Genomic DNA, 66073 nt, shown 5'->3' with positions numbered 1-66073 from the left:
CGAGTGTCTGGTTTTACTTTTTCTTCTGAGGGTAAACCTGCAGACATTTTTATTGTCCCACAGCCAACCAGCCGTGCGTTTATGAAACCCACGAAATGAAATCATATGAAAAAGCACACGTGGAGTTCAACTTAAATTGCATTTATTCGAGCCGTACAAAAGGGAGAGTATAAATAAATGTGGTTTTCTTTTTTTTCCGAGAGGAAATTAGTGTGACAAGAATGTGCAGGGATGCCATGAGCAGTGGACATAGTCTATAAATGTGTCATAGCTGAAGTATACGTATGCTGCATGACTCACTTTCTTTTCCAAACCAACTTTATTTTCATTTTCCTTTTTTGTTGAGGTAGACAAAATAAAATTGCTGCACGGACAGCAGTGGAGTTCATTTATTTAAGACTTTATCTTACATCTGATTTGATATATGTTTTTCAGGGCTGTCAAAAGAATAAAAAAATGAATACAATTAATCACAGAGTAGATGTGGATTAATCCTCATTAATGGCGACACCCATTCAATGTGATTAATCATGTTTAATCCAAATGAGTTAACATTCAAAAAATGTTTTTTTTTTATATTTCTTATTGCATATAGACATTTGACAAAAATCCTAGAAAACACCTGCATTATCTTTATTCCTGAAATACAGTGATGCCAAACTCAGCACTTGATATTTAGTAAAATTCAGACTCTCCTTTGTTTATATATCACTCCTGCTTTCACCAGTGAATGGAAACACCCAGAGGGGTTTGGACCGGTGTGTGTCAGCCCACATCTGTGGTCTCTCACCACGTCAGAAAATAACAGCATCAGCGTTGACTCCCTTGACACACTTGCCCAAAGGAAGGAGACTACATTATTGTTTTGATTGTTAACCACGGCTAATGGTGCTGTAGCTTTAAATATTTCATGACATTTTATCCTGTCAGTGGCTGATCAGAAAAAGCGGCGTGGTGTTGTGTTTCAGAGACTGCAGCCTTCCAATTCATGTCACATCTGTCACCAATTATAGTGTGACGTGTTTTCATTTTGCTGTGTCATTTCACGTCTGTGTTTGAAATACCATCGGTGTCTTTGTGAAGCCACAGACTAAGCAACGTGATGCAAAAGTCAACACAGTTGGCCTGTGATATTCCTAGTTTGTAGTACAACAGTGATTTGGATGTGAGCTTTACTCTGACTTGTTTCTACAAGAACCAAATATGTCTCCTCTGGATTCAGCTGATCCAGTATTAGAGTGGTGACAGGAAGCTGCTTCTAAAACTTTTATTTTGACAGTGAATGACAAATGTTGGAAGCCAGGAAGAGGTTTTGAATTTCATGCTGTCAAAAAACAAAAGCTTGAAAGAAAAAAAAATTGCTGTAAACGAAGTGAGACGGTGAATAGGTTGGTTTGTGTGTCTGTTTGAAATAAAGGTTCTTATAAGCATAAAACTATCAGTAACCAATCATCTTTCAGTTCTTCTGTATGCTCTCAAAGGGTTGTTTAAGGTTCTTCAGAAACCTCAGACCTTCAAACCAAAAGGTCCATGACCACAGGTTTGAGGCAGAATTAAGGAATTTAGTATTTTAGCCCAGACAAGTCCAGTCATCTCCTTTAAGGAGTTATTAGTTTGCTGTTGGCAAGAAAGCAAACCAGTCTTTTTGTCCTTCTGAGATGAAAATGGAACAAAAAAATAGTTCTTCATTTTTCTACAGAGTACAAACTAGGACAATAGATGCTGACTATGTATCCCCCGTGCCCATGGGTACTACTGACTGATTCTACACGCCTGCACAAAATCATTAATGGTAGATGGGTAAAACCACTTGAAGGGCTGCTTGTTTAATTTCAATTCCAACAAAAATGTAGTCCAAACTTATTCCTGTTAGCCTTTTATCGTGGAAGTTAAACAACTTAATTACTTTATAGTATCAGGTTTTTTAAGTAAATAATAATATGGCTAATATTTCGATCTTTTTCATGACAACCTCTTCCTCTCTCTTATTTTTGAAAAATATGACTCTTCTCTTCCCCCAGTTGATGTAGAGCTTCTTAATCTGGCTAACAATGTGATAACATAATTGTAGTATACATATTTACCTTTGTGACTCTCACAAATATAACCTAGGTTCACTGTAGTTTATATTTATTTATTATTATTCATGAAATCCAACACAAATCAAACACCAGTGAACCAAAAGTACATTTTCTAAGCCCTAATTTAAAATAGGCATAATATTTTGACGAACAATAATTTCAAAATTTTCATATTTATCTCTCCATGTGATAGCAGTAAAATTAAATTTAATGGCGAACAACTCCAGGCTGAATGTGATTTCTAAGTTTAAACTGAAAGAAAGGATGGGAAATATATATATATTTAAAAGAGAACAACCTTGACAGAGTAAATTTCCTGATTCTTATTCTTCAGACAGACCTTAATGCTTCTTAAGAGCCAAAGGCTGCTGTCTTTAGAGCAGCTGTTTAGAGGGGAGAGGGAACCAAAACTAGGGAACAAATACAGATGTAGAAATACAGCACATGAATCTGGTGAGCATGAAAAATGTATGTAGGAAAGTGAAAGCCGTGGTTTTTGGTTTAAGAAAGCAAACATAGAAGTGCTGTTTCATGCAGCATTATTAAACCTGCAGAGTGGGTTTATTTTAGCATTTCTATTTCAAGTTTATTTAAAATGAAAGCATATGATTAAGTAAAGGACATTTGACATTGAATCACTAAAGATTAGCTGTAAGCTTAGCTGAAAGGTAAACACACATACATATAAAAACAGGAGAGGGGATGCATTATTCAACACATGAAAAAAAAGAAGAAGATATGACCTTCTGTCAAACAAAAGGTTAATAATAATCAACATTTGATCAATGTAGTGCACATGTGTGGGGCATGATGATCAGGAGGAAGGAATAACAAGAGCCGATGAGGCTACGAGCTCTCTAGTTAAGTCTCTGTGTTAATATCTGACCTACCATCCATATTCATGAACATGAACATAAACATAAACATACAGATCCTACATTAGTTTCCATTGGGTGAAAGATGGTCTTCTGGTCTGAACCTTTTTTTTTTTTTCACATCCTAGAGAAGTATTGTTTAGAAGCTAACCTCCAGCTTGGCTTCAGCCTGACCAATCACTGATTGCTTTCACTGGGTTCAATTATATTTATACTCCAAGTTTCTTATATTCAGACATATCTGACATATTCTTATATTTCTTTTTACCTTGAAATGATGACAAATCTTTCCTGTCCCACACTTGGAGTGATGTCCTGGTTGAACGGCCCAGTAGCGAGAGACAGAGTGTGGTGGTCCTGCCAGTGTTGACAGTCTGACGCCTTCCTAAAAAAAAGGACATGTCATGTTAACATCTAGTGACTTTCTGGGGAAGACAGAAGTTTCTCGTCAAAACATGTGAAGGGAAATATTACACATTGTTTGTGGCTGACTGTAGGAAACTTTATATTAATTTATCTGACTGTTGTGTGAGGTTGTTTGCTGTTTTACTGATTGAAGTCTGACACCCTGATGAATTTCGGTTTTAAACACTTAAAAAAGACTTACATTACTGTATCTGAATACCAAAGGTCAAGATTTTTTCCTTTTTTAGGGTAATCTAATCGAATGCCTTTTTGGCAGTGCGTGTGTCTTTTGGGCACTCCTTAAAGTATAATGTGTAGTTAACCTTGAATAAAACGTTTTTTTTTTCATCAAAATCAGAACAATCATGTCTGATAGCATCCATTAAATTTTAAAAGCACAAAGTTCAGAGCAATACAATATATGGTGCCCTTGCTAATTCACCTAATTGCACTTTGAACTGCCCTTGAGGGGCAGAGGAGGATGGGGGTGGGTGGGGTAACCATCTGTAAGCCACAGCTCGCTAATAAGACTCCCAGAGAGAAGCATTAATGTCAGAAGTAGCATCACTTTAACGCTGACATTCTACAGAGTCCCAGAGGATCAGTCAGTGGTTGGAGTCAGTCTTCTACACCAGCATTCGCTCTGTTGTTCTAGGCTCATACATTACATGAACCTTTGTATGGTACATATTGTCAAATGACGACAACAAAGCTTCTCTCTGTTGTTCTTGCAGATGTTAACCTCTGTAAGTTTTACCTTGCTGAATTATGGAAGTGCTTTTTAATTTGTGCGTCAAAGCTGATGAATAATTCCAGAAGAGAGTCCAGGTTTGACTTTTCTAAATGTAAATCAAGTCAGGGGCCACGGGGAGACTGTGCCGAGACACTTAAATGAGAAAAAGGAGGAACAAAGAGCAACAAAGAGCAGAAGACTCACCCATTTTATTAATTATGTTGGTTCTAGGAGTTGCCCTTTAGAAAAGTCGGACTTAATTAAATTACCATGCACGTACAATGGAGCAAGCAGGCGGAGGGGAAAAAAGTAAAGCAGACTCTTGCAAACATTCAATTTCTGTTTTAATGAGAAGTTGAGCCAAAGCAGTACTCAGAGATCTCAAAGTGTTCTCACACTCCTTCACTTTTTATTCTATAATATCTGGATTTAGTAAAGGGGAAAGCTCAGTGGTGGATGAGCAGTAAGGCTGACATTGAGTAAACAAACATCCAGGGCCGATGGGGATGACACCGTCAGCGCTCAACTGTGCCTGCGTCCCTTCTGTAGATGACCTTTCAAACCTTCCAGGTCCTCTGGAGTAAAACCATTTGTTTTCAGGTCAACTCTCATGTTTTGCATTTCACATCTGAGGCCTTATTGCACACGGTTTGCACGGCACATATAGTATTATTAAAGGGTTGGAGGGCTTAGGCAGGAGAGGCTGCCACGAAGCGCAAGTGGGCATGACCTGCCCTTCCCCCCATACATATGTTACTAAAAGCCCAGAGGTCCTGCCATAAGGTGGTGGGGGGCTGCATGACGAGATTGGTAACGAGTTATGAGTAATATGGCAAGAGAGAAGCCACAGACAGCTTGGCATAGAGAGGCCGAGGGCAGATGCCAGTGCGTGTTGTGGTGTTGACTTACAGAGACAGAGAGAGGAAAAATACTGTGGAATATGAGGAGAGCAATACAGAGACATTAAGAGAAAAAAAAAAAAAAAAACCCACACAGTGTGCATGTGAATAACGGTGAACGCAACCAACTCGGTTAAATTTAACTCGACTCATTTTTCAGCCTGGTAGTTTGGCTGCACTTGGGGTTTCTGAGTCTCCAGACACCGAGATGAAAAATCACCCTTCAACGTGAACACCAAACAAACAACGACGGCATCATAAGTCATGCCGCTACCGTGTTATTGAACGATGGGCATGAGAGAAAAAAAAAATCATACCTTGTTTCACAAACAAGTCTGTACAAAGGCTGTAAAACTCACTGCAATGTTCACAAGGTACAGACCCAGTATTCTCCTCCTCTTCACTTCCTGAATCTTTTTTCCAGGAATATATGCAAAGTCACTACGGATGCTAAAGTATTTGGGAACAATCCCACACATGAGGAGAACACACAAACTCTATAGAGAAAGATTAGTTAAAGCCAGTTCTTGAACCTCTACCACAATGTGACCATCTGGGAGTGGCAGTATTATCAACCTTCAATTTAAAGGTTTAATACTGGCTAAGATAAGTGAGAGCTGCTCTAACATTGTTTACCGTGACAGGCATTCTCTTCTGCTGCACTGCTATAAACAGATTGGCTATATGGGTCAACATGTGACGGCTCCGTGTCACTGATTCACCCCAGGTGTGGACCTGACCTCCTGCTTATGGCGATGCAGTGGAGGAAAAAACTGCTGACGCTCAATTTGAAGCAGTCTGTTTGACCTGTTTGTTTCACTTTCCACCGTGAGCACAGAACACAGCTGGGACCTGAGCGCTGCAAATATCCCACCATCCCACTCTGGGACATATTGATCCCATTAATAAACCTCTTTGATGGACTTTGAAGGTTATAAACCAAAATTCTTTTGTTTTGAGGTCAGGTTTTGATCTCGGCCACCACAGTATCTGGAAGCTTCCTGGTATTCCTGCAGTTTTAAACATTTCTGAAAAATGTTACAAATGTGGATCAACTCACTACAATTGAGAAAAATCCATTCAATCTCATCAGGAATGAAGTGAAATCAGTTTTACATTTGCACAGAACAAAATAAACAAATACCCCTAAACATATGTTGTCTGCTCTGTGCATCTGACACCTTCAGGGTCACTTTGAAAAAAGGCCTAAACAATTTGGATTTTGGTATAAAAACCATGGTAACACAATAAACATCCCACTTATGTCTGTAATTCAAGGCAGGACCGGCCTGTTCTAAAACACTCCAATGCAGCAACGTAAAGATGAAAGCATCCAAAAAGATGCCAGAGGTCGATGTGGAACGTATTAGGGCTGATCTTTGAGTTCTGAGGAGACACTGACACAGCTGCAACCTGCACTCCATCACCGCCCCAGCTTTGTACAGTACTTTTCCCCTCTCATGGGAGCCCCCCCATACACTCGCTTTCCCTGTGACCATGTGCACACTTAAGGTACAGCTCAGAGCACCAAACAGCAGCCTTTATCAAAACAATGTGAATTCAGAGAAGCATTTGGCGACAGTAGACAAGACTGAAGTGGATCCACTTGCAAAATCTGACCAGCAAAGTCAGGCAAGCCAACGCATCTCAAGATTATCTCTCCATGTGTCCGTGGGTGTAAGCAGGAGCAGATACAGACACACGGAGCGGCTCTGCCTTATCTTTAATCTTTATGGAGTTTCAGTCCTCGCTAAAAAGCGGTGCACGTTCAATACCCACTCCAATCTTTCAGCTCTTGCACTCAAACAGATGACTGGCCCTCGCTCAGCCTCGTCAGCGACTCTCATTGAGTGAAACTCGACCCAGCTGATGAATGTGCTCGACAGAAAGTGTCAAAACCTCTGGTTGTTTAAATCTTTTCCACCACTTTCAGCAAGTCCTCAGTTTAAAACAGTAAACCAGCCTCTTCATCTATTTTATAGAGTTTGCAGGTGTTTTTTGTTAAATAAATATGCTATTATTTTACAATTTATATTTTGTGTCTTTTTGCTGACTTAAATGGACTGCAGGAAATAGAAGTGACGTACCATGCATTTCTCACCAAGGCCTTCAGTGGTGTCCTGCCTGAGTCAACTCATATCTCAATGTCATTATGTCTACAGAAACCATCCATACTAAGCAGTAATGTAGTATAAAAAGTTATTTCTTCAGTCACTCAACGAAGCACAATTCAGCTGTGACATAATGTACAACAAAAACCATCAATAATGACATAACATTATACAATAATAATATTATTAAAAATACAAAATGCATTTTACTCACCAAACCCTTCTGATTAGTCTCTCTTTCAATAAGTTGACTTCAATTACTATGTTGTACAGATTATCTGTGCGTGTCATTTCCAACAACGACAAAGTTCTTTTCTATCTCCATCCAGGCTAATGCTGAAAGTCCAGTCTTTTCAGTCATATTTATGGCATAAGTTTTAATTCCCTTCAGGCTGAGAATGTCTACTCAACAGAAAGAAAACTGAACAGAAAAAGCTTTGACCATTCTTTGACCATCCAATCAAATCACTCAAATGACCAATGTAACTCTGGTTCAGCTAGAAGGTCTTGCTACGGCAGTTTGATGCCAACTACAAATCCCATTGCCATTTATGTAAGGCTCCCAGCACCTGCACTACTGACTCTGAAGGCCTCAGGGCACATCTCTTTCACACTGGCAACACTGAAATATAACTGAAATAAAAACTCAAGTATGCGTTATTGGAAGTGGGAGCGAGACTGAATGAATAGAACAGAACATCTCATGATAAATATATTAAAAAATAAGTTCTGATACTTCCAAGGCAAGGCCAACAAAGTCGTCTCTGCTGGCCTTCACCACTGGAAAGTTTGATTGCTGTAGTTTTTTTACATATCATGTACATCTCCTCGTGTACTTTCTCTCTTATATACAAGTTTTACTGTAGCAACTTGAAGAATTAAAGAATAATAAAACATTATGTGCTGCCTAGTAGGATGATTTCCATCAGCTCTTTGAAGAAAAAGGAATAAAAGCAGCAATATGACTTGTGTAATCATCAAATGTCTGCATCAGCAGAAATGTTGGTGTTTGTCTGCACTCACAATAATTGGGAGGCAGCCTTTTTTGTTGCTGTGATGATGCATTTAAAGATATTTTCTCACACTTTTCACCAAGGTCTTTTCTAGAACACACCCTCAAGAAGATGAGATGGATGTGAAAAGAGGTTAGATGTCGTCTCCGTGCCTCCTCGTGTGTCTGCTCCGCATCAGCTGCACAGAGGAGGCAGAGAAAAACTCAATGTTCCACATAATGGAAGCATGGCTGCTCCAACCGCTGGACAAGGTTCTGTGGAGCGCTGGCTTCTACGGCGGGCTTCACGCTTGCCTGAGCCTGAACACATGACAAGTACAACCCGGAGGCACGGGGATGGGAGGGGGCCAGCCGTGCAGGAGAAGGCAAAGAAGGAGGGAGAGGAGGAGGAGGAGGAGGAGGAGGAGGAGGGAACACGCACGAGAAGAAGCTAAGTGTTTTTATTTGCCTGTTCACTGAGCGTGTGGATGCACAAATTTGAGTCCTTTCTCTCACCTATCTTTTCTGTCTCTTTCTCTCTTCATGGTCATGTGCTGCTGGAGTCATCGCACGCTTTCTTCTCTTTTCTGCAGGAGGTCCATGTGACTCCTGAAAGTAAGTGCCTCCTTTTGTTGCTTAATTAACTTTCACTGGTTTTGTTCCTTCTTTTCAAAGACTTGTACTTAGCTTTTTTTAAAAAAATATATTTTATACCTCACAGCACCTGCACAATGGGGCGTCGTGACTTGAAGGATTAGGATGTGAGGGGATGGGCTGGGGTGGAGTTGGGTGGAGTTGTTCCGAGGGCTAGTTTGCTCCATGTGGTCCAAGCTGAGTGAACTGTACAAGACTGTTATTGTCTGAGTGTACCTGCTGTTCTCTACATAGATATATTTTATAAATCAGTTACTGGTTTCTGCTCATATTTAGCTCATTACTTTTATTTATTATTAGACACTAAATATTTTGATGTAACAAACACAAATTTATTTATGCCATGTCAGTCCCATTTAAAGGCTAACTGACTCCTTTTTCATTGTGTGTTTTTTACACAATGAAACAAAAAGAACTATAGTAATAATGATCAACCAAGTACAGGGAGATACTACAACTGTGTGTCCTGTATTTCATGGCACACAGCTTCTCTCAGCTTGAATGAATTACCTCTTGTTTGTTAAAGCAGCAAATCCAGTCCAAATCAACCAATGGACTTGGTTTCACACACTTTTCTCTGCCGTCTCATTGTGAGGATGTATGTGGTAAATAATATAATGTAGTATATTAGCCTTCGTTAAAAATCTTTCAATTCTGCTCATTATTTTGATTTGTTTCAGTTTTACAAACAAAACTATTTGTGTACCACTATGATTTATTCACAAATCTTTGTTTAAATATCCATCATTAAAAGAAAAAAAAAACAAACAAAAAAAAAAAACAACCTTTTATCCTAGGGATAATCACTTTATCTTTAAGATGTATTGTCTTTTAACAAAATGTCAGTTCATTAGGTTAAACACAACAGGAACACTGATTCAACTGGTTCAACAACACTTGTAAATCAGTTAAACAGCCAATCAGAGGGCAAGACCCAGATGTTAACTACCGAATTTGCTAACCCTGATATGTGAGATCTTGCTGTCATCACTTGATTTTCTAAATAGTCAACTCCTCTGCTATTCCTCTGCTACTCTGTGGATCCCGAGCATCCCACCTGCAAAACAGTGTTTGAGTAGAATGTCAATGGACAGAACCACTGAATAATACAAGGCAGAGTATACACGCTGTTATCAATTATAGAAATGATTTAGCCCGGCCAGATGCAGGCGTGGACATTCACAATGAGCGTGTGTCTGCTTATTGTGTTTGTAAAGTTGTTTGTTTTGATACCGACATTTATGTTTGTTAAAATGCTTCAGTGCAAATGCAATTAGCTCAGCAAATGTTGATGCCAAATGCATTAGGGTGGCTGCAGTAATGAGGAGAGTTTCCTCAGTGGCTGATTGAGCAGACTTCACATGTTGATTAAAGCACAGAATAGATGAAGTAATGGCTATAGAAAATATGATTTTTTTTCTAGTACGGCCAACATGTCATAAATGTTTTCTTTCACACCAACAGCTAACTGAGGCATTTATATATATATATATAATATTTATTTTTCCCATGTAAATGAATTGTATTGTTTTCTCAAATAAATGGTGTTTTTCTCAAACACAACAAACACAAATCCATTTAAAATTGTCCCAACTGCTGTTTACAACCTCCCTCCGTCCCTCTGTTTTCTATGATGGATTTATTCATGGACACACTCCAGTCCTCTTATCAGTCCTGACACATGGAGAGGCAGGCACTGGTGACTGCATCAGGATGTGACAGTTGTGTACCTGGATCTGTTCAAGTGTGTGGGAACAGTTGTAGAGACATGGCACTCGGGGAAAATCTCTGTAGGAGTTCATGAAGAGTTGAGGGGAGAAAATAAAAACTGTGTTCTGTGTTGACTTGTACTTAATAATATAACATTATAAGGACTTATTTTATATTAACCTTCTTATTCCCGGCTGTTTGCTGTACGGCCACCAGACTGTAAAACCATTGGCGATCTCATGCTCTTTTTTTGCCGTGTCTCAGACTGGGCAGCTTGTGTGTGCCCAATCTTTTTCATGCATTGCCAACACACCCTCTACTCCCTACCACCCACACAGCTTCTATATAATACCAATCCTCTCTGCTGAGGGCTCTAAGCGCTTGGCACAGAGTCTCAGCTCCAACAGCCCTGAGATCTGGCTCCTCTTTTTGCTCTTCGCTCTTCATGCCAAGGCTGAAGAAAATGAGTTTGAGCAGAGAATAAAGACAAAACAGGTTGAGTTTGTGGGAGACAAGAAAGTGCTGTGTGAAATGGAAAAATAGAGGCATTTTATTTTCCATTCCCCCCCTTTTATCCCCCCTGGGGGCATTAGTCTGGGTCACTGAGACGGTTTGTTCTGCAGGTGACCAAACACGGCTCTTGAGTTTCTATCTGCATGGAGACAAAGAGTGACAAATCCAAAGACACTTGATGATGAGATGGGCTGTGAACTGGTCAAGTGTCCTGGGTTGTTGTCTTCAGTCTCTGTTGAATCTAACAGTTCTGAGTGATGTAATCCAAAGTGTTTCTCTGTGCTGTGTCTCTTTGTGCAGGATTTTACAAGACCACAGTTAAGTTCTCAGGCACCATGGAGAAAGTCACACTAGTGACTCAGCTTTTTTGTGCCTAAACAAGTTCGGACCTGACTGATGCAAAATTATAGTCAGATTGTCTTAGAATGTGGTCTGAACATGGCTGGCTCTTTGTCCCACACTGCTTAATCCATGCGTGGCAAAGAAGGACAGAGTGGTCCAGTGGTTTGCTGCGTCCTTTAAATCACATCCTGCCTCGTACAAATAAAGCCTTGTATAAAGTTTTGCTTCGCTTATTGAAAAAAGTTTTGATTCGCTGTGTAGTTCTGCGGCAAAGTAAGAGTGAGGGAACACTAAAAAGCATTTTTTACTGAATGAAACTACACTGCATTACCAGAAAAAGAATTTAGACAATACCAAATAATGAAGACGCGACCATTAACAGCAGTAAACACTGCATTCAACTGCACAACTGATTAAAAGTCTTTTGCAAATGAGCAAATAAAAATGAGCTGCTGCAAAAAATAAAAACAATACCAGAGCTGTTAGAATGGCCCTTCTTCTCTTCTCACAGTTTTCCATTTTTCAGTTTACTTTGAGAAGAATTTGTTTGTTTTACCAAAGGAGAACCACATGTAAAAACATCCACAATGACCATATGAACCACAATATTCAAAATGTATCAATGTGTTACCTGGAATGACCTTTTTATCAAAAAGAAAGTTGACAGAAGCAGCTTTAACGTTGCCTCATCCTCTGGAAAAAGTTCCATTCCTGTCTCATCGATTCACGCAGCGTTTTGCTTCACACACTGCAGTCCACGTTAATTAGGTCTTTGATTAACTGTAGCTCAGTGTCGATTTATGGCCCACATGAAAAGCAGATCAATCCTGGTGTCCCTGTGGGGAATTCATAAACTGCAAACTTCCTGTACCGAGAGTTTTCTTTTAAATGACATCACTGTGCGATTCCCGGAAAATATGCTGACTCATTATGGACGGAGTTTTGATTAAAAGGTAAAAGCCTCAGAGCATCTCTTTGTGATGATTATTCAGTCATAGAAACTCTTTCATTATGCCTTGAACCTTGTATGAACATGCTGGAGTTAAAACTGTAAATAAATAAATAAAAGTTAAGCAGCAAAGTTTGAAAGAGTCCCAACATCTGGTGCTCACAGGCAGAAAACAAAAACCTTGGCTGGATTGTTTTAGAAATGACAGAAAGAACAATTCAGCCTCTGTGACTGCGATCTTGTCTCCCAGTCTTGGCAAAGTGTCTCTGAGACGTCTGCTGAAATGTAATCTTGTTTTGTTCACTTTTGACCTTAAGGAAAAACCTCAAAAGGAACGTGTTTCATAAACCAGCTGAGCGCTGCTCGGCAAACTGCACTGATCTGAGAGACAAAACAAAGAATCGTACTTACAAGGTTTTGTTCCAACCCGGAGGAAGGCAGCGTGGTGTCTCTGTGAAGATGCTCAATCTGTATGCGTGAGTGTGATCAAAAGTATCTTACTTCACAAGAACCATTTAAACTCAAAATGTAACAAATCGAAGATCAAGAAAACTTGTGTCAAACCTCGTAGTCTGTCGTCAGCAAAGGGACAAAGATTCTTGATGTTGTCAATAAAACACTATATGGTCATTTTTAGTACCACACAGTGGCAAATGTTGGTTGAACTCTAACCTCATGTCTGCCTGTGTGGGCGTGGGTTCTGTCAGGGTACTCTGGATTCCTCCCACAGCCTAAAAACCTGCCTGATTGGACTCTATAAATTGACCATAGGAATGAGTGTGAATGGTTGTTTGTCTCTTTATATATGGCCCTGCAATGGCATGGCCAACTGTCCATGGTAGACCTGCCCTCGCTTGTGAACGGTAGATGGTAGATGATGGATGCTAATATTTATTTAATTGTCTCGGATACCATTCAATCCATGAGAGTGTCAGTATTTTGGATTTCATTTGTGAATTGCGAACAGCGGCACCAACAGCGGATTCTGATTGAATATACATATCATTTAAACTGTGTAGAACTTTTCCAATGTTTTATTTAAAAAACAAACAAAAAAAGGTTGGTTGTTGTTGGTTGGCTTGATCTTCTAATTAACCCACACACACAGTGTGGATAAATAACTCTTTTGGTTTTGTTAAATTGCTTGAATTTAAACAGAACAAATCTTACAGTATACTGTAGCTTGGAGCTCTACCAACGAGGACAGGGACAGATTGACCTGCAGTAGGAAAACAGTACACCGGGCGACTAATGTTAAGTTGGTTGTTGTTGGTTGGCTTGATCTTCAAATATTTTCAAGTACAAGTATTTGAATGTACCAGGCCTGATACAGATACTGGTAGGTGTATTGCTGATTTCTCATATTTGCAATTAAAAAGCTCAAAGGTTTGTGTATAAAAGAAGCATTCAAAAGAAGTGTGAGCAAGGGCGGGTCATAGCTCGAGGGCAGAAGCAGCAGCTTATGGTAAATGGTAAATGATTTACTTGAATTCCAACAATAGACCAATTTTGCAACCTTCAGTTCACGCATGTGTGGATTCAGGTTTAATAGTTATCGAGTGCTGAGATTCATTAACGCTGTGATCTGTTGACCTTTGCACATCAGCGTTGACGACGCTAGCTGAACAAGTCAAGCTCAGTCAGACACTGACTTTGGCCTCACCCTGCAGTACTTGTGACTCATTAAATGTGCACTAAGACCGGCAGGTTCTGTATTGTTTGGTTGGTTAGCCGTGCTGGGTAATGCTACCAGGTCGTTACAGTGCACTCCTGGGACTGTGGGATGAAATGCAATGGAAAGTCTTGTGGTAGAGTTTGAAGTGGGAAACATTTAGAGGATAAAAATAAAGTTCTCCTCCCTTTCTGCCAGTAAAAGAGGTGTGTTTGTTTAATCCTTCATATCCCTTGTGTGTACAAATGGTTGAAAGAAATGTTTTTTTTTTTTACTCTACAGCTGCAAAATCCGTTCTCTAGTAGCTAATTATAACTCAAGTCTCAGCTGAAATGTTGGGGTAAAGTTGGTGAAACATAAAAATATGTCAACTCAGACTCAGCTCTGACTCCCTTACAGTGGTTTATGTTAGTCTTTAACACAATGGACTCTGGGCTGGACATAAACAGTGGGGACTGGACCGCAACATTTCTTCTGTTGTGGTCATTTTCTTCAGAAACTGCTGCTTTTGCAACTTGATGCATGTTGAATGTGATTTCAATCAGAACTCAGTGTTCTAACAGATTAGACATGCTGCGTTTCAAACTCTGGAAAATGTCTGTGGGCGTTTTATTGATTTGACCGCTGCTGGCTTTTTTTTCTTTCCACGTTTGTGTGTGTTAGAAAGTCAGCACTATTCATATCAGCACTGATGTCTAACAGCCAGAGACAAGGTGTTGGTTTTTCCTAAGGGAATTGTGCAAAGCTCGACAGGGAACGAAACATGAAGGGAGGTGAAGAAACAACCACGTTGGAGGCAAATGTCACTCTCTTTAAGGAGCTTTGAACGCACCCGTGTGTGGCTGCTTCTCCGCCTGCCTGTCCATCTGTCTGTCTTTCTATCAGAAGAGAGTCGGATATTTGGTTTGAATCATCTCTAGTTATTGGCAAAGAATATTCTGTTAAGTACAGGGCTTTATTGTGGGATATCATGGTTAGTGTATGTATGCCAAAGTTGTAGCTTTGTAATATATATATATATATATATATATACAGGTTCGTGTTCTCCAAAAATATGTTTTCACTTGTATGTTTTTCACTTTCCCTTTCTGCTAGGTTATCTTTGCAGCCTTGGCAGTTGTTGAAGATGCCTGTTCAAGTTACTTCCCACTTACTAACACAGCTGTTTGCTTTTTATTTATATGAGTTATGACAACATTTACGTGTGTACATATTTATTACCGTGCTGTATATTTACCTTTTAAATGCTCGTAGAAATTCTGCTGCAGTTTTTACTGCTTCTTCCCCTACTGTACTGCACATCAATCATTGTGAAGTACATTGACCGTTGTCAGGTATGAAAAATTTACCTTAACTTATTCAATTCACAAACACAATCGAGGAGATAAAACTTTCATGTCTATTATTGATCACATCGCAAAAAGTATTAGACAGTCTTTGGTTTTTTTATGCTGTTTGCATTTTGGGTTTAACTGTTGCCCAAACTCAGGTACATATATATATTAGATTAATAAGGTCAAACTTGAACCCAATGGAGTTTGTTAATAATTCAGAGCATTAAGAGTCCCACTGAGATCATCATTTATTCCATTCATAATTCACACTGTAGTCCCACTGTCACTACAGTGTATGAAATCCCCTTCTCACCTTCATACAAAATGCATAAGCTTTGATTAATGTTCCAGGTCTCACTGACAACTGCTCCATCTGCATCCCAGTGAGCGTCCCTTCCTCTCTCTGCAGCCACAGAAGATGCATACGTTTTTATATTCACCACGTACAAAGTGAGATGTCTCCTCATTTGTGTGTGTGTGTGTGTGTGTGTGTGTCTCACACCGTCACCGGCAGGCCCATAAATCAGAATATATCTCAACCCTATGCCAGGCACTTCGCTACATAAAACCCTCCGTACTCACATGTGAAGGCAACAACAGGGAGGTTGGGGAGCCCGACTTTTACTTAATCATGGTTCCCACTGTCATTTGACACACCTGGGTACAAGTCAATTTTTCCCACAGCGGGGAAGCTCATTTGAAACGGCAGGATGTGACTTTAAAATAACAACTTACTTCTCAGTCGCCTCCACTTTCCAGACTTTCAGATTACCTCTTTGGGTTATTCAAAGTGCAGCACAGATCTGTCACTTGACTTCAGCACTCAGTATGGGGAGAATTTTTCAAGCTGGACTGATTGAATCGCTGGCACTGCAGTGATTTGTCCTTAAAGGTCACAACTGTTGTGGGAAAAATGATGTTACTTCCAATCTATCAAAGTCTTTGTGGTTAAAAGGCATTTTTCCACAAGATTTTTTTAAAGAAAAATTTTAGTTGCACAACATTTACTCGGCAGCCAGTGAGGTAGCTATCAGTCACAGCGACGAAGCATCTCTCTGACAAACTCCAGGTGGAAATGATGAATTAATTTCACTGAAGTGTTGAGGCTACAAATGTATTTCAATGTTATGTGCAGTGGTTTCTGTCAGGGGTTTACAAAGTAGACGAGGGAAGTAATTGTCACTCCAAACACACAAACACCTGCAGACCAAAACAGTGAGGTCTGGAAAACAAATCAAGGTACTAATTGTTGCAATTTTGCAATTAGAGTTTTTGCTCATTCATGCTGTTTCAAAATGACGAGAGCTGTCTAACAGCCTGTGGTCACAGTTATTTGACTGTCCTTTTCAAGATGCACCAGATATTTTCAACAAGAGACAGATCTGTACTGCAGGGGCGCAATCGAGTACATGTACATCCTGGTTAATTAAATCATTTTGACAGTATGCAGTACAGTATATCTAAGGTACATAATGTCCTTGAATACTCCTCTTTACCTGGTAATGATTCCAAACCAATGAATCAAAATGTATTTGCTATGGTTCCTGCAGCAAACTTAGTGAGTTTGGACATTTAGTTTTGCATTTATTTTAACAGTAAAAAAATGAATCCTTTAATTATTCCAAATCATTTTTCTGCTCTGGTGAGAATCAGTTTATACGCTCGGTTGATTTGAGTAAGATTAAGTGTTTCTTTTACTCAAGACAAAGAAGCAGCGACAAGATGCTACATGACAGTTCCAGGACACAAGGGACATGATTAGTGCTAATAGTGATGTTACCTGACACCCACAGACACAGTCTGTGATTCACACTTATGCCTGAATGACAAGATCAGGGTCAGAGCTCAAACTTGCTCTCACTTTTAGCAATCCTTTTCTCGAGATGACAGTCAATACAAATATCAGTTTTACAGGTTCTGATCTGACCTGCGTCTGATTTACGATGTCTGACAACAGTTCAGCAGTTTGTTCTACATCTTTACAGATTCTCCACCAGAGGATGTGTTTGATGTTCCGAATTCAGCCTATAAATCTCACCTTCTGAGTGAAAAGGCCAACAGTATGTCACCATTCTAATGTAAATCAAATGACCTGAGAGAAAAGTAGACAAACTCAGACTCAGAGCAGGTGAATCTTCAGACCATGAAACGATGGAATGGTTCTTAAACACAGTCCGTGATTTATTTTTGCACAAACTTATTTCTGCAAAAAGACTTGTACAAGTTTTTCCCCACACACACCCTTGCATACTTTTTAAATTGCATCTCCTCTCAGAATCTATAATCGGCTATGCTTTACTTTTCCAAAGCATCCTTTATGGGCCGTTAATATTTCACCAGGCGACTGCATTACTCAGGACAGTGCACCGTGTTTCATTTTGATGGTGGGATTTTTTCTTCTTCTTAGATTTAAGGGATGTAGCAGAAATCTGAGTACCTGAGTGTAGGCTCAAGGAAAAGTTAGAAAAATGACCAAAAACATTTGACTTTCTGTGACTAATAAGATCATTCTGGAATATGTTTTAGGAGGAAGGACAGGATGTGTGAAGTGTGATATCATTAAATCTTCCTAAGAAGCGTCCTTGTTTCTTTGTTATATTGAAACTTGTCCATCCATTTACATAGAGGAGTCTCCTTCACACACATGTATCCACCTCCCATCTCACTACCTCTCCTTTTATCCTCAAACTGTTCCCTTTTTTGGTTTGTTTGTCTAAATTGTTTCCCAATGAGGATGTTTTTTGTCTAAAGTCACCTTACATCAACAGAAAATTGAAAGATGCTGCAGCATTTTTCTCTTGGACAAACTTCTCTGTAACCCAAACCAGCTCTTTACCTCCAGTATGACGGGGTGCTATTTGAAAGTTAGGAGTCAGACTGAGGTTAACCATTTCTGAAAAAAAGAAAAAAAACCTGTCACTGAGAAAGTGCTCTAGAAGGTCACTTTTTTGTCTCTTCTTTGAATCAATCTTGAAAGTAAACGTTCGAACAGCTGTAAGACATATCTCCTAACCTCCCATGAGTCATGCCATGTGAATGCATATCTAATGTATTGTTCAGGGCAGTTATCGGGGACTGGGGAGGTTTCAAGGCTCTATATATATTCAAACCATAAAGATGCCTCTGGAAGATATGCTGATGAAGCACATATGCGTTTTTATGCACACGTGGGTGTTTTCATGAGCTCTGTCCATGCATGACCACAATGTATTCATTTATGTGACCTGAAGGGTCAACAAAGAAATGTGTAAAGTAGATGTTGTCATGACATTTTGTGCTGGTGTGATCCACGAAATCCCACAAACACCTCTGAGTGCCCCACAGCGTCGGTGCCCTCTGCAGAGGTCGTGGTCATAACCCTGTCGTGTCTTAAACCCATAATGGTTTCACCCCAAGAAAAGAGGCAGACTCCAAAACATTCCACTCATTCCTGGTTGTTAAAAATAAGACCACTCTCTACTTAAAAGTAGAGGCCAAGCTGCACTAACTTTGTTGAGGAGTCACGGGAGAGTTGAGAAAGTGGAGACAGAGGTTTTCAGCTAAGAACAGCACTTTTACGTTTTCGATCAATTTTTGAATAGAATCCTTTAGAGAAGTTGGAAAAGCTTTGAAAAATCATGACTCATAATAGACTGCAACGTGATCCATTGTCTTAACACACATGTTTATGTGTAGCAAAAAGAACATTTCCCAATACTGAGATTGAAGGCATTTATGGTAATAGTAACAATACAGTACTAATAAATAACACTGTTTTTCCACCATTCATCTGACGTTCTCCCCCTGCTGTGACCCCCGTACTATTATAAATGCTGGATGATGCCCTAATTTGACCACAGATGCTGTCTTTCCATTGACTTTGGGTTTATATAAAATCAACCAGGGGTGACAGAAGTGACATGATGTCACAGAGCTATGCATTCCAATTGCATATATAATGAAAAAAATAATAAAGAAAATAATAAATTGAGGTCAAATTGGAAGGTGTCGGGTCACAACAGGTTCTGGTTGCCAAGGTTCAACACCTTAAATACACAGGAACAGCAAATAGAGGACATTCAAGTATGTACGGTATACACAGATAGTTGTGTATAGTAATAGAAGACAACAATGATTGGACAACAAATTCACGAGGGTACATCATATAAAACGAGACTAGGACCTGGTCCAAGTCAACCTGCTTCGTCAAACTCTATTGATGGTAATCATAATTTTTAGCCAAATTTCCCATAATTTCACTGGTAAAACATTCCAACATTACTTTTGCAATGAAAAAAGTATTGTTTAGTTAATGATTCTTATTTTTATTTTTTTGGTAAGTGCAGATTGTAAAAACCACTTTTACCACTTCTAAAAATGGGTTTTTGCACTTGGTCATCGTGCTGACAAAATGAAGTCATTATCCCTCTGAACTCTATTCACACCACTCCTATTTTTACAATGTCATTAGAAGATCATCAGAATATCACCCGCGGCAAGACAGAACAATAAAGACCAAGGTGAAACACTGTTATTTCGGAGGACGCTAAAAGGAGGCTTTTGATGTTTAACTTGAGAAAATAACTATTTTCCCTCAGCTTCAAGGAAATTAAAGTCCATTTAATGACAGATCCTTCAGAAATGCAACATTTAAATTGATATAAATGATATTATAAGTGAATGGAAATTTTAGTGCATGTAGATTCCAAGCCTCAGTTTAACAATTTAAAAGATCTGCTTGCCTCAGGAAGAATAATGAGCCTAACAAACAGGTTCTACACTATGATGGCCTGAATATAAATGTAGTTTTTGATCTTTGAGTGTCTGTTGCAGTTCTTCCCTTCCTGTCATCAAATTTCCAAATGCTGTGAGCTGTCTGGGACAACGAGTCCGTCAAAACTACATTTATGGGTTTTGATAAGAATAATTGAGAATTCTTATCATTCTTAGACCAGCTTTGGGTCTAATACGTCATATCTATCCAGCAACAGTAACAACTTTCCAGCACAATCATCTGCATAGTGGTCTATAGGGGTCATGTGTTCTCCTACTGCAGTTCAATAAACTGGTCCTGTTACTGGCATTCGATAAAAACACCTGACAATGCATCTATGTGCTAGTACATCTCTATGGAGTTTTCACTGCCTCAAGAAACATTCACGAAAACTAGCCGTTAGCATTTTCCTCGCTGTGGTTTAGGTTGGACTCACACACTGGAAGTCATCCTATTACACAGAGCTGTGCCACCTATAAAACACTGTCTCCGAAAGAAGTATGGATTTACATTTGTGTATCCACTGGTGCTTGGTAGTCAGAAAAACACTTTTTAACCTCAGATGTCTGCAACAATATTTGTTTAAAACATAACTTTTCTCTTTTAAGACACTTATCCTTAGTAAAACTCTCCATTCAGTCACTTAGATTTTTAAATATCATCTCAACAGATTTAAAGCTCTGACAGTTGTTTTTATGTTTTACAGGCATTTTCACTTGTGCTACTGTGCTGCTGTCTGGAACTTATCACTTAGAACGGTTTGTGCTGATGCCTGAAATTCAATTCTGGATTTTCTGGATCTTCAGAGCTCCAGTTCAGGATGGGAATTTAAAAAGAAAATAAAACAAACGCCAATTGTGGTGTTTAAAAATCATCTGTACTCCGGCGGGGTAAGATATAAAGTACTGTATGATATAGAACAAATCTTTCCTGAGCTGCAGTTTAGCAGTACTTTAGCTTTTTTTCCTTCAAAGTTTAGACTAATTTTTCTCTTATTGTTGCCTCTAAAGTGACCTTTGTTTTCACACTGAGGTGTTTAACAGCACGGTGGGCAGGATACAAAAGACTGTGGTGAATGACAGGGCCTGTGCTCATGGAGTGGGAGGCTGAATGACTGACCTGTGTCTTGGAGATTAATTTAAGCTGCTTTCCTTCAGGGCCGTAATAAAGAGAGTTTGTTTATGAATGTCTGCAAAAACAGCTGATGTTTCAAGGTGTGTGAATGAGTCATAAAAGATACAAATACAAACTGCAGAATGACAGACTTCTACAGAGGACATGCTATAAAATATATTTTCCCATAAAAGAGATATTTTATTATAATTTTTTTTTTTTTACAAATTTTAAATTGGTCCAGTGCTGTGTCTACTGAAGCTAAAGAGAAGAATGGTTTGTTTTTCCCTCTCTTTAAAGGTTATTATTCAACATGAAAAATGAACAGACAGTAATGTGATTGGCAGCAAAAAGACCATTTCCATAAAAGTTGGATTTATAACGAGCCATGTTTGTTTGGTTTTAGGCACGGTGCGTTGCCAAGTTGGAAGTCAGAAACTTGTAATTACAGTAATGATGATATCCAGTGAATGGAAAATGACTTACTGTCAACTTCTAACTCAGATGTTTAAAATTGAAAGCGCTTTGAAATCTAAAGGGGTTATAATAACTGCAAATAATTCAAATATAACAACCCGAGAAGGAAAATCATTTTTAAATCAGTGTGAAAGACAATGAGTGGGGATTATTGCTGGGACTTTTGGCACAGGAAGCTAAAGGTTCCTGTACTATGTCCACCATTATAGTGTGGCGAATCATAGAGTGACACATATATTTATTGCTAGATATATGGATAGATACAGTATATTTTCAAGAATATATTTTGGTCATATGTAGAAGAAATGCAAATTCTCTCTCGGGTGATGCTACAGCACAGAACGAAGCTTTACACTGAGACATCCAACAGGAGTTCTGAATGCTTTAACTGGCATTACTGCCACTCACTGGTTCAATTGAATGAGAAGAGAAAAATAGAAGAAAAAAAAAACAGACAGAGGGTAGCATCTCTGCTGGAGCCGTTCCTGAATTTTGTCAAACATTAAACAAACACTGGGAATTAAACTCAAATTGCAGCAGACTTTCTGCCAAGTGCACGTCCAAGTGGGAGAGAGGGAATATACGTACCTCAAGCAGAAATGTGCTCATGTCACAGAAACATACAGTAATCATTGAGTTCCACATCAGTGACTCCACTGTCACGGGTTCAGTGATTGGCCTACTTAGAGGCAGGGCATCCCACTGGCAGATTTGAATACAGGGAAACAGAAGGGGAGGGATGGACAGGGGAGGAGGAGGAGGTAAGGCGGGGAGATAAAGAGGTGGGCGGTGCAATAGTTTGCCCCGGCTCACTCTCTCTCTCTCCCTCTCTCTGGCTGTGTCTCTCTCTCTCTCTGAGCCGGGTTCAGGGTGGAAAGGCTTTCACACAGGCAGGGGAGGAAACATGTCATGAGAGGTGATGACACTGCCACAGAGACACATCCTCACAGACTAACTCTGCCGGTCGCTGCTGATTCTGCTACTGCTGCTGCTCTCACTGCTGTTAGCCCACACAGGAGACAGGGGAGCCAAAGATAGCCTCCAATCTGTCCTTGCTCTTCTTCTCTTAGTCTTCTTTTCACTTTGTTTGTGGACCATGGGATTTTAATCATGTGGAAGGTAAGAGCAGTGGGCAGAGAGAACAGCTTCTTCTCTTTACCTTTTCTAACGCACAGTACACTGTAGGGGCCTGTCCCAGTGTCTCAGTCTGTCTTAAGTTTGACAAAGTCGGCAAGAGTCTCCAGGGGCTTTCTGCTTGCTTCAAGCTTCCATCTCAGATCACAAAACTATTCTCAGTGGAAATTAGGAGTGGAAGCAGTGGAGCAGCCAGCATTGCAGGAATGATAATGACAGAGCAGTGGCTTCAGGACTCAGCCAATGAGGGATGTGAAGCCATCTGTATCATAGCGATGGAGAAAGTTTTGCAGGAAGAGGTAAAATTTCAGCACAGTGTGTTGGAATATCTGGGATATTGAGAAACCATTCCAGTAATCCTTTATATTCCAGTAACACAGAGTGAAGTAACTTTGATTAATGCAGATGGGGTTTGAGATAAAAAAGAAATGTAACACATTGGGACAAAAATAGAAACATACAGTAAATTTATGCATCTAGGCATGTGAGGACGTCTGCTTTAGTCTGTGTGTAAAAGTCTTGTTTGTGACCCAATTCTAGCAGCCACAATGTGTGTTTCCTGAGCCACCAGACTCATTAAGACAACAGACGTCGCTTTGAAGGATGGTTAAAAATGTGTTTGTGGTGAACTTGGGCGCTGGAAATGAGCGTGAGTGGCTTGGGAGTTTGAAAATGTTTGGTCTTTTTGCACTTAAGTGAAATGCAGTTTGACAGTGTTATTTAAACAGAGAGCTGTGTAGACACTTTGGGTTGCATGGCACAGTTTCCAACATTTTTGTGCGTGCGTTGGCCTGTATGTAACACATGCTCAGAGTTATGTGTCCACATGTACAGTTTTAGGTCCTGCAGCTGTAGGCTCCAAAACTGTGTCATCATCTGTTTTTCGGACCCTCCCAGAGGCCAAGTTACTCCCCTGCACTGTGTGCCCAGGCGTAAAGTAGTGCATAGGAGCGCCTGTGTGGGCATGCCTCAGTGTGCGTGTGCTGAGGCGTGTGGTGTGACAGCTGGCTGCCACGGGGCTCAACGTTACGGCTGATCCTTCTCACCTGCTACAGGTCACAGGGATCAAGGAAATCCAAGGTTCAGTGTTTGATGTGCAGGACAATGGGCTTTCGAGGAGAGAGGTCACTGCAGCTGCACACTGTAGCACCAGGTCAAACTTTTCACTACGTTAAAGCTTGAAGCGTGACATTTTGTGCCAGGCCTTAAAGTGTACAGCATTTATTTTTATTATTTTTCAACTTTGTTTACACAACACTAAACGACACCAGGAAGTTTGGTCTGCCACTGTCACTGTGGTGAGCAAAAATAGCAACAATGGTATTGGCGCTGTCTCTTTTCCTGTTTCCCTTCAACATCTTTAAGTGGCATTGTCAACCCCCCCACTCCTCCACACCACCACCTGCAGACAGAGCGTGGGAACTGGAATCAATTACACTACAATAGCGTGTTCACGGTAGAAGTAAAAAGTACCTCTCAAATCTCCTAAAGTATGTGTTAGTTCTAGCATTTTCTTTCTGACCTGATACAGTTCTGACTATGTGACCTTGTGCATACTGCAAAAAAAAAAAAAAAAAGTAATCATTGCTATGGGATTAGAATGACAATTTTCGGTCAGGATTGCTTTTTATTTCTTTTAAACAAAATGCATGTTTTGCAATGCAATGCATTTATTACTTTTTTTCCCAAAGTGCCCTAATACCAACAACTTAATACCTTCTAATGCATAGCAACAGAAGGTCTGCGACCTCTAGTTGGTCCCCATGGTACTGCAGAGGATTTATGGAATTTATAGATTTTTTTTTACAATATTTTAAGAAGCTTTGAAAAGCTACACAATTGTATTTGAAGGAAAATGTAAATATTAGCAACGGTATCAGATGACATTTAAAACTAGTCAACCGAGTCAAAAATTAATTATTTCCACAAGTATTAGGCTTAAAGTTCTGACTCACTTGGTTTGGGTCACGGGGTGGTGATAAAAGAGTGCTGGTGACATCAAAATGTGAGATGACGCTTCTCACAGTCTGCCCGGTCCAAAAGGGCCAGGTTAAAAAAAAAACAGTGTCGCAATTATGGCAGCAAAGGACCACGAGTGGCAACCACTTAATGCTTTATATGCACCCTTCAGAAACAGAAGTGGATTTCCTTCAAAGTTCACACCATTCGCTTGTTTCCACTTCAGTTCATTTTCCCTCACATGCTGTGCTTTTTAATCATTAAATATGAAAAAGATGTGCACCGTGTTGCCATGGACAATTTTGAGAATGAGCAGAGTGGGTTTGTTAAAAAAGACCCCAAATAGTTATTTGAGACAAAGATTAATCCTATCAACAAAGCAGGTGTTCATGTTTCATCTTTTATAGAGTAAATTGATGTAAATCTGATTTGAGTTTATTTTTTATTTAAGGGTTAAAGTTCAAGTTTTATTTTTCCGTTATCTTTGTTTTTGCTTAGATTATGCAAAATTATCATGTTATAAATGTTTCCAAACATTCCGTATAATATATATTATGGCATATTTTTGCTGTGATATTGGTTTACCAAGCACAGTTTAAACTATACACACAGGGGAAGAGATGAGGGTTTTGTCAGGCAAAAAAATCAAGCAGAAACATGCAGCTCTGTGTTCCTACATCAAACTCCAGCTCACCTTAGATTCACAGCTCTGTGCGTATGCTTTTATGTCGAAAACACGCCATTATCCTGTCAAGGTCGCAATTAGCACACAGCACTTTAGGAAATTATAATTTCCCAATGACACTCACTTTCTCTAAGTACAATGTTACAAGTTGATGGTAATGCAGGATTAGAGAGAGAGAAAGAGAGAGAGACTTTTTGCTAAACCCAGGCATTAATAAATAAAGAAATCTACAGTGAACATTACATTGATTTCAGATTTGAACTTGGTTTCAAATGGAGAAATGTTTCTAAACTTCACAAGTTAGTAACGAAAGAGAAAGAGAGAAAGAAAGAAAAACAGAAATAAGTTTTTAGTTTTCAAATTACACACAAAACACTATTCTCTTTTGCAATGATATAATAATAGACTTGACATTTTGATCCGTGTGTGTGGATTAGCGATGCTAATGAAATGTGTCCCTGACATCTCCAGCTTTGGTTTTGTGCCCTATAAATTCCTGGGCCGCGAACAATCACATCCAATTTCACCGTACTCAATCTGGGTCACACATAGATATCACTGACAGCCCTGCTGCACATGCACACACACACACACACATACACACACACACACAGGCACGAGACCATACAATCACAATTGTCAGCCTTTATCATAATCACTCAGACAATCCTGTTGAGTGTGACTGACTGCTTTGGGGGGCCTTAAAGGTTGTGATTGGTCACGGCTGGAGTGGTAAATGATGGATTAGGGATCAGGAAAGGCGGGGTGTTTGGATTCTGACAAAGACGTTAAGGGCCTCTTTCAACAGTTCGGCCAACTTGTTACCCTTCCGGAGAATTTGCCCAGGGAGGGAGCAAGTGAGGCCGAGAAGGTAGAGGGAGAGAAAACGAGAATATAAAGATATAAACGAGATTCAGAAATGAATTGAAATTAATTCTCCCCGTAGTTCAGCAAAGTACCAGAGTGATTTATTTAAGTTTTAAAGCTTCACTCCTGTGCATGGTCGTTAGCCACGTATATATATATATTTTTTTTCTTCCTAATTTGACTCTTTGCTACTATACCTGCAGGCCTGTAAGTTGTGGATGACACTAAAAGGAATTTCTTCCACGAAAGTACTGCACCATTTATCTTTCTCCCGTCAGTGGCCAAGACTAATATTTAGCAGAGGTCTCCTGTAGAATAATAATTTGTCTTTGCTCGCTCTGGTCATGGCTGTTCATATAGCTGTGCATTGACCTTGGCAGAAGAGAGTATGACCTGAGAAGACAAGCTGTTCTTGCAGATTCCATTAGGTCCAGGGTTAATCTGTCGCACCGTGTTGCTGCAGCCTCTGCTGCTATTAAAGCAGATTATTGTACTGGTGAAGGGCAAATCCCAAAAGCAGGAGAGACCACAAAAGGTGAAGTAAAGAAGCTATTATAAAGGAGCTCATAGGAAGAATATTTTAAAATCTTTTGCAAGTGATAAGAACAAATAGTAAGTTTCAATGTTTTTTAAGGTGGAAAAAACAATTGGTGAGGTTCTAAATAATCTGAAACTTGAAAATGGTCATTGGCCTTCAAACCTAGCATGATTGACATAATACTGTAAATACAAAAGTTGTTTTATGCCATTCACCAATCGATGTAATTTCGGGATTAGTGTTCCAGTGAAAGTTTTTCCACTGTGTAAAAAAAAGTATAGTTCCACAACTAAACTCATTCACACACAGTCAATGTGTGATGATATTGTAAGTCAGGTCAACAGGAACGACCTACTTATGTTTTCATTCCCATTTCTGCCACAGCCACTCACATCACTATCATCAGTGTGTGTGCTGACACTGATGCTGCAACTTATTTCAGTCATCTTGCTCATATTTTGTTCTTAAATTGTATATGAATAGACATAGAAGCCACATAATTTCTCACTAACCAAAATACAAATGTTGCTTGTTTGCTAAATACCTTGTTTTACCTTGTTTAAAAGAGCTGCAAAAAAAAAACAAAAAAAACAAAAAACAAAAAAAACAAAAAACAAATCTGATTTCCAATGATTTTGGAGTTAGACACTGAGCTCAAAACAACTTCATTCTCCATAGCAATTAAAAGGGAAAGGATCAACAATGTTGAATGCACCGGTAAACTGTTGGGGTTGTACTGTACCCTCACCAGATGGGTTGATGGGATTTGAACTAGGTCACCCACAACACCCTAATATTTTAACATATGGAAACATGGTTGTCATCTGCAAAGATGTCAACCATTGCTTTTCAAGTGAAGCATGTATTTTGAATTTAAAAGTACTATTTTCCTAAGGTTTATTTTATACTTTAGGCAAACATAAAGGGAGATTTTCCACAAAATCATTTTGAAAACGCAAACGAGGACCAAAACTCATTTAAGTAACTTTCTGAGAGTTTCAGGAGTGGGAATGAAATGATATATCTGCCAAACTTGTGGTTAAGTAAGAGCGAGGTGTGACATTTTAACCGGCCTTGTTTTTCAATACAGAACAACAAGAATACAAATCTTGAAATCCTCTACAGTAAATAATATTGTTAATAATATTTCATGCAGTCAGGAGAAACCTCAGTTAGCAAAGGCCAAAGGTGGAAACAGCTGCTGAATGTGCATGGACAAGACACTGCCCTATGACTGAGATGAATACAGGCACATGTGAACTATAGAAAAACACATTAGAATACATTCCAATATTGTAGCTTACTTAGAGTATTGTAGCATACTATAAATGTCATAGTGATATTTAGGCATAATTGTGACATCTGTCCAACTCTGCTCTCCTCACGCTGCTGATCCACTCTTCCACTTCCTAAGACACTTTTTCAGACATAAAAAATGTCGACCATATTCAGCTCTTTTACACCTAAGGGATTGGTTTTAGTATTGTGCGATGTAGTATTTAAATGCTATAAATGTAACATTTAAATATATAGATAATCTCATTGGTCCTTGTGATGAATTAGTTGGCGCTTCTCTGGTTCGAGCAGTTTCCCTTCGCAGTGCTCTGGTTTTCAAGTTTGTGCTGTAACTGGGCTGGAAATAAAGCCAATTTTTCACTGTGAACCGCCCAGTCAAGTAAAAGGGATATTATTAGAACCAACACATGGTTAAGCAGCAGCACGGAGTGCACGGACCGTGATAGAATTAAAATGATTCGCTCACATTTCAAGCAGAGGTTTTTGACGGGGCTCCATGATAAGTGAAAATGTAGAGAGGAAGTTCAAATGAACTGGAAAAAAAAAAAACAATTTACTCATTTTTCTTGTCCTGTTATTTCAGCAATTTTGCTATTTTTGACACCTAGCCTCCTTATGACTTACCTCTTCTGTTTAGTAGACCTTATTCATTATTCAGGAAAACATTAACACGCTTACCATACCAAGGTTATGCAAGTATGCATTCAAACATGACAACTTTATGAATAGCTGAAATATCTTGGGGGTACTGTGGTTTTTCCAGCTGTAGCTACAGCACACCCAGACTCCTCCCTGGCGCCACCTATGTCCACCATGAGGTAGATGGAAAAACCTGCAGCGTGAATCACTTAGACTGGGCATCGGGACAAGAAAGTGCAACTATAAGTGCAGAACATTTACCATTTGCTCATGGTAAATTTGGGACTGCTTTAACAGAATCAATAACATGTTTGTGTATTGATTTTAGTCTGTGATTGAGGAAAAAAAAAGCCCCCACCCTCAAACCCCCACTCTGTATCTGTCCTAAATGCCTGCTTCCATGTGTGTTTCATTACAGCATCTTTGCTTTTTCCTATTAAGAAACAAAAGACCAAAGCTGACTCGCATCAGCTGAAAATTGTCCTGCAATCTTTAACAGCATGAAGGGATGATTATCTGGCTTCCGACATCACGGGTGCAGTTAGTGCACAAGAGTTCAAGCCAGGCCAGAAAATCTTCTGCAGCGATTCCCAAAGAGATGGTAAAGAGAAGGAGTGGGCAGTGAATTCTGATTGCCCTCTGTTGCACTGGAGCCTTGAGCTCAGTAAACAGTGACATCTGCTGAAAACAGCAACACTGGCCAGAAAAGCGCTGGAAATACAGGAACTGCCCAGTATTATAATAATTATCAGGGAATGGTTGATAAGAAAATGAGCCCTTACATTTCATATTTAGTTCTCAAACGATGGTACGTGTAACACTGGTGGTACTACTCCCTCTACTGGTACACAGTGGAAAAAACTTTGTTTTTGTGTATGAGATTTTAAGCAGTAAATGCATTGTAGTGTGAATTCATAGAGATCGTCGCCTTGGCTGATGAATAGTCTAATAATCTTACAGAGATTTAGTTCTTTTCCCCGTATCCTGGTCCTACCTGCAGAGGGCGAGCCTGTGCTGCAGTAGTTCAATATCGTGTATACTTGTTGTACTTGGAGACCCAAACATTTTTGGAGGTGGTACGCAGTTTAAGAAAATAAGGGAAATGTTAAAGAGATGCTTTTTACAGTTATTCTAATTGTTTGTTATCATCTTGTGTTTATCTTCTCTCCATGTTCCAATTTGAGTCATTATTCTATCTTCTAAAGGGCCTGTTTTATTTTTAATGAATTCACAGATTTTGGGGGCTGAGAGTGAATATTTCTTCTAGCCCCTGCTGTGAAATCTCCACAGGAGTGAGGAAACAGAATTATGCAAGTATGATTTCTTCAGGAATTTAATTTGATAAAGATGTCTGAAGATGTTTTCTAATTTTATTAGGACATTTATGCAATGGAATGATGTCACACGTTACCCTTTTCTTTTTGTTTTCTTCTGACACCACCCAGTGGCATCTGCTTTAGGTTTCCTGCAACTTATTGCTATCATCTACATCATTTATTTACTAATATGAACAACAAAACGCTTCCTTTTGTGCCCCAATCTCTATTTTACAACTGATGCATTACTTAAAAAAAAAAAGTAAGAAAAAAACTGACTTTACCTGGGCAATACAGTGGAAGAGTGGGGACAGCTTTGGCCTTACAACATGTAGAGCTATGATTCAATTCCTGGGTTCCTGGTGGTGACTGATGGTCTTTTAGTATAGTGTTTATATTTTCTCTCTCCGAATGTCTGTTGGTTTTCTCACGGTACTCTGGTTTCCTCCTACAATCCAGAAAACATGGAGATCGGGGATTAGGTTAATGGGATGATTGGATTTGACTATAGGTTTGAATGTACATATTTGCAAATGGTTGTTAGTCTCAAGTTTGAATCCTGGCCTTGCCTAATGATTTGTAACAATCACAGTGATAGTGTGACACATTCACATTTCATGAAAAACAATCTAAAATAACCACAACACTAGAAAAAAACAAAAAAACAAAACAGAAAATATCTGACACTTATTCCGTGTTCTTGACACCCCTGCCCACTTATTTTGCATTTGGGGGGTTATCTAATTGCATCTTCTTTTGTATGTCTACCTCAGTAAAACCTCAGTTTTGCATTTTAAATTACACCTTTGACCGCAGGAATGTTATTCAAGTACGCGTCTCGGCTACCAGTTAGCCGTTAGCCCTTTACTATAGTTGCAAATATTCATTTATCATTCAGTTTGTTCTGTTTTTGGATTAGCATTAAATGATATTCTGTTGCATTTCACGTACGTGTAGCGAGTACTTTCTCACTATTACACGTGGTTGAGTAACGCCATGACAAAAAGTCATGAATTACTAAATTTAATTGATGACTCCCCACCCCTAAAAATGAAATTCACTTGTCAAACTGCACATTTTAAACTGCACTAACTTTAACTTTTCCTTAACCACCCCACCTCCACGTACAGTCGACGTGTGTCCTGTCCTCCATTAACAGACAAATGTGATACCCTGACAGGCTGCAGTGTTACATGGAAGTGAGGCTCCAGCTCCTCTGCAGGGGGATTTATAGACGTGTGGCTAATTAAGGCAGTGACTACAGCTGTGAGTGCAGCTGTCACTGCTGCACCACTGCCACACCAGGGCCAACTGCCACTCTGATTACTGCCAAAGGAAAAAAAAAAAAAAAAATACAACCGCCACAGTTAAAACAAATCCATTTGATCAAAGTGTCATACAGCTGTAAGCAAGGGCTGTTTTATTTTATCGTCATGAGGCAGTTGTAGATGTAACATTAGTGTTTTGTCTTTCTCTGGTGATTTTCAGTAATGTGCAAAAAGTAGAAAACAACTCAGACATCCCATCATCATCGTCCCACTCAGTTGTCCTCCCCCGTCTGCTTACATTCATACTGTCCTCCAGAAAAACACAAATAATAAGTGTAGGTTAACAGTACCAGGTTAATCTTCCTTTAAATGTCCGTGTCACTGGAATACTATAAGCCTAGAGTATCGTTCACACTTGTGTAGTAATTAGTATTCTGTAGTTTAATAGATTTTTTGTTGTTGGTCTATCGTACATATTTCAACAGTTAATCATTGATATTTTTGTAGGTTATTCTAGTGCTTTTCAGTGATTTTTGTAGTTTCCTAGTAGCTTATTCTTACCTTTGTAGTAACGAGATTTTTTTTTGTTAGTTCCCAGTACTTTGCTAGAAAGTACTTAAAATCTATGTTTGAAGTTTTCTAGGCTTGTTCTATACTTTTCACTAATTGTTCAGTACAAGTACTGCTTTTTACTTCTACTTGAGTAATATTATTCTGAAGTGAACAGTACTTTTACTTGAGTACAATTTTTGGCTACTCTATCCACCTCTGCTTGTACAGTACATTATGTTACTTTCCATTAGTTTCTACTACTTTTATAACACTATTCACGTTATCAGTCGATTTCAAGTGACTATCTAGTAGTTTTCATATAGATAGCCCTATTTTACTGGTCAATTTCTTTGTTCTGTTATTTTACGTTTACGCTAGTAGTTTTCTTTAAGGATATTTCAATTGTTGTACTGTTCTTTTTTGGCCAGTTACTAGTACTTTGCTAAAAAGTACTCAAAAGTTGCTCGTGGATTATTTTGTATTACTTTTTCTTTGGTTAATGTAGCTAATGTAGCGTACAGTTATTGTACTTTTCTAGTCTTCTGTTAGTACAATATTACAGAGATTTGCTGCCGGAGTCAATTCAGCCATTGCTTTCAAAGATACACATTTTTGGTGGGGAATTTTAAAATAAAGACATCAACACCACCTCCCAATTTTCTGGCTTCATGCAGGTGTAAATCTAGCACTTAACACTCTGCTACTCCTTATTCCACTCAGTGTTCCGTACCAATAAGATATAATCCTTCCAATAATAGCAGGGAGAACTAAGCTGTTTCACACCATTTAATAACAAATCCCCCTTCTCTCTGCCTCCACTTCTTCTCTCTTTCTCTTCTTTCCACGCTCTGTCTCCTCTTTCCGTGCTGCAGAAGGCCAAACGGCTCATCTGGATTTCGCCGACGCTGCGTCTCATCCTGCCTGGCCTTTTCTGAGCAGGATGGACTCTCTGGAGTCAGAGCTGACCTGCCCAATCTGCCTGGAGCTCTTTGAAGACCCGCTTCTGCTCCCCTGTGCTCACAGCCTGTGCTTCGGCTGTGCCCACCGCATCCTAGCCTCCCACTGCACTGCCAGCGAGTCTGTTCAGAAAATTGCAGCGTTCCAGTGTCCCACCTGTAGATATGTCATCTCTCTGAGTCCTGAGCGTGGACTTGAAGGGCTAAAGAGAAACGTGACTTTGCAGAACATCATCGACAGGGTTCAGCGGGCCTCATCTTCAGCTGGCCTCCCTCTACAACTGTCTACATCCTACAGTGGGCCCAACTCTCCCAGTGAGGAGGGCTGCAACCGGTTGGCACTGATCCCTGTAAGCGCTGCCATGTCCAGCCCAACTATGCCTGCCGAACAGGTTCAGTGCCAGTTCTGTGAACAGGACCCACCACAAGATGCTGTCAAGACATGTGTGACATGTGAGGTGTCGTATTGTGAGGAATGCCTGCGGGCGACACACCCCAACAAGAAGCCGTTCACGGGCCACCGGCTCATTGAGCCCATGCCTGACTCCCACCTCAGAGGCCTCCAGTGCCTAGAGCACGAGGAGGAGAAAGTAAACATGTACTGTGTCAGTGATGATCAGCTGATCTGCTCGCTGTGCAAGCTGGTTGGCCGACACAGGGACCACCAGGTGGCAGCACTAAGTGACCGCTATGAGAAACTCAGGGTAAGTTTACAATATTTTTTTTTTAATTTTCTTAAAATGTCCACTAGTCCAATTCATTTTGTGGACAGATAACATCTATAATTCAGCCCAATCCTTATCTTTCATTTTAATTTATTTTTTTATTTTTCCATTTTAATAACTGTTCCTTTCTGCTGGATCATATTTCCTAATATCCTCACCCAGGTATCTCAGTCAATTATCTAGACAGATTTTATCATAGCACGGAGAGGTTTTATCTTCTCTGAATAATTAGCAATTAGCCTGATCACAACAGCATGGCCGTGTGCCGGCAGGATGAATACGGTGAGTGTCATTAGTGACGAAGTGTGGCGTCGTCATTAAGGTCGAAGGTTAATGAGCATTTATTGCCTTTTGGGCGTAGGTGTGTAATTGAACGTGGTCTTAGATTATGTGAATAATGAAGTACTTGGACATACTTGTTTGTCATGCCTGTGAGTAAACATTTAAAGTATTGTTACTGATTCTTTTGAAACTGTAGTTCTGATAGGTACCAGAATCTGGTTGTAAAAAAGTTTCACTCTCCTTTCTGGTTTTGGTTAGGTTACAAATATTGTGTAAGGTTGCAAGTATGTGTATTTGATGTACCCTACATTCAGTTTCTTTGTTCTGGAACACCACAATCTTATATTATATTATATTATATTATGTCATATTATTTCACATTCAACTATACTACTAACACATTTCTATGTTGTCACTATGTCCTTGTACTTCTCTATTGTCCATTACTTATGTAAAGAGCCACCCTCTTTGTCTCTCTCTCTCTCTCTCTCTCTTTGCTTAAGCAGGTGATAATAATTAGCCGTGATGTTGCAGGTCGCTGCGTTGTCTAATTACTACCTCTCTTTTTCTTATCACCCTGCTTTACAATTAAGATGCATCCCACAGGAATGTACGTGCGGCTTTACATACACATCAAAGTAACTGATGATTCACACTTTGTTTAACTCGGTAAATATGAATTAAAAATTGAAAATAACCTGAGGCGTTGGGGCACATACAGAATACGCACGAACTTTAGAGTGCATGTGATTTAGCAGCCTTAATGGATTAAGACATTTGTTTATATATTAAAAAAACCCACAACTTTATATTTCACTTTTCACAGTTTAGCCTTGGAACTTCTTAATCAGTCCCAATCCAATGTGTAACAGCAACATCTTTGCACCTATTACACAAAGGCCTACAGCTTGACCAAACACTTCAAATATATTCCGACTGCAGCCATGTCAAATTAGGATTATGAAACACCCCTAATGTTAACAATAAAAAGCACGCAGTTAAAGCCTGTAGGGTAGAAACACATGTTGTTCAAGATTTCCCGGAAATGCAGAAGGGGCTGAGAAAGCACGGAAACATCACTTTTCGGTTAAATCAACAGTTCATATGCTGTTTCCTTAAACTTTCTTTTGTCATTTTTCCCTGACTACTTTGTGCCTGTCACTTTTTTCTGTGCCGCTTGCTGGAATTTAAGATATCCCTGACTTCACACTAGGAGGCGGGAGAGGAGGAATATCAGATGATTGAAATTGTGGCCTTTTTTTCAGAGGCACTGTTGGTGCTTGCGTGTGATAAGAGCCGCGGAGGTTATTGTGAGAACACCCATCCTTTTACCGAGATAAAATTACTCCCATCACTGGAAATTGACAGAGGAGGCAATTGGAAATAGCTTTTAAAGTCCTTGGCTGTGAGATGGAGGAGAAAGAACCTTGAGGATGAAATATGGTAGCTGTGTTTATGTGTTTTAACTTTACCAACAAATCACACGCCTTTTGTTGTTGTTGTTGTTGTTGTTGTTGTTGTTGTTGTTGGCTAGCAATCCTTTTTTCTGTCATGAATCATCTGCCCTTTAATGTCAGAGCAACATACTGCATACAGTGTCAACGTGCACAGTAAAAAAACAGCAGCAGCCGTCACACAGGTTAGATCAGTGATCATCTTGGTGTCCTTCAGCCATTTTCCTTCTGTTGTATTTTTGCCTCCACATCCTCTGTTCATAAGTTCGGTGTAATCCAAGATTTATTTCTCCTGACTTTGTCAGACTGTTACTGCAGCTCATCAAAGAGGAGCCACTTATTCTTTATTCTGAATTACAGAAGTGATGACAAAGTGCCCAGTAGGACGACAGTGGCATTATTGTTATCAGTGTCAATCAAAGAAACTGAAGTCAACCCAACTTCAGCTTTTTATTTATCAGATTTTACATCTAAAATGTTAATATTACAGTGTTTCCCAGATAATTTTAGGAGACTTTTAGAATTCAATATGGTTCAATATGCTTTTATTTGACATTTTTTATGGTCAAATGTAGTAGGCACAAGGAAAGTGAATTTAACCAAAAACACTGTGATGTAGTCCTCTCTCACTTTAAAAAGAATATTTTATGATGTGTAAAACAGCGCCCCTCTAAATGTTATGGAGGTGAATGAGTGTTGAAAACATGGTACTGCACTCTGTTGTCTGTGAGGAGTTAACTCGGCTTTCTGGGAAATTGTCCACATCACTGGCAGGCTACGCCATTAATGGAAACCACTGTATTATAAACTTTTGTAAAAAAAATAAAATTACCTTGAATATGGCTGAAATGTTGGGTTTCCATATCAACAGACACATTAACAAGTGGCACCTACTCATGTCAGGTACATGACAAGGAGTCCAATCAGACAACTGTGACTAAGGACAAGCTGCACTTGCAAGCAAGTAATTCAGCGCCCACACTTTATAAAGTGGTATCTGTCCCAACAATGTTTAGTAGTAAATTAGTGACACTGACAAATTTAATTTTTTTTCTTTCTTTAGTCTAATTAATAATGATACGGTTATTGAATAATTAACAGATCTAGTTTTAAAATATTATAAAAATATACTGGCATTTCTTATAGTCAGTGGAGATATTCAGAATCTAAAATAATTTCAGACAGCAAAATAAAGATGTTTACATCACTGCAGAGCAAATTATGCTAAAGAAAGGTGAATCACGAGTGACATATTTAATAGATAGAGACAGAGAGACAACAGAGAGAGACAACACTACGCATGCACAGATATCATCTGCAGCCCTTCATGCTCTAATTAGTACATTCAAAGTGTAGCAAAATATTGCAAATTATACGTGTTGTCTTTGTTTACCCTGAATGACTTCCTTCACCTCTCTCCAGTTCGTTACCACCTACAAGGGGAAATAGGAACATGAAAAAGAGAAAAAAAATCAAGACCATTGTCTTTTTACTTTCTCTTATACTTATATTTTACTGCATGTTCTTTTGTCTCACGTCCTTTAACTCCTCTCAGCTGCGTGATTCCTTCCCCCGTTTCTCTTTTCTTGACTGTGTTTTGGAGTTACTGCCTACACAAACACAGCGATACAATCTAATCTACAGAGAAGACTATACCATCCATGCCCTCCCACAGATGTGGAATGATCCAAGGATGACTCCTAAATAAGATGTAAACACTGTAACACTGTGGGTGGACACGGACAATAAACAAACAAATAGGGATTCTGGCCACTGTTGTTCTTTCTGTACTTTTCATAACTTTCTGACATTCAAAACTTTTCTCTTCCCCTCACACAGCTACCTGTGTGTTCAGCTACTGTGCTTTTGTATGTTTTTCTGTTTCCATTTATTCCTGACTCTTCATCATCCCTCAAAGATATGGTTCAACCTCGTGTTCATAGCGTAGCAGAGTTTTACATGTGATTATTGGGCTAAACTACTGCAATTTGATGCTACACTTAGTTCCATGAAGCAGATTCTTGTTGGGTGAAATAAGGAGATGCTGTAAGAGGATCAGTCTGCTGCCCTGATTAAGAGCAGATGGTTGGAGAAAGGAGCCTTGTTTTATGTGTAAGAAGGAAAAACAATGTCTTAGAATAAATAATCTGCCGGGTAAAATAAATGTCCTTTTTCATAATGTTTAGCAACTAAACCAAATCCAAAACAATGCAGGTTTTAGTTGCCTGCAGTGAGATCAGTTTCCATATTTTTTTTGTGTGTATGCAAAAAATGGAGCTCAACAGTAAATATGATAAAGTTATATTAATGATGGAGTTAGATCCAAACAAAGTCAAACAAAGTGTCCACGTCATGTGACAAATAGCGCTTCTTGAATCTTGAAAAAAAGAAAAGAAAAAAAAGACAAGTCACTTGAACCATTATTTATCATGCAACGTAGTAGAGATAGTTTTGTGCACTTTATCAATAGAAGGCATGCATGCATCACATGTGTACCTAACAGACTAGGAAGGACCAACAAGTGATTTGGTCTTTGGGGGTCAATGAAGATTGTAGTCTACATAAAATGATTTAAAAACCATCCAGGTTAGGAACCATAAAATGTGCATGATTTAGGGTCGTCTTAGCCACCAGAGGATGGAAGACATCCTGTGTAAGGCTTTGTGCGGAGGTATTATTGTTCAAAAAATTATAAAAGAATAAATATTTCTGACAGGGCTGCGTGCAGTCTCAATGCCCCATTTGACATTATTGTAGCATGACAGCTAAGACAAGAATAAGTTCACCAAAGCAGAAGCAACAGCATTGGCTTGAAAGTACTTATCGGTTCAAACCAGTTTTACAAAGCTGTTGAAGTGTAAACTCAACTGTGTCTGAGTTTTAGTTTAACACTTTGTCTTCAAACATCACACATCCTTCCAGAAAAAACAAAACAAAAACAAAACTACCAGCGTGTTCATCTTTGACCATCGACACACGTGAAACCCAAGGTGACAGCACTTGTGTTGGTGTACCGTGCAGAACAAGAACAACAGATGGTGCAGTTCTTAGTTCGGTCTGTAAAGACAACTGTGGATGTTTTCTGTTTTCTTTGCCTCACATTCCCAGTGTTTTTAATCCACGTGATGCACACGACGACTGGCTGTTATTATTCCTGACCTCATTATCCTTTAAGAGCTTTAGTTTTTATTTTTATCTCCGTGGATGATAATATAATACGATGCAGCATCACATTCTTCTACATGAGCTTTTTATGTGTCATTGCTGTATTAAGGCCATCCATTAAGCCCCCCCCTCCCAACCGGTGCAACTGCTGCAAACACGCAGATCCCACAGTCCTTCTCTGTGTTTACTCATGTACCATATTCTGATCTCCCTCAGGGTTAACTTCTGTAATTTACACAACATTCCCTGACTGTTTTAACTTTAAAGTTAAAGTTAGTAGAATTTAACTTAGCACTCTAAACCCAGGGAGGGAGGTTTAACCAAATGGAACGTTTCGTATTTGGAATATTTAACTCTTTAACCTTTTACTGACCTCTCACTTCACCAATATAGGCAGCTCCTTCATCTGAATCTGAATCTAATGTCAACATGCAACAAATCTAGGCTTAGGATGATCTGCAAAACAGTTCAGAGTGGGCCAGTGGTGACATGCCTCCAGAGCAGCTTAAGCATGCTCTGATTGGCAATAACACAACGGTCTTAGTGGTAAAAGGAGACAGCTTGTGCCGGGGTGGATGGTAAAGAGAAAAAAATGGAAATGACAGGAAATAAATAGGAGGAGCATAAAGGGACACAGCTGACATGCTGTCACCTGTGTACCGGTTCGTTAGCCCGGAGCGCTGTTGCATGCTCTTGTAAGAGGGGGAAGCTTTTGCTGTCTAATTTGCTGCTCGGTCTGGTTTGCGCATGGCTTGATGCTCAGCAGAGCGGCTGTCCCAGTCACGTCCTCTACTCCTGCAGGCTCCTCTGTCAGAGGTTTAGGCAGGACAGGATGAGGAGGCAGTACAGGGATGAGAGGGCTCATCCTCGTTCAGAGGTACGTCGGGGCTGAACGCATCTTTTTAGGACTGAGACTAAGGATGTGGGGATTTTGTTTGGTTCAGGCAGAGGATTTAGGAAAAATGATGCTAACTTTTAGGATTTTTTTTCACCCCTGAAATATCTCTAACCTCTCCTGTGGGTTTTCTTTTTAAAAAGTTTGTTTTTTTTATAGATACAAATTTTCTTCTTCTTGTGTGTTTGCCTGCTACAGCAAGCGCTGGACTCCAACCTGAGCAATTTAATCAAGAAAAACAACGAGCTGGAGTCACTCATGGGAAAGCTGATCCAGACTTGTCAACAAGTAGAGGTGAGTCACTGATGTTCTCCTCTGATAATACTAATTCTGATAACATACAGCATGCTCCTAAAGAATGCCTGTTATTCAAGATAGTAAAGTCTAAAAAAAATATCTCTATTTTGCGGCACTTTATTTTAATGTAATTTACTTTTTCCATGGTATAAATAGATTTGCAATACGGTATAAATGTGGTAAAACAACAGGATTTTTACCTAAAATTGCATTTGATTTTGTTTCTAACATTGAAATGAAGAGACTTAAAAATATTAAGAATTGCATTTATACATTTTTTTTAAATATCAACAGTTCTTTTACTTCCTTTCTTCAAAAGGCAAAGTTTATTTACTTGATTTACTTGCTGTTATTTATTCTTTCCTTTGACTATATTTAGTTATCATCTTCAAACTTTTTCCCCATGACCTAGTAAGAAATTTCAATGATGAAAAATATTCCAATAAAACAACAACAGAGGGGTTGATTTTTTTTTACAAAAACAAAACAAAACAAAAAAAACACATTACAATTTAATGATACACATTAATGCATTCCAAACCCAGTTGACCTATTTTTTTCATCCCTGCTTCATTCACACATGCTGACAAACAGTAACATGTGACAACACACTCTGGTGCTTTTAGAGATGCATGCGAAGTGCACAGCGGTGGCACGCTGGAGTCAGTTCATGTTAAAAAAATAAAAAAAAAAGTGTTGATTAAAAAAATAAGAGCGTCTTCACGGTGAGTGAAGCTGTGTGACATTTACGTGCCTGTCGCAGAGGAATTGATCTCACAGGGATAAAAAATGAGGAAGAAAAGGGTTCACGCAGGAGATGACACATCTGTCTCAGTATTTCTAATCAGATTATTCACCTACTGCAGGTTTACATGGAGGGAATATTGAGTAAAATTTTACTAAAACATGAGGTGAATAACACAAAAAATGAGATCCGAAGTAGAGTCAAGGTTTCATAGTTTTTCTTTTAACGCTCCTCCAAACGTTTAGGTTGATGCATTTTTAAATCTTTGATCAGTAAATGTGCTAGTTAATGTATCTGATCTTAACACTGTCAAAACCTTGTCTATTTAAAACTCTGATTTTGGTGAAAACCAAGAAGGAAATGACCACAATTAGATATTACAGATTGCATTAGCACCCACAGTATGGTAATTGCTTCTGAACATCTCTTTATAGCCTGCTGAGAGAAAACAGAGCTGGACTTCCATTTTTTTTTCCTGGCAATGCTTAATAGCCTCAACCCAGCTATCCTCAGTATCTCAGTCTCTTTGATTTCTGTTATTTTTTTCTACCGGTCCCACATGCACATGTAGTTTTATTTACATTTACATGGGCAGTAATTTAAAATAGATTTGCTTTACCTGTGACTGTAGCAATGTACACTCTCTGGAAAGTATGGTGTGATTTTTCATTACTGAAGCTGAATAGATGTAATGCTGGTGCTGCATCGTTTCCTAGGTGAACGCCTCGCACCAGGAGAGCAAACTGATGGAGGAGTGCGACGTCTTGATTGACATCATCCAGCAGAGGAGGCAGATTATAGGCAGCAAGATTAAGGAGGGAAAGGTAAACTGCAGTGATATTGGAGACATCCTTATACATTCTGCATGTGTGTTTCATATTACCTCAATTAGAAATGTATATATATGTGGATGTATTGTGAACAATGATCTGATCCGTTTTAACACAGTTTTACACAATGACATAGATTGCATATCCAATAATTCCATCATTCGTTCTCTTACCGTTGCTGTCATAAGTATTTTGCATGCACCGCAGGAGCTTAAAACAGCAGCTCATCCAGTGGGGGCTTTAACTTCCAATCAGAGCAGCCTCACTATGTGCAGGACAGTAAATAAGTCTACGACCTACAGGCTGACGGACGGAACTAAAACCTGTACTGAAGTTCCCTGGTGTGGGATGATTAAAGTCTTATCTGTCCTATTGTCCAATGGATTATGATTATTATTAGGAGGAAAGTGGAAATAATGGATAATGGATAAAAGACAATGACAAACCAAAGATTTGAAAGCAACCTAATTTTCTACCACCACCACCAAGATCTGAAGACAAAACTCCACCAACTCCATGACCGAAAATGTACTTAGCTATTGCATATTTTTGGTAGAATTTGAGTTTTTTTCACACGTCTGTGTTAATAAATCCATCATTTCGTACAAATAAAAACAGGTGTCAAAATATACAAAAAAAATGTTGGTCGTTATGTTCAAATGACATTTCCTTTTATTTTTTGTGATTTACACACTTATATCTATGTATATGGGCTGTAATTAAAGAAAAGCCACAGCTTTGACTCATTTATGACCCAATTTATTAACAATTACAACATAATATTGTTCTTTTGATCTAAATTTAAAAATATGCGTTTTTTCACAACTTCAGAAACTCATGAACAGATTTCAGATGGTAAGAGCAGTGTGAATGGCCCACGGTAGATCCCACAACATAAGGACAGGGTGTGTTCCTTTGTTCCTTAAACCCACATGGTGTGCGGTGTTTAGTTTGTTTTAAAAATGATCTAATGAGTCTTGGAACGCAGACATTTTCACAGTTTTTAAGATATCAACATTTTTGCAAATTGCTTGTTACTAAACTGTTGGCTCTTAATCAATAACAATGAAAAGGTTTTTTTTTTTACTTTGTCACTGAAGCCAAGCAGCGCTGGTTCTTCTGCCTTTTGTTGTGACCTTTTGATTTCATCCTATCTAAGCTGAGATTAGACTTTCTGAGGTTATACTGGAGCCAAACTGATGAAGAAATGTCTCCTGACCTCAATCCAGACTTCTGCCCTCAATCTGTCTCTCAAAATCTCCGCTCACACTGTTGGACAGTGAGTCTGGTGGGCAGACAAGTAGAAATAAAGTTCAGGTTTGGAAGGGTCAGGGATAGGTCCAGCTGTTGATAGATTTTTTTAATTTTACAACGTCTCATAATATTTTTTATCATTTTTTTTCTATAAAGAAGAAATATTACTAGAACAAATGGATGACCTGTTTCCTCCTTGTTTGTGCATCCTTGATGCAGATTAATGAATTCACATTTGACTTCCTCCGACTTTTATGAATTTATCCAAATACTTTTTCTTTTCCAGACACAAAGGGTTCGAAAGCTGGCTCAGCAGATTTCCAACTGCAAACAGTGCATTGAGAGATCCTCAGCCCTTATAACTCAGGCTGACCAGACTCTGAAGGAAAGTGATCACGCTCGATTCCTGCAGACAGCCAAGAACATTAACGAGAGGTCAGAAAACATTTCAGCCATGCAGATGACACGAAGAGGATAACGTAAATTAAATTAAAGTGCTGTGTTAGAGAGGTTTTTTTCAGTTTTTTTCTGAAGAAGTCTGTTCTGCTTTGCATGGTCCAGGGTTTCCATGGCAACTGCATCCACCCAAGTTCTGATCCCTGAGATTCACCTGACAGACACTTTTGACTCCTTCGCCCTGGACTTCACCAGAGAGAAGAAGTTGCTGGAGAGTCTGGACTACCTCACTGGTGAATGGCTTTGTCTTTAACTTGAATATTTCAAACCATTTAAGTTGTAATTCCTTAACTTAACAACTCAAATTTGTAAATGTATCTACAGTTTGTAGAGTCAGTGCAAAATTCCTTCCTGACACATAAACCACAGGAACTGATTCCTGAATAAAATATATCCCATCACTTTAATTTAATGCACTTGAATATTTATTCTTTGATTTAAAGGAGTAGCCCATAATTTTAACCAATAAAGTAAACTGACTTAGATTTATATTTTATATATAAATATAATTAGGACTACTTCATGAGCTGTCATGAATTATGAAAATGCTGCCAACAAAAAACAAAAGCATTGGGTGCCCTGTAAAACCCCTTTAAAATCGACTGGATCATATTTATTCTCTTTAGTCACTGTGCCTCTTGGATTACATCAAAATACAAATCTCAGCACAATAAATCATTTAACAGGCGTAAGAAGCCAAGTCTGGATCTGGTTGTGTGATTATAAACCTTTCCCTGATGTCATCATTTAAATGAGATAATCAGCTGTAGCTCCACCTATAGGGAACAGACTGTCGTGACCTTCAAATTTGAGTTATGGTTTCCTTCATGCAGCTCCAAGTGCTCCCAGCATACGGGAGGAGTTGTGCACCGCTTCGTACGACACCATTTCCGTCCACTGGACGTCCGATGACGAATTCACCGTGGTTTCCTACGAGCTTCAGTACGCTATCTTCACCGGACAGTCCAACATCACCAGTGAGTAAATTACAGAACATGAACTCAATGAATGGTCACTTCCTAAAATACTCTTTAGAGCAGATGCTACAGTGAGTGAAGTACGCTAAGTGGTCTGTCCTTAAATAGCACTTTTCCCGTCCTGATGACCACTTAGAGCACTTAGGCTGGAATCACTCCCACAACCCTGTGGTTGTAAGACATCAGCCTTACCTAGTGAGCAAAAGTCACAGCAGTTTTTCCAAGATTTCACTTATTATGAAATTATTACTATGGAATGTCTTTTTGGAGTTAGACACACCTTCAATTTAATATATTTTAGTCTTTCTTTTAGTCTCACAAGTAGTTACATTTGTATAAAAAATTAAAAATAAATAAATAAATCTTGTGTCAGTGATGATTTGTTTTGACAGACAGACAGCCAGCCACGCAGACAGAAGGTCGTTCAGATGGACTGACAGATAAAATTTATTGACCTCAGTAAGGAACTGGTGGAAGTGTATTGAACTACTGTTTGTTGATAAATGTTTGTGTTGTTGCTGCAATCTTTTTTTTCAAATGCAGCCAGATGTCAGAGCATTTTCATGCTTCTTTTCTCTCTGCTGCTCACAAATTAGCCATGCTTGCCTAGCACCAGCTTGTACTATAGCAAAATGCAGCCGTTGTCATTTTGTGTTTTTCGACTTCGACTTAATGACACTGACAGGTATAACAAGACACGTCTCCATGCAGACTCCTGTATTTATAGTTTGCTTAAAAAGATTTACAAAAATACAATTCTGGTAAAATGATTGAAGATAAAGTCCCCCATCAATTTTAGTTCTTGCTTCACAACATGTAAAAAGTCTACAGTTATGTAGTAATATATATTATGAAAAGGCCCTGCCTTAATGTTAACATCTGCAGAAACCACCAGACCTCAGGTCTACTTTAAAAAAACTCAATTGCAGCCATTACCCCCCCAACTAGCAGAGAGTTAGAGTGCTTATATAAAGGCTGGCACTGCAGTGAAGTGAAAGTGGAACCCCGCGGCTTGTGCACTGCTAACAGCCTTTAATGTGGTGAAATGACTGTAGTTGGCAAAGACTGAACAACAGTGCAGCAGAGACTCCAAACACAAATTAAAGAAAATAGAGATTACAATGCACAAAATCTGAGTTTTTTAGTCACACAAGTGTCTTGTTGATCAGGAACAACCATAGAAACACACATTAAACTGGGAAGTTAAAAAAAAAAAATTTTTTATTCCATCAGAATATTGTCATTCTGAAATTATATTTTTCCTGCTTTTTTCCTGTTCTTGTCATCACAGCTCAAGGCAAGCTGACATTTGACAGCTATTAAACTAACGTGACCCCTGTGATTTTTTTAAAACTTCATTTCAAATATGTCACTCAAGGTTTTGATAAAATAAATAGGACAAAGGAGGATCAAAAAGCTGACGTGAATATAAAAATGAAATTGACATAATATAATAGCTTTTGTGCATTCATGTGGGTTTTTTATTGTTTTATTGTAATTTATCCACCACATTATTTTTTTTTTTTTTTACTTCAAGCTAAAGTGAAAATAACTAGAAGCGTAATGTTAATTTTTGTTCACTGATTATATTAAGTTTTTTTATACACCATGATTGATTTGGGGTAGAATAAAACATTCATTGTGTATTAATTAAGGCTAAAGCTTTTTTATAATACTAAAAATGATCTATCATAATTATTTATATTTGCTCATTTCCCATGAGCCTTTTTCATGTGCGTCCATTTCTCTCCACCCTTTCACCAACCATCTGTTTAATGCACTGTACCTTCTCACAGCTGAAACATTAATTCCTATTAGGAATTTCCCTAAGGATACACGTGTGCACACAAATCCTGCAGTTTTAGGAACACTGAGGGGAACACAATATAAATGTGAGTGTATTTTCTCCCTTATCTGGATCCCCAGGTCTCTGTAACTCACTAGAGAGCTGGATGATTGTCCCCAACATCAAGCAGAACCACTACACAGTACACGGCCTGCAGAGCGGCACCAAGTATATCTTTGTTGTCAAGGCCATTAACCAAGCAGGGAGCAGGAGCAGTGAACCAGGGACTCTGAAGACCAACAGTAAGTGACTTATATGACAGAGAGTGAAAAGTACTTACAGACTCGACCTTCACAGACCGATACATGGGTAGAAATTGTTTTTTGCGGTTTTATTTATGTCTTTAGCCATATGCTCGGACCAATGGCTTTAAAACAACATTTATTTAGCTGTTTTTTTTCACTTCTCTTTTTTCAGGCCAACCTTTTAAACTAGACCCGAAATCCGCTCACAAGAAGCTGAGGGTGTCCCACGATAACCTGACAGTGGAGCGAGACGAAACCACATCCAAGAAAGGCCACAGCCAGGAGCGGTTCTCCAGCCAGAGCAGCTACGGCGTCGTCGGGAATGTCTACATCGACAGCGGGCGCCACTACTGGGAGGCTCTGATTGGAGGAAGCACGTGGTGAGTCCGCCTTTTGGGTCCAAGATTGAGAGTAGGTTTTTTTCTTGTTATTTACAAAACCTGCTTCTTCTCCTCAGGTACGCTTTGGGCATAGCCTATAAATCTGCTCCAAAGCACGACTGGATCGGGAAAGACTCGGCCTCCTGGGTCTTCTGCCGCTGCAACAACACTTGGGTGGTGCGCCACAACAGCAAGGAGCTGGCCATGGACCCCTCACCCCATCTGAGAAGAGTCGGCGTCCTGCTGGACTACGACGCCGGGTACCTGACCTTTTACGACTCTGTGGGCTCCCAACACCTGCACACATTCCACGTGTCCTTTGTCCAACCTGTGTGTCCCGTCTTCAATGTGTGGAATAAATGTCTGACAATACTCACTGGTCTGCCAATCCCTGACCATTTAGAGGCACTGGAGCCTCACCACTAAAAATAACCCCATGAAAACTGGTTTCTTATTTTTAAGCTGCACTGGAAAACAAATTCTCAACCCCGCATTGGTAACTGAGAAGTATTTTAGGATTTCAAATGGCTGCAATTCCATTGAAAAGTCAGTGTCGTCAGTGTGCATTGCAAACATGACTGAAACCCCTTAACCTATAAATATTTCTCAAGTCAAGTATAGCAGCCTTAAAAGAAAAACAACCAGACAAGAATCAGAGTCGTTTTGTTTTTTTTGTTATTTGAAGTGTGAAAAAGTGATCTGAGTTTTTTCCCCGAGTTGTTTTTTATCATTTCTAATAGCAAGTGCAATACTGCTTCATGTTGTATCGACCGATATGGACTTGTTTAAGATGGATAGCAATAAGCTGGGAGTCAGTGCAGAGGAAACCCAGGACTAATGAACCCTGCTAGTTCTTTGAGGCACTTTGAGCCGTGAGGGGCGGTACAGCAGAGGGAGAAAAGCCACAAATCATTTTCTAATGTTCCTCTCTTTTCCATCTTTATAGGATATAGCACTTTGAATATGCGCGCACACACACACACACACCAACAGAGTCCTAAAATGTCCCTGTTTTTTTCCTAAAAGAAAGACTAGAATTATAGATATATTATATTTTATAAATTGAGAATTTTTATCTCTCTATTTTCCCCCTTGTTCAATTCAGGAAATAAAAGAGCCAAAGTAGCTGTTGATGTCTTTTCAGGTGTCTACTTTATAAAAAATTAAAGACAACTTTTAAAAGAAGTTTGTTCACGTAGTGAGGGTTTGCTGGGAATAGAGGAAAACTCAACTAATGACCATGTTTTTGCACATCTTTAAATCTTGCCATACTGATGCTTTGTTCAATACGTTTGCAATTTCATTGTGCAGCCTTCTTTTTTTGGTCTGTACGGTGGTAACAATTTTCTATTCCAGCAGCTTGAGGAGCGCTGAAATCATAACATTGTGTGAACAATAATGGCATTGGGAGTGTTGAAAAAGTAGCTCTTATTGATTCAACCACCGGTTCAGACCACCAAATGTGCAAGACAGTTCAATTCTTCTTTGTGTTTCCTCGGCATTAAAGCCCATCTGCATGTTTACTCGTGTCCTCTGTGAGTATTTACATAGATCTTTGTTTAATGTCTCCATTGGAGCAGTATATGACCACAGTGTTACATGTTTGCGGACGGAATTTAAGTTGTCGCTGTTGTCTGAGGTGAATCTGAGAAAAACAATAAACTTTTGTTTTTACTTGAAGCTGTTTTCTCCCTTTTTCCAACTTTCCATCTTAATTTTAAAACATTAAAGCTGTAAAGTAGACTGTTGATGAAATACAAGGAGCATTTGTTTTTTTTTAACACCTTTTCTGTAAGATATAAATAGAACTGATGTTTTGTTGAGTTGGATGTTGAGCTGCCCCCTCACCTGCAGATGTCACTGGTACTTATCTCAATTGGTTCAACGATCCATTGATCACATCAGTAAGTAGCTGCAGTCAATCTACTTTAGAAACCACTGTGCAACTGTGATGGCAGCTGTAATGTGAACTGTGACCTTGGCTGTCCTGCCTGCAGTCTAGATCTGCCCATGTTTAAATCCCTAGAGCAAAATGATGAGGAAAATCAAAGGATGAAGAACCACCTTATTTACCATTGTAAATACACACACACATATATATATATGTCTATATGTGTATATAGACACAACCAAAAGTATCCTCTTTATTTAACCCATCAACCCATTCTCAGGGTACAGTGATACGTTGCCAGCCAAGATGTGATTCGAACCTGTGAACTAACCTACCACACCCAGTGTTTTACCACTAGGCCACAGGCTGCCCCCTCAAAGTTGAATATTTTCATTTTCAAAGAAAATATATGTAATTCTGTTTATAGTTTTTGATTGCAGTGATTTTACCCTAAATGTCTGGTTTGTAGATTCAGAGCCCTACACTTATTTAACGAATACCAGCAGTTGAGAGGAGAATATCAAATGAATAACTCCTTTTAGAAATTCATTCCAGGCCTGCTCCCATTCTGTGCTCAGCCATTCATTATAAAGGAACTGATTTAATCATTGTAGCAGCTTTATTGAAACTAATATTTGGATTTTTTCCTCTTCAAACGGCAGCAATTTCCGACTTCTGTGCCTAAACATTATTGGACTGTGGATTTAAGTCAACGTGGTAATATAATTCACTATAAAGACTTCAGTCACACATGCATATTTGAGTGTTTATTTAATTTATTAAAATTAACTCTTTAAAACTACTTTCATGTCAAACTAACTATCAGTAAAATTCCATATAACGTTACACCTCAGCAGGTACAAACGCCCCAGCAAGGAATTGTATTTACTTTTTACCAAAATACAATTTTCTGGTCAAAAATCACTGACCTTTTCCCTTGCTGTAATACAATTTGAGCCAGGTGCAGCAGATAAATGTGCTTACTGACCCTCTTGTCTTCTCATACAGCACTTGGTGTGACATTTCAAACAATCAATACAGTAACTTTATGCGTCCTGGGATTTGGCCGGACCAAAAGGTTGAGGACCAACTATTTTATTAACCTTTATCAAATGAAGGATTTGCTGAGCTTGTGTGCTGTTTTCTTTTTTTTTTTTTTCGTTGGCAAACATGGGGATGTACAACTGTATCCACACTGTATCCTATCTCTGGACCACATTATTATTATTTGACTTCTCCGTGTCCCTCTCTGCACTGTGAACACACAGCTGCCACAATCAAAGACCAATTTCTGTCCATTTGGGATTGGATGACTATCTCTTACCAGCCGCACTTCACTCTGCTTTAGGCAAACGCTTTTCTGCAGATCATCAGGCCAACGTTGGTGTCAGTATCTGCAATGTTTATCCTCCACCTTAACTGCACCCTTTCAGTGTGAAGCTGCAGAAGACAGAGCTCTCCTGAGGCAACTGTGCTCTTTACATACACCTCAGCTGAGCACGAATCAGTGCTACTATGCTACTTGAGAGTAGAAATTGTGCTATTACAAACAAACAGACAATGTGAGAAAAAAGCTGAGATGATACTCCACCAGGATCAAAACAGGAAACATGAAACAGGATTTGGTGCAGAAGCAAAGAAGGAGCTGCAAAGATGGAGTAAAGGTCAGCTGTTAAGGAGCCAACTCTACTTAACTGTCTTAAAACGAAAGCACTTATATGCCTACATGTGCATTAAAAACGAAAATAATCCATTCAATTACTAATATATATATTTTCAATCTACTTGCATAGTTGTTTACCGCATCAGGCACATACAATACCTCAACTGTCCAGCAGATGTCACTGTTAAGATTTGACTAAATCCATAGACCTCAGAGAAAAGTATTGAAAAATGGCCATCACTTTATGTAATGGTTTCTTGTTTGGCTTTGTCCATTTGTCACACATTACAGATCATCTTCTTATTCACTTTTATTTTATTTAGATGAGAAAATCAGTGAATGAAATACTGAGTCCCTTTACAGTTAAAACCTTTATGGCTCTCCACTCTCTCCTTCACTAATACACATGCAGTTGAATTGTTAGATTATATTTATTTCCATTCAGAGTATGGAGCAAATTGTGAGGGATGAATAGAGGAGGCACTTTCTGAAAGTTCATTCTGACAGTTACCGCTATTTTTGCGGCTATCTTGATTATATACATAGTGAGTTGTTTTTGTGCAAATGTATGCATTGCATTGACCTATTTCTTGCTGTATGACCATGTCATAGAGTAGCCTTATACAACACATTTTAATAATTTAATGTCTTTTGGTTTTGTCTTTTCCTCAGGCTAGACGATCCCCGTGTGACAATGGTCTCAGACCCTCAACTGAATTTTTCACATTGGGAGAAGTCAATTCCTACTGCCTTTTTTGTGTGTGTTTCTGAAAATTCAAATACATTCAATCAGGGTTTGATTTAATAATAAAAAATGCATTGATATGACGTGGATGAATGGATGTCATCAAAATACATACATTTGACCATTTTTAGCCAAGGACTTAAACACAAAATTGTGAATAGCCTGCAGATTCCATTGTCAACCCGCAGTGGCTGAGTCAAACCTATCACCATAACAGCATTTAAAAAAATATAATAATGCACACTTATATGCACTTATAATAATAATAATGCAGTGGTCTAACAAGGTCTAATGCCTTTTATCTTTTGTTGGCAAACAAAAGGAGAAAAAAAGTCTCAACATTTCACCAAGAATAGTCAGAAACTAGAAAATAAATAAATAAAAATAAATACAAAATGACCATTGAAGTATTGAAAAGAATAGATGCACTTTGAACAATAACTTCTCTTGACGCTAAATGACCATGGTGATAACGTATGTGTTATTCTAACAGTTTTCAGGATGATCATTAGCAGCCAAGTGGAGACACGGATGGCCGACTCTCTCCCTCTCTCTCTCTTTCTCTCTGACGTGGTCTTGTGTGAACCGTTCCTCAGCCTTCACTCATCTCTTGTCTGATGAGCCGTGGCAAAGCCCCGTCCACCGTGCGGTCAAGCTTCTTGACACCGGAGCAGAGCCGAGGATTTTCGCTGCCAGGAAGAGCTTGGCTGATGTCCGTGTTAGGACTGATGCCTCAGGGCTAAGGCAGGGTCTACTTTCCTTCCACTATACTTGGCTTAAATTTGTCTGGCAGTTATAGCGCCAGCCTCTGCTGCCGGCTGGTACTCACCTGTAAGTGGTGAAGTGGCTGCAGGAGCCTGACAACTGTCAGGGCAGACGTACCGACAGTTGACCTCAGGAAAATCTCCAAGATTAATTCTTTACATCCAGAAGGTTATAGATGCTAAAGAGGGTCTCCCACCTCTTTACTCTGCACTTGGCCTTTCTGGAACATTTTGGAGTTTATTATAATTGCAGATCAGCTGCCAGGGGATTTGAAGGCACAAACCCTTTCTGCTTTATTTATTTATTTTTGCATATTTTAGCTTTCTGCACCATTTATTATTATCAATGAACATAACCATTTGAAATGAAACTAAGTAGGAAGAGTCCGTGGCTACATCCATTCAAAGGTGTGGCCTCCCACCAATCTGAGAAAGAAGAGTTAGCGGAATTAGCATCTTTTTTCATCATATGCTTCTTCCCCTCATTTCTTCTAACCAATGACTCGTGTTTATAAGATGGCATTTGATTTGTTGCACTCAAACTTCTGGCAACAGACATAAATGGATCCATTGTTCAGATGGACAACATGTAGCAGCAAACCAATTGGAAAATCATTATTCATTCTTCATTATTTGTTATTTAAGAGGGTTTGCTACATTTTGTGAGCTGCAACGTTTGCTCTTATGGAATCAGGAACAACGTAAGGAAACATTTTTTTTGTATTATGAATTATTATTATTGTATATTCATAACTGTCCTTACTGCACAAGGTCACTGATTGAGGCTCAGGTGGTAACTAATAGATACTTTTCTTTCCTCCCACATGTCAGAAACACACAGGATTATATGCAGTAAGTTTACATTTCAGTCTGGTGAGTCACAGTGTTTCTCTGCAGTTTTTATATTCTCTGCTCTGCTTGGTAATGGAATTGTTGTCCAGACAGCATCTGCAGCATGAAGGAGCATTCAAGGTAGCATTCAGGAGCATTTGAGGCCAAGAGACGGAGGAAACAGTTTGTATGAAAGAAAATAGTGTAAATGGCAGCAGGACTGATTGGACGTGTAGCTCCGTGTAAATGTTGAAGGACCTCCCTGTGTGTGTTCTGTTTTAGTTTCCTCCTCACAGTCCAAAAATATGTAAGATTAGGTTGACTGTCGTCTGAATCTATTTTCACATTGTAGGTATGAGTGTGAGTAAATAGACTGGTGAGCTGTCCAACTGGCTCCTCATCCCAGTCAGATGAATAATGAGACCAACCCCAGCTGCGCTGACGACCCTGGTTCAACAGGTAAACAACTGAAAACCAACCGTACTGTACTAATACGTCTGTGTACATTTCCTGGCTGTTGCGCTACACTACGTGCTCTTTGTTCTTTTTATGTTCTATTCAATATTCATGCTTTTTCTTCTCCTTTCAGATCTCTCCACCTCCTCCATCACTCACTCCATCCCTCCATTGAAGGACAGTCATACATTTTCCAGTCATGTTGAAATAAACAACACCTGGCTGCCTGAATTAAAAAAAGATGGCTGATCTCATGTCTAATGAATGAGAACTTTTGTTCACTGAGTCATGAGGAGGAGAGGAAAGCCACCGAGCGATGAGCAACGATCAGATGTATGAATTAAAGGTTATAGCTACACCTCTGGCTTGTTAGGAATGTGTTGGATTCATCTTTTTCTCTCTTGACTTTGTCCAAATTAAGTCTCAGAAATTATTTCTAAAAAGGCACTGAACTCAGGTCATCCAGGGACTTGTCCACGGACTGTATTTCTTCTCAGTTTTTTAAAATTCAACAGAGTGTCGATGGTATCAGCAACTCATCACTGTTCTTTTTTTTGAGTGAAAAAAGTACAACTGAAGGTCTGTGACCTGGCAGTGTAGAGCAACAAACAAAGTCTGTTGATATTTGTGTGGATGTGTATTTTCCAGTGTTCGTCTTCTAACTTGGCTGGAGTTATATTTGACTAAATGTTTTCGCCTGTGTGTTACACTACAATGTTCTTAGGTTTTATTTCGTTATTAAAGCACTACACATTTTATTAACTGTTTATTTATGTCTTACTTTACTTACTGCATTGCCACTGCAACAACTGGTTTGGAATCATTGAAATATACATTTTAAATATGAACTAGTTTTTAAATGCATGGTTTGTATTTTCAGTTAGGAATTTCCCAGTATCATAATCCACTATGAATACAATTGTTTAACCAAAATACATTATACACAACTTTTGTGAAATTAGGTGTAATTGTACATATTATGTTTAAGACATACATTCATTTGATGATTCATTTTATTTTGTCAGGCAGTAAATGGTACTGTGTTCATGAGCAGGGATGCTACCCTCAGTTTAGATTTTTTCACTTTCTGTCACTCTTTGAAGTACCTATTATTGCCACAGAGATGAAAATTACACATGTGGACATTATACCCAGTAGGTGGCAGTAATGTTGCCAATTTTCAGGGATGATGTTATGGAAGTTGCGAGTCTAAGTCTAAGTTGTGTGTTTTTGTTATAAGGAAAACGCCAGTATTACAGTCTCTACCCGCCCTATCAAACTGAAGCTACCAAGAGATTGAGTGACAGGCTGGGTCAGAAGGGTTATATTTACTTTATATTAAACAATAACACCCTCCCTGGATATTATACCTGTGCTCATAGCACCTCCTGCAGTGCAGGGATAGAATATAGCAAGATTTCCTGTTGACAGGTGGGCTCTGTGTTTGGGCCTTCACTGTGCATTGAGGGTCAGACATGATGCTAACATATTGCTTTAACTATACATTATGTTGGGTTATAAACACAATGGTTCCCATAATGCAAATCAAGGCCATTCGGTCGTAGATTTTTTCTTTTTTCCTTTTTCATGCATGAGCTGAAGAATACCTTCTGCTCTCCACAGGATAAACACCACTCCTTGCAAAGAGCGATCATTAGTTCCTTTCATGTCCACGCGGACGGACGGAAATAACCAGTGCTGATCTTTAATGCAAAAGACTAGGAAATGCTCTGCAGAGGTGAAAAGAAATGAGAGATTAGAAAATATAAATTTAATTGTCGTGTTATGAGTCACATTCTTTTTTTTTTTTTGCTAAGGTACATTTGCATGTCATGTAACAGATATGACAAATCTTTCTGTTGTCTTTTCTAGAATAATTGCAGGAGATACTCAGAGATCACACTCCCCGGGTGACTCTGTGAATCATGTTCATATCCGGTTGGAGCAAGAGTCGGGCTTTTGTCTGCCAGATGTGTGTTTTTTTTTTGTGTGTCCCAAAGCTGAATATGTGTTTGTAGATGCGATGTTGTCTCTCTTTCATTTCACTGACTCACATAAGTAATTCCAAAGATATCGCCGCCATTCATCACACAAACACGCACTACTGACCTCGGACATACGCATTAATCATCGCAGGTCACTTCTGGGGACAGGACATAGACTTGTATTCATTTCCTGGAAATGCATGACCTCCTCCATACAAAATACTACACCACATAATGTGTCCAAAAAGTGGCAACACATATTTCGTACTTGCTGCCTTCAGCATTTTAAACATTCTCCCAGTTTTTATTTGTAGTGATTTCTCAACATGTGCATGGCTTAGACATTAAATGATGCACTGTCATGGTCAAAGTGTTACGTGTGGACATTGTGGAAGCAGGCAGGACCAAATGCAATACCAGGGAGACTTTCTTCAGGTGTATCAGGCTTACTAACAAAGTGCAAAATAACAAAACAGGACTAGACAAAAACTACATGGCATAGACAGCAGCAAAACATGATCAACTAGGAAATCACACACAGAACACAACAGCACACTGATCCAACCAGGACAGAGTGAGGAAGAGATGTATATATACAAAGGGCAGCAGGTGATACGAGTTAGGCTAATGACGAATACAACAGGTGAGTGTGATGACACTGATTGCACCACAGAGCAGACAGCAGGACCAGGGAACAACAGACCTCACACAAAGTTTTTTGTTTATTTTGCATAATGTGTGATTCATTCTTTTATTTGTTTTTCTGTTTTTTTATTAGGTTACTTTTTTGGCCAAGGCCTCAGAAAGTATTTGAAGGATTTCTTTAGGTTACCCTCCGGGCCACTTCTTACTACAATTAGTCCTTTATGATGTAATCTCATTGGGATTAAATTAAACTTCACATCTGGGACTGTATGATACCAGATATTATTATTATTATATTGCAGCAAGGGAGCCCAGGCTTAGCTGTGCAATTAAACTGTGGTCAGCGGAGAAAAACAAAAGTATTTATTTTTCACTGTGTAATAAAGTTGTTTTCAGATTTAGAGAAAATTACGATTTCAAACGGTGGCAGTTATCGCAATCAACACTTCGCCCTGTAAGAGGTTTTCCGGCCCTGTGGGGCAGAGGACAGTGAAGGTCACTGCTCTGATTTCACATGACATGTAGCAAAACTATTAGAAAAAAAAATCTCTGCAATAATTTGTGGAGAACAAATACTCCTTAATTTGATAATGAAATATGCCTTCACTGTGTAATTACATGGTCTTAATAAACTGCTACCTAGCTGCAAGGTGAGATAGGGAAATGAATGGCAGTCTGCAATTTTGCAGCCATTCTTTTATTGTTTTTTGAGAGAAGAAAAAATCCATTTACCTTAATGTACTTGAACGAGAAAAACCAAGGCTACACTTTACCATTAAAATAACAATGAAATGTGATGAGGAGTCTGCGAAGAATTGGAGGAGGATAAAAGTTCTACAGCAAAATTCTAGCCCTTTTTAATAAAAAAAAGTTTATTTTCTACTTTGCTCCAAAAGAGGTTGCAAACCTAACACTTGTCAGTGTACTTCACGTTGCCAGTGCAATCTGTATCAAGGATGAGGGAGACTTAAAAATCATGAAAAAATAGCCTTGAAAAACTCCACAATGCAATATCTTCATGATTTATTGCCCTCTGCAGATTAAAGCTTAAAACCAGGAAATCACAGCTGATACAGTGCTGTCTCACCACACTGGCAAAAACGCCTTTGGGCCTGATGAGTCTGGTTGGGTAATCTGATAGAGTTTCAGGAAACTCTGAGCAGTGAGAGCCACAGGTAACATTCAATTACATCGCTCTCCAGACACAGTAGGTATTAAACCATGGCGGGGGCTGCAGATGGTACAACAACCCAGAAGTCTTTGCCTCTCTCCTCATGCACAGAAACATTCTGGTTGCCTGCTCTGTTAATATGTATTCAGGAAATATATTAGTAAAAATGATTTGTAAAAATACAAGAGTCATTAACAATTATCTTACATCCTTCAGTTCCTGTTCCTTACTCAAGGACAAGGACCTTTTTAAGCGAACCTCTTTGTGGTCTGATCTGTTATGGAATTGTTTTTCCTGACTCAAGTGTAGGTAAACAACCGTGTCAACATCTGCGGTGCCTTTTAGAAATTGAGAGATTGTCTTGGGATGTCTCTCTGTGTAAAGTGATTGTGAAATTCTTTGTGTAGCTCCCACATTCGTCTGCGCTCGACTGATGAAGAGTTCTTCAGGACAGAGAGCTGTGATTCAAACAGCATCAGTATTCCCTGGACACTTAGACAGACCTCTCCATGATCATCTATTTTGCAGTGACCCTGCCTGAGGCCGACATTTACAGATAAATGCTCTGTCAAAAAAACAAACACACAAAAATATAACAACTTAATACAGCAAAAGGAATTGATACTTTCTGTTGGAATCATAAAAACGGCAGAACGGCCACTTGATGTAGTTGTGCACATGCCATTTATGAGGTTGACCAGCAGGGGGCAATACACACACTGTGATGCAGGTTTATAGGACTGCAATTTTTGGAAGGGTGGGGGAGTGCGTGTGTGTGGGGGGAGCTCCCCTTGAAGGGTTAGCAACAACATTGAGGGAAGAAGCAAAACCCCCAAGTGTGTACGTATGTATGTGTGTGTGTTTCTGCTAAACGTGTGTGTGTGTCATAACACTAAGCTTCAACCCTCTCCAGTGCACTGAGAGTTGGAAGCTGCTGCCTGACATTCGCAGACAATGGTCAGGCAACACAATACAAACAGGAAGTCTTGGATCTTTTCCCTGTCCCTGTGTGCAGCGTCTCCTCCATCCTCCCACTCTCAGCTCCAATATTAGACGAGGCTTAAGATGTGGATTTATGTCACCTCAACCGTCCATCCAACAAAACCATCACCCATTTAGTCAAAAAAAAAAAAAAGAAAAAAAAAACCCTAATGTGTCAGATCCATTTAAGACATGCAGCAGCAGAGCTGGAGACTGTGTAGGGGCAAATATTGGTCTTCTCAAAGCTGGGCAATTACTCAAGGTTGATTTAAAGCTGACAGCGATTTGCAGCACAGAATAAACATCCTTGGGGTGTTGTTTGAGTCAAACATCCATTTAGCTTAGTTATTTTATAGGTCAACTGCACACCAGAGAAAGAGGATAAACACCGTGACAACTCCAAAGATGGCGATGGCAATCTGGCCTGGGCATGCTCTGACATACTGTGTTCATGAATGCATGAAGAGTCTTGCAGAGCAGCAATTTTTGCAAAAATGTGATGAAACTTATCTTTGTAGTTTAGGAGTTCAGATGGATTCTGATATAACAAGAAGAAAAGAAAAGAAAAAAATGTAGTGGACTTCCTGTTTAAAAGCAGAAGTGTGTTATAGGTCACTGATTTCTGCTAAGATTTAGGTGGAAAATGTCTATTGGTAGGTTATAAAGCAGAGGAAAAACAGTTCATAGAAGGTAAATAAATTGATATTATAGTAGGAAAGATATGAGCCTAAAGGAAACTGCTGCTGAATGTGCATTATTAAAAACTTTAACATTTCTGTGGCATTATGTTGTATGGACATTCATTTTTGCAGAGCATTGTCCTGTAATCTAGGACCCTGTTTATCTAAGATAGACCAACAGACAACGGGAGAGGTTCCGTGTTCTGATAAGTCTGTTGAAAAAACAAAAACAAACTAACAGATATCTGATTCTATAAATCAGATAGAAGAAAGAAAAGTAGTGACATGGGCAGATACCTTTTCTGGTTTTATTGGAAAATTCTGGAGACTCTGTTTAGTTTCCGTTTATGCTCTTCACAACAAGAACCAGATGCTGCAAGTAAGACTTTGTGCAACAGAACTTCTTAGCTTCAGCCAGAACCATCGTTGTCAACATGCTGTCTGATCCATCAATGGCTTTCATTCAATTGGAGGTAATAATTAGGGCTGTACCAGGGTCAGGATTGAGTTCAATTCTTTCTATTATCCGTAGCTGAACCAGCTACAATACAGCTTTTGACCCCATTCAGCTGTGCACTGGTCAGCCAGTGTTGTGTTTTCCTACAGCAGTTCAGAGTCTAACTATTCTCATAGATAGTTTATTTTAGTTGGTCAAAATGAACTTTTTATTGATCTGAAATGTTTGTATTGTTTTATTTTAATCAAAACTTTATTTCTGTGTTGCTAATGTAACGCCAGTATGAGGACCTCGGGTTTAACGGCCAAAATAACTTTTCTTTTGGATTGAAACTAGTGTCTGTTAATGAGAAGGCAACAAAAACTGGCTGTAAGTATTGGTTTGGGTTGAGCTCACACCTACACACTGTACACCGCTTGAATACCCACAAAACTATACAACACTGCCTTTTAATACACTGCATATATGTTGGAAACCAACCTGAACAAATATAGTTGAAAAAACCCTGTTAGTGAATAAGTAAATACCTTTTTGGCTTCTTAACATATTTCTTTCTCAGTTTATATCAAATTATTATTCTCTCCTGCAGTGTCCATTACAACGACATGCACATGGTCAATAAGGCAAACTAGGCGATGATGTCATGGAGAGACTTGAAGCTACGTTTAGCTCTCAGTGACTTTTTCTTTCTGAGGATATGGCAACAGTGAAGCTATCTTTGGTGATGTTTAGGGCTGCCTCAATAGCCAAGGATTTTAAAGTTAAAATTATATGTAAAAGTCCCAGTGCAGTTTTAGCACAGTGGAGTATTTATGTCAGGCATCACTGATGATTTCTGTGGAAGTAATGCAGACTGAGTGCACAGTTCAGTCTGGTGAGTCACTGTGTTTCATGGCAAAAGTGATGCCCTTATATGCTCTGCTCTTTTTAGTAGTAGAATTATTGTCCAGACAGCTTCTGCACAATGAAGGAGCCTTCAAGGTAGAGATTGGGGTGGGGATGTGGGGGTGGAGGGGTTTCAGGAGCATTCGAGGCCAAGAGGCAGAGGAAGCACTCACATCCGGTGACAGTGTAGTTTTGCATTGGAAAAAAAGGGTAAATGGCAGCAGGAAGTGTTGGTACTTGTAGATCAAGGCTGTCAAACTCATTTTCACAGTTTAGATCAGAGGTCCCCAATCCCCGGTCTGTGGACCAGTACCAGTCCATAGGTCATTTGGTAGTGGGCTGCAGTGGGACACAGTGAAAAAATGTACTTAATCACTAACAAGCAAAAGATAATCTAATTGTGAAATATTAGGTCATTCAGACTCCTTCGATGTTCAGTACCTTGCTTCTGGTCTGTAGTAACAGGTGGTACTGGCTGACCAGTTCCTTGTTCCATGGAACAAAAAAGGTTGGGGACCGCTGGTATAGATGTAACAAGCTAGAAATGTTGTTTATTGCTTCAGTAGTTGGAATACTGAAGTCCTTTGACTCCCATAGTTAGGTTGACAAGTCAAACACAAAGGACAATGTCTATATGTGTTTGTTTGACAAGCGAAGGTGATGCTCCTTCTTCTGATTCTCCCTGTGTGTTCTTGAGTTTGCGCTGACTCCTTAGTCCATATTGGTATTGATGTAGGTATGACCCGAGGACTGCAGACCTGTGCAAGGCATGCCCCCCCACCCTGCGCCATGACCCTGAATGGGATTAAGCTGGAGAAGAAGAATGAACAGTTGTTCAAGGGCAGGAGCAGAGATAATTGAATTAACTTCTGCCGAGGCGTTAATTTCCCTTTTCTAAATAATGAAAATGTCTTTTTCACAGGAACTTCTATATTAGTTAAAATGCAACGTGTCATCTAATTTAGATCATTGTTATTACCGTGTATAATTTTGGCTTCTGTTTTTAATTTTCCAATCAAGTGCAAGTAACTTCTGATTAAAGTGAGGATTCAGGTAAAAGAAAACGAAAAGATCACAGAAAAAGGGCCAGATATCTGTGTGTGCGTGTGTGTGTGTATAAAGTCAACCTCCTGCACAGCATGCAGGGAGATGTGTCTAGAGATGAGAAACTTCAAAAGAGCAAGAACCGGTCAGGCTGAGAGTGAAACGTGGAGAATCAGCTTCTTTACTCCAATCATCCTGTGGAAAGGAAAAGGCACAGGCTGTGATCCCAGCTAGACGACACTCTACAGAATCAGAATCAAAAGGATATAGGAAATTGCAGCTGTTCACTGACACGTCAGTGTTTAAAGACGGCAGCTGTTTAACACACGTGATGCATTATGTGACAATAATAATAATATAATTCACGTTTTCTATCATCTCTGTTTTATTTTTTTTACTCTCTTTGTTGAAAGTAAACAAGATGTCCTTCAGTGGAGAACCAGTAGGTGGCAGCGGTGTAATTCACTAGTTAAGATCTGCTCTTAAAGTCCAAGTGAGTGGTGAAGCAAGCCCGAGCAGTCTTAACTCTCTAAATGCTACATGCTTGCATACTGCTTAAACACCTTGTACTAGCAAACAAATACCATGCCGATTTTTCGACAAGCTTGCCCTCGGGTAAATACCACTGCTAAAGAAGCTACATGCTAAAGTGCAGCTGACACGCTACGTGCTAGTGTGCAAATAACAACACCTAAAGAAATATTTATATAAGCAATACATCAATATATTATGGTAAGTATTATGGTACCTTGATACTGCAACAACATAAAAAAAACCATGAATACCATAATACAGTATTCAAATCCGTCTCATTAACCACTTTTCTCCTGCCCTAGTAGGAGTCACCCTCTGCTCTTTGTTATTCTCCAAACAATGGAACACAACATGGAGCTGCTGTACGTGACTGATGAGGAGCATAGGGAATGCCAACCATAATGTACATGAGGAAATTATGGTTGTAAAATTCAAAACACACATTCGTATTTATAACTAAACACTCGCAATTTTGGAATTTGCATAAAAATTATGAGCTGGAAAGACAAAACACTATATTTACCTGAAATTTACAAAAAAACTAAATATTGATAGTTTATGACACATTCAGGACATGATTTATATCATATTTAGAGTAGAGACCTGAGTGTGTCCCTAATGAACACACACACACAGACATACACACTACTTGTTTTTTGAGTTTTCTTATAACAAAACTCTTCTGTACTGCTCCCACACTGGATTGAACCCTTTAGTGTCCAAGTGAAAGACACTCACACCTGGTTAAGTCAAGAGTTTTTATTAAGCAGTGGACCTTTTCATCGAAGTCAAAGTCCTAACTCTGGAAACTTTCTAAGCGTTTAGCTTATTTGTGTGAGCAGATGTTTCAGCATAACAAATATCAACGAATCCGACCACAGATCCCAGTTAACTGTCTAACACCTCAAATCTGTCCCGTCTAGTCCACAACCAAACACACTAAACCCAGATGCACTGGAAAAACAGGCAGACCAACAACACTGTTCCCACTAAAACTATGGGAAGTTCTCTTTTAATTACATATATATTTATATTCGGTCACACATTATCGATCCATCTGATATCGACGATATATCAAATTTAAAACTCATGGTCCATGTGCCAAATATCTCTGTTCCACTACTGAGTAGACTACATAATTGCTTCTTTAATATTTGCTAATGTACCAAAAAACTGAATGTTTCTTTTCTTCACAACCTTAAAACAAAACAGATAAAAGCCAAAATTGCTGTAGGAGAAAAAAAAGAAATCGAATTGATCATAATGACTAATCTGCTGGTACCTTTTCATACAACAGATTTTGAAAATATTAAAATTATTTGCAGAAGGAGGGCAATGTACTTAAAAGCCCCTCTGCTTATTAGCTGCCATCATTAAGGTTTTATGTTGTTATATGATTGGCTCTCTTGTGTCTCTTCCTGGCAGAACAAGCACCACTCCACACGTCCTTTGATGCCAATGTGGCCTCCTTAAAATGAATAGGAGCCATGCAGATTCAAATTGGAGGTCCAATTTCAACTGGGCAGAGAATGGAGCAGGTGGATAATCACCCCCGGCCCACAAAAGCCGGCTTTCATGCTCTCCAATGATGAGATCTTTGTGAAAGCCATTACCTTGCTATCACACTGAAACTTTATCAAATGTTTGGTCGAAGCCATGTGAATATAATGATTTCTATTATGGTGGTTTGATTCCTAATGACGTTATTAGAGGCTGCGCGGGGGTGGGAATGAGGGCCGATGACGGGTTCAATCAGTGTTTGAAAAAAAAGAAGAAGATGCTGTGATTCGTTACAAAATAACACCTTGTTTGTGTAAAACCCAAAGAAACATGAGACAGCATAATGACTGGGTTCATCGCTCAGAAGTTATGGTTTTTAGAAGCTGGACAGCATGAATTACTAGAAGCAAAAATGTTATTTAATTATCTATTCATCAGCAAAAGCACTATTAAGGCACTTTTAGATACTTTTTCTGTAGTTCCACAGTGTAGCAGTAATCATGCCCAGCTAACACATCTGCCACACATATTTCACATACAGTATTTAATGGCGCCTCCTGTGGCAGTCTGTGTGCATTGCAAAGACTCACACTGAATTTCTCGATTTTTGGGAGTAATTATTCTTTAAATACTTTTTTTCTTTCTTTAAAACTCAGTTCCTCCCAGTTTATCCAAGAATTTTAGTCTTGTATCGTTTTGATTTGAGTTATGTTTGTCAGTATATTGGCTACTGATAAATTCAATTTCTACTGTTTTTAAGTTAATTGTCAAACAAACCATGATGAAAACTATCCTTCCGTTTTTTTCCCCCGTTCCCTACTGTACCACCTCTGCTGCAACAGGATCTAGTTAAGGTGGGAGTAAATTTGAACAGGATCTGATCCAATTGAGACCTCTCTGTGTTATTTTCAATCAGACTCCACTAATGTAGTTGCCAGGCATTCACATTAACCCTCTATCCCTGTTCATCTGACCCCGCCTGTACCTCAAGCTTTCCATCCCCTCCTCATCCCGCTCTCAACCCCAGCTCGCCTCAAGAGGGTTCAAGCGTACAACAAATTCAATGAATTCTTTGGCAGGACCTGTATTTCCTCTGAGAGCACCAGTTGCTCTTGAGCTTTCAGTGAGAATGCAACGGGAAAGTAAAGAGATAGATGGTAGAATCAAGTGAGTGAGAAGTGAAAAAACGGATATGAAGGGAAACGGAGGAGAGACGGGAGGAATGAAGGAAGGAAAGAGGAAGTAAAGACGCACCTTTTGTGGCTGCTGAATATTTAGCGATGTGCGTTGATGAAACCTGGCAAGAAAAGATGTCTCGAGCCAGACGGAAATGAAAGGAGCAATGGGATAAGATCGGAGAACACAATGAGGAGCTACCCTGTAAACACGCCTCAATGCCAAAAACAGATAATACTGCTAATGACAAAAGGAGAAGAGAAGAAGACGCTGATGAAGCAGTAGATGTTTTTGGTCCTGACAGGTGGGTGTATCCAGGTCATTATCTTTGAGATTAAGTTTCCGCAGCAGCACAATAGCACCGTTGATATTCTGTCTCTTCTGAGAACCAAAAGGCACCTTTTGGTAGTTCTTTCCATATTTGTCTTTCCCTGCGTGCGGTGATTTTATATCCATGCAAAATCTTTGCAAAAACCACAGAGAACGAAATCTCAAAATTTGTAAATAACCTCTGCACTAAAAATCCCCTGTGAGCCAGGCAGGTAAAATAACAGCTAATAACATTCATAAAGTGTATGAGTGGAATACATAAGGAAAAGGTATCGTTATTATCGATTCAGTTCATGCAGTCTCTTAAAGGCCATCAACAGTTAATTGCCTTTTGTTGGCCTTATACATTATGTATTTTTCCCCACCACTATAGAACAAAAGGATGGTTGTTTTTTACTTTATATGAAAAAAAGCCTCTAAATGCATGACAGAGAAGGAGGGTAATTAAAGGCATTTCCATTCCTTTGAAACTCTGCTTCATCATTGAAGTTTTTATCCTTTATCCAAGCCCAAAGGGAAATGACAGAAATGACAGGCCATAGTAACCGGACTTGGGATACCAAAGCATGTTCCGATGCACTAATGAGTGGAGAGATCGCTGCTAGTCTGAAAGATGAAAACCGTGATCACAAAATATTGCTCTAATTGTACGTTACAGTGGATTCCTGGCCAAACGTGTCGTACTTATTATTAAGACTGTAGACGATCCAAAGTGCATTCATGTATTCAGACTGTATGAAGTGATCTGTAGGTGTTGCTGCGGTAACGTTCTGCTGCAGGCATCCTCAGCAGCCCCAGCAGATGAATGGAGATACATCTTATCTCTTCCCTCAGTCCAACCAGATATGTTACTCATACACATTCTCCATCACTGCAGGCATGATCGGCGGGGGGGCAATTTCTAAATCACCAAGGTATTTCTACCATCATAATTTTACCAGCTGGTGAGTTGGTAATATCCACTTTGGAAATACAGTCGACTGAGATGATTTGGTTCACTGACATCAATCTCGTCACTGAATCAATGTAACAATTTAATTATTGTAATTTTGAAAAAAAGTAGTTAAAGACCGGTGTTCTCTATGTGTTTTTTTAGCCTCAACTCTACATTAATTTTCTTGTGACTCGGAGTAACCCACCTCCATAAAATTAACAATGTTTACCACCACTACTAATAATAGCTCTACTGCTGACAGGGTTCATTAACAAAGACCTGGAAGGAGCTATATAATAACAATGGACATTTAAGCCCTTTGTGAGTTGTACTTAGAAAGGTGATTAATGGAAGATTTTCTTTAAAAATAAGAAGTAAACAAATATTTTCCCCTGCAAGTCTTTTTGAGAATGTCACAGGAAGTGTGGAATTCTGTAACCATTGCATGGATGACTCTCTCTCCCTCTCCCATGTGCCTCTGCCTTTATATTGCTATTCCAGCAATAAAATGTCATATTTAGGGATTATAATAAAAATAATCCTGATAAATGTTAAATAATGGATCAAAACATTAAATATTGTTCTTTTCTAATTTCTTACTGTTATAATCCATTTTAATTCTAAAATGTATGAATGATGCTTGAAAATGAGTCCTTTAATTTATGTCAAAGAGGAGCTGAGAAGACAAAATGGCCACCATCAGAGCTAATGCTACTGAAAAGAGAACAGCTGTTGTCATGTTCAAGAAGACGGTGAAACCGGGTTATCTGGGTACAATAGTGTGCACTGCATCTTCTAAATGTTTCAAAAGGTCAGCACAACACACACACACACAGTTAACAATTCTCACCATGTAGCTCTGCAGTGGTCGGATATTCCTCCTTACACCTTCTTATTTAAGGAACTTTTAGGAGATTTTGCCCTCAAGATAAGAAAGACTTCATATTGAAAAATTGTGAATCTCATTTTTGTAACTGGCGACATTCTTCTGAATCCAAAAAAGGAGGATTTGACAAATGAAGCAACCT

At 39.1% G+C, this 66073-nt stretch overlaps 1 protein-coding gene across 3 annotated transcripts; it reads left to right on the top strand.

Moving 5' to 3' along the window:
* The first annotated feature begins 7969 nt into the window (after nucleotides 1-7969).
* Nucleotides 7970-48149, top strand: LOC103389714 (E3 ubiquitin-protein ligase Midline-1). Of its 3 annotated transcripts, none has more exons than XM_008325258.3 (10): nucleotides 7970-8710; nucleotides 32739-33526; nucleotides 39542-39637; nucleotides 41102-41209; nucleotides 42756-42904; nucleotides 43031-43158; nucleotides 43759-43902; nucleotides 45829-45990; nucleotides 46166-46373; nucleotides 46451-48149. In XM_008325258.3, exons 1-10 carry the CDS (start codon nucleotides 8584-8586, stop codon nucleotides 46797-46799), a joined length of 2259 nt encoding a protein of 752 aa, XP_008323480.2. In that variant the 5' UTR covers nucleotides 7970-8583; the 3' UTR covers nucleotides 46800-48149. The 3 variants fall into 3 exon arrangements, with proteins under 3 accessions (XP_008323480.2, XP_008323477.1, XP_008323479.1); XM_008325255.3 differs by lacking the exon at nucleotides 7970-8710 and adding an exon at nucleotides 21641-22528; XM_008325257.3 differs by lacking the exon at nucleotides 7970-8710 and adding an exon at nucleotides 21643-22731.
* The last annotated feature ends 17924 nt before the right edge of the window (nucleotides 48150-66073 follow it).

The sequence above is a fragment of the Cynoglossus semilaevis genome, chromosome 14, assembly GCF_000523025.1.
Source record: "Cynoglossus semilaevis isolate Cse_v1.0 chromosome 14, Cse_v1.0, whole genome shotgun sequence".
Lineage (NCBI taxonomy): Eukaryota > Metazoa > Chordata > Actinopteri > Pleuronectiformes > Cynoglossidae > Cynoglossus > Cynoglossus semilaevis.
The sequence above is the reverse complement of the archived record's forward strand: the minus strand, read 5'-3'. Positions and strand labels throughout refer to the sequence as shown.

What these genes read in the sequence shown, in the direction of transcription:
- LOC103389714 (XM_008325258.3), top strand. Translation starts at nt 8,584, where the DNA reads ATGCACAAATTTGAGTCCTTTCTCTCACCTATCTTTTCTGTCTCTTTC. An exon ending in GGTCCATGTGACTCCTGAAA is followed by an intron (nt 8,711 to 32,738) that starts GTAAGTGCCTCC and finishes TCCGTGCTGCAG; the next exon opens with AAGGCCAAACGGCTCATCTG. An exon ending in CGGACAGTCCAACATCACCA is followed by an intron (nt 43,903 to 45,828) that starts GTGAGTAAATTA and finishes CTGGATCCCCAG; the next exon opens with GTCTCTGTAACTCACTAGAG.